The following is a 72,089-nucleotide window of genomic DNA, read 5'->3' on the forward strand; positions in this document are numbered from 1 at the left end:
AGCTGTGAGGACGGGACATGAGTCGTGCTTGGGTAGCTCAGTTGGTAGAGCACTTGCCCGCGAAGGCAAAGGTCCCGAGTTCGAGTCTCGGTTCGGCACACAGTTATAATCTGCCAGGAAGTTCCATATCAGCGCACACTCCGCTGCAGAGTGAAAATCTCATTCTGGTCTTCACCTATTCAACTTGTTCCCAAAAATGTCGGCACCTTACGCATGTGCAGGGACAACAGGTCCCTTAATGCCTGCTCCATTATCGATAACAACCCCTTACCACATTTTCAAGATTTCATTCAGTTGCTTCATGGTTCTACCATTTTCTCCGTATCAGATTGTTCCAAGGCATCCACCATATTCCTATGCATCCACTGGATATTCTGAAGACGGCCATCATCACACCCTTTAGCCCATTTGAATGTTGTTTCATGCCTTACGGATTGAAAAATACTGTGCAGACATGGTAGTGGTGCATTGATTCCATTTTGCTCTCTCTGCCTTTTGCTTACGCTTACTTACACGATATCATTATCTTTTCTTCCTCCATTGAGGAGCATCAAGTTCACTTCGATTCAGTCAATTCGGCCCACACTGGCAACAGCATGGTGATCAACCATGACAAATTCAATTATGCTCCATATCCATTACCTTCCTCGACCATTCCATCTCTGCCGACGGCCTCTGACCAACGAGTTCTCATGTCAAAACCGTACTTAACCCTCCTCTCCCCAAGGATTATACTCAGCTCCTAATGTGGCACAGAGGCCTATGGTCGGAAGCCCTCCAGTGAGTCCTGCTGGGTATTCGCGCAGCTCATAAAGAAGATCTTAATGCCTCGCTCATCGAGGTCCTGTACGGCGAGCCTCTCCTTCTCCCCGCCGAGCTCGTCGAGGATTCACTTTCCACCACATCCGAGGATCTCCCCACCCTGGTCGAGCATGTCCGCGCACACGTCGCACACTTTCACGCCACCCTGCCCCCCCCCCACCCCCCACCCCTCCCCCATCCCCCGGGGTTCGTCCACAAGGACCTAGCTACTAGCTACACCACTGGGCATTAAAATTGCTACACCACGAAGATGACGTGCTACAGACGCGAAATTTAACCGACAGGAAGAAGATGCTGTGATATGCAAATGATTATCTTTTCAGAGCATTCACACAAGGTTGGCGACTGTGGCGACACCTACAACGTGCTGACATGAGGAAAGTTTCCAACAGATTTCTCATACACAAACAGCAGTTGACCGGCGTTGCCTGGTGAAACGTTGTTGTGATGCCTCGTGTAAGGAGGGGAAATGTGTACCACCACGTTTCTGACTTTGATAAAGGTCGGATTGCAGCCTATCGCGATTGCGGTTTATCGTATGGCGACATTGCTGCTCGCGTTGGTCGAGATCCAATGACTGTTAGCAGAATATAGAATCGGTGGGTTCAGGAGGGTAATACGGAACGCCGTGCTGGATTCCAACGGCCTCGTATCACTAGCAGTCGAGATGACAGGCATCTTATCCGTATGGCTGTAGCGGACCGTGCAGCCACGTCTCAATCCCTGAGTCAACAGATGGGGACGTTTGTAAGACAACAACCATCTGCACGAATAGTTCGATGACGTTTGCAGCAGCATGGACTATCAGCTCGGAGAGCATGGCTGCGGTTACCCTTGACGCTGCATCACAGGCAGGAGAGCCTGCGATGGTGTACTCAACGATGAACCTGGGTGCACGAATGGCAAAACGTCAATTTTTCGGATGAATCCAGGTTCTGTTTACAGCATCATGATGGTCGCATCCGTGTTTGGCGACATGGCGGTGAACGCACATTGGAAGCATGTATTCGTCATCGCCATATTGGCGTATCACAGGGCGTGATGGTGTGGGGTGCTACTGGTTACACGTCTCGGTCACCTCTTGTTCGCACTGACGGCACTTTGAACACTGGCCGTTACATTTAAGATGTGTTACGACCCGTGCCTCTACCCTTCATTCGGTCCCTGCGAAACCCTACATTTCAGCTGGATAATGCACGACCGCATGTTGCAGGTCCTGCACGGGTCTTTCTGGATACAAAAAATGTTCGACTGCTGCCCTGGCCAGTACATTCTCCAGATCTCTCACCAATTGAAAACGTCTGGTCAATGGTGGCCGAGCAACTGGCTCGTCACGATACGCCAGTCATTACTCTTGACGAACTGTGGTATCGTGTTGAAGCTGCATGGGCAGCTATACCTGTACACGCCATCCAAGCTCTGACTCAATGTTCTTCTGGGTACTGATTTCTCACGATCTATGCACCCAAATTGCCTGAAAATGTAATCACATGTCAGTCCTGGTATAATGTATTTGTCCAATGAATGCCCGTATATTCACTGCCTCGTGATGACTGGGTGTTGTGTGATATCCTTAGGTTAGTTAGGTTTAAGTAGTTCTAAGTTCTAGGGGACTGATGAGCATAGATGTAAAGTGCCATAGTGCTCATAGCCAAAAAAAATGGCTCTGAGCACTATGGGACTTAACATCTATGGACATCAGTCCCCTAGAACTTAGAACTACTTACACCTAACTAACCTAAGGACAGCACACAACACCCAGTCATCACGAGGCAGAGAAAAACCCTGACCCCGCCGGGAATCGAGCCCGGGAACCCGGGCGTGGGAAGCGAGAACGCTACCGCACGACCGCTCAGAGCCATTTGAACCATTTTGTTCCCGTATATCATCTGCATTTCTTCTTGGTGTAGCAATTTTAATGGTCAGTAGTGTACGTGCGACTTTGTTATGCTGCAGGACGACACCGTGCGAGCGGCCCTTCAGCCGCCCTATTCGGGCCCTCACCGTGTGCTACGTCACGGTACCAACACATTCGTCATCCAGCTCCATGGACAGGCACAGACAGTTTCCTTTAGATTACGAATTCATCTCGTGAGCCTTCCCTCTGCCGTGCTACGCACTACCGGGGAGGGGGGTCTCTATGTTGTCTTTGGTGCAGGGTGCCCTATCTTTGGCACCTTCCTTCTTTGGACTAGTCGTTATTGTGTGAACTATCAGCGCGCAGAAGTGTAACAGCCACTCTTTGGTATATGTACGAGTGACCAATAAATGTATATTCAATATTAAGTGTATAATCTCTCATCTAATCTACCGTGATAACCACACTCACAACACCTACTTTTGATTCTATTTTTTCGATCTGTCTACTGATTTTAACACCTTGTGTTTTAATTATATATGCCTGTTTTTTAAGCTGATTGTTAATATTACTATCTCGTCCTGCAATTTGTGCAGACAACGTTTTTAACAAATCGTTCATGTTCAGTGGTTTTTCGCTATCTTTTTCTAAGGTGTCGTCATACTCAGATTCTACTTCTCGCGTTTCGCTCGGTTCACTTTCGACTTTCGATGAATTGAACATATCCATCGAGTAGTTAACGTAACAACTGTCCTTATTTGTGTCGTCTTTCATACTTTGTTTTATTTGCGACGAGCTCATCATCTGAATTTGATCATTGACGTGCGTATGGTACTTAACGTAAGCCTATTGCCGTCCTGTGGCGTCATCTGTGCTCTCGTCTAGTGAACTACTGCCACCGACTACACCAGGTATTTTTTTTTTTTTCGCTCTTTCTGACCTACTGACTACTTTGTATCCATTTTAATATTGTTAACACTTTATATTTTATCTTTTGAAGACCTGTAAAGTATTCTATTAATTATTTTGCCAATTTATTGCAAGTTCGACCTGCTGGATATTCGATGCTTCTCTTATAGTTGTTTTACGCCCAAAATTTATGTTACAATCTGTATTTTATTGTTATGCTAATTGATTTATGACCCCTTGAAATTTAATTTATGACCGTCTGGGGATAATCTGTCTTTTGAAGAAACCCGCAAATCCTCCAAGTTTCCCTCCCCTCAAAATCCCAGTGGAAATTCGCCAAACTTCCCCTTGCCGATACAAGCCCACTTTTAATAACAAATTCATTGACTAAATTATTAAACTGATCAATTACTTAGAAGAAGCGGTATAGAGCTCACCTCTCAACCCCTCTTTCGTCAAAGTATCACTTGCGTGCCGTATTCTCACAAATCTTCCAGTCTGCAATGTATAGCCTTTGAATCCACATGATTTCCACGAGTAAGAGGTGTCCTCCGTCATGTCACAGACCCCTGCTAATTCTCTCGAAATCCCATCACGTTCTGACAGCGCTGTTCCATTAGTTAGAAGGCTGTCTAGGCCTCCACCCGTCACTGACAAGGTAGAAGGCTATCACAACGAGAGAAATAGCACATTACGCACAGGAGGAACCTGACAACCATTCTGAGTATAAGTGGATTGCACAAAGAAATTCAGAATCAGAACACCTATAATTTACTGATATCAAATGACGGTCAATAAATATCACTCTCTACATCTCTTGATTTCCTTTATCTTATTCCTATGATTACTGGCTGGCCCGGGTGGCCGAGCGGTTCTAGGCGCTACAGTCTGGACCTCGCGACATCTACGGTCGCAGGTTCGAATCCTGCCTCGGGCATGGATGTGTGTGATGTCTTTAGGTTAGTTAGGTTTAAGTAGTTCTAAGTTCTAGAGGACTGATGACCTCAGGAGTTATGTCCCATAGTGTTCAGAGCCATTATGATTACTGCGTTTGAAATACAACAGTGTAATGGCGTCAGAGATTCCACTAACACCACAGTCTCTCTCTCTCTATCTATCTCTGTCTACCTCTCTCTCTGTTTCCTTGTTATTTTTATAACATAAGGAGTAAAACTACGAACTATAAAAACTTGTGCTATCAGTTCTGTGGGATTTTTGTAATGTTTGGATTCCATACCAAGGAGGTACTGGGAAGAGAGGAACGATCACAGAAGATAAACACGCTTCCTAACGCTACACAGTTCTGCACTTAAGCTTCCTATAATGTTAAAGCGGTGTGGTTTCGAATATATTAGTCACGTAGAATGAAACGCTATGAATACTCCAATGCACAGGAAACAGAGGGTGATTTTTTCCACTGTTTACAAACTCTAGAAATTGATCGGTGAGAGGATACTGAACCATTTATTCGATCATACTTTGTCACAGAGACTGCGGTCTAATACGTGCTGTAACAAGCAGCCACAGTTACAGTATGCATGGTTTCCTCCTAGAGGGTGATACTGTTCTTCATGTCATGTCCTAGCGCCATCTCCTGCCATAGTCATTGGTTACGTTGTGACCGATTCACTTCTCTTGCTGAGTCACCTTGTTGTCATGTGATACAGCGTTATACACAATGGTTCCACATTTGAATCGAGTGCTTGCCAACATTGCGTTTAAATAGGGAAAGGAAAATTGCAACGGGTGGCGGGCAGCAAGGTTGTCTCAGGAGACCTATCTCCACTGAAAACAACCACAGCATTCAATGTTTACAGCAGTGTTTCGCCGTTTTTCTGAGACAGGGTCGTTTCAGGAAGCATATAATCATGAACGACATATCCCAAATGTTCAGACACCAGATTTGGACGAAAATGTGATTAACACAGTGGATGGTGACCGCCGTGTCATTAGCAGGTAGTTGGCCCACCAGTACAGGGTAAGCCAGACGACCGTGTGGAACGTTCTCCATGACAATTGTTACTGCCCTTATCACTTACAGCGTGTGCAGGGCTTACTAGCGACAGCCTTTCCACATCAGGAGCGGGTTTGTCACTGGTTTCTTCACCAGGCAACCACAGTTCCGAGATTTGTGTTATCCATCCTGTTCACAGATGAGGCCACCTTTACACGGAGTGGTATTTTAAGTTTCATAACAGTCATCTACGGGATAGTAAGCAGAACCCCCTTGGCATGGTGACAACGAATCATCAGCATTGGTGCAGCCAGAATGTGTGGGCTGGGATAATTGGCCACCATATTTTGGGACCTGTATTTTTTCCACATCGCCTAACACGCCACAACTATTGGCGTTTCTTGCAGGTGACTTTGCCTACCCTGCTAGAAGTAGTTCCATTTATGATTCGAACAGTTACATGGCTGCTACATGATGATCCTCCATCCCAATTCGCCATTAACATCTGGATGGTGTCTTTCCTGGTCGATGGATCAGACGAGAGGGGTTCCAATTAGATGGCCTGTTCGTTCACTGGATCTCAACCTGTGCGATTTGTGGTTATGGGGCCCTCTCAAAAAGTATCGTGCGTGCAGAGCCCATTCCAGATGTGGAGACACTGGACCGGCGTATTCATGCTGCCTTTGACACTGTTCGGATGCAGCCTGGCCAATGAGAACGTGTGAGACAGAACATGCTGCAGCATGTACACACATGCATTGAGGCATACGGAAACCATATTCAACACATACTGTATCTGTGGCTACATGGCACAGCACGTACTAGATCACAACCTCTGTAAAAATGTATGATTGAATAACACATGCATTTCCAGACACAAGTTCATTAGATCTTTTTTGTTCTGTATCCTCCCATCGACCAGTCCCTAGAGCTTGTACGCGGTGGAAAAAAAGGTCACTCTGTATATTTAGAACACATGACATACATTCACCCTGCAAGTTTTCTATCCCACTATCACTTTGGTGAGAAACTTTAAAATGATAAAACTACTACCTTCTACACCAAATGAAAAAATACATGGATTCTTTCTGATCCATGCACTATATAGCTTTCCAGAGGCATATAGCGCCCATTGTTCACATCCAGTTATGGTTCAGAAATTATGCTATACTCGCATCAGTCCTATAAAATCATCGTCAGCAACGGAAAATGAATGAAACAATGACATCGTATGATGAAATAGACAAATGCATAGCAGCGGTGTTTGACAAATGAAATTACACTCCATGCTGCTCTCACTCTGTGAAGAGAACACAGTCTCTTCCACACGTGACACCTGTCAAGCAAATGTTCACACAGGGATTGCAGTACCTCACAAACCCCTATCACAAACTTAGAGTCACTGCAGTTATGAACTTGAAGACTCGATTTATGTCCAAGATGTGGCAGGGGAATGGAGTATTTCGCATACATCTTCGTTCGTCTAGAGAACAGTGCCGGGATAGATTTTTCATCGGTTTGGTATAAATGATTCATGACAAATGCGTATGAAGTCCTCTGCTGACTGCAGTATGGAGGGGTTTTCTGTTAACGGTCGCTGGTAGATAGCGCTCTAAGTCACACACAGAACACGTAGTTATATATGGGTCCAACACAGGTTATACCGCACAACTGATACACCCTGAGAGAACAACGGAAGAAATGGTTAAATGTGAGATAAATGACCTGCCGCAACATCTCCCTCTCTCTAGAATGAATCATACATCGTTACAAACTCTTTCAGCTGACTACTTCATCTTCTTTCTATCATCCATTACTGCAGACTCATGCCAAATTAGAGGCAGATGGGCCTCTTTCCCAGGAAAGCATCAAAGACAGCAGTCAATCTGTATGTATCCCTATTAGAGTTTTATTAATAGCCATACGGAAGAATCTTGTTCAAAACCATGCAGCAACTGTTCTGTAAGGTATTTGTTGGCCGACACCACATGCTTGTGATTGGTAGAGAGTACAGAAGAGCACATTGTAAATACTGTTTGTTAGAGTTTCAAACACATATACAGTCTTGCTCAGGATCAAACACGCAATCCATTCTGTAGTTATATATTGCAGTCCCCAAGCTCGTAATACAATGCTCGTTGGCTAAGGGCACTTTATGAAAATCTACACTACTGGCCATTAAAATTGCTACACCAAGAAGAAATGCAGATGACAAACGGGTATTCATTGAACAAATATATTATACTAGAACTGACATGTGATTACATTTTCACGCAATTTGGGTGTATAGATCCTGAGAAATCAGTACCCAAAATAACCACCTCTGGCCGTAATAACGGCCTTGATAAGCCTGGGCATTGAGCCAAACAGAGCTTGGATGGCGTGTACAGGAACAGCTGCCCATGCAGCTTCAACACGATACCACAGTTCATCAAGAGTAGTGACTGGCGTATTGTGACGAGCCAGTTGCTCGGCCACCATTGCCCAGACGTTTTCAATTGGTGAGAGATCTGGAGAATGTACTGGCCAGGACAGCAGTCGAACATTTTCTGTATCCAGAAAGACCCATACAGGACCTGCAACGAGCGTTCGTGCATTATCCTGCTGAAATGTAGGGTTTCGCAGGGATCGAATGAAGGGTAGAGCCACGGATCGTAACACATCTGAAATGTAACGTCCACTGTTCAAAGTGCCGTCAATGCCAGCAAGAGGTGACCGAGACGTGTAACCAATGGCACCCCATACCATCACGCCGGGTGATACGCTAGTATGACGATGACGAATAGACGCTTTCAATGTGCGTTAACCGCGATGTCGCCAAACACGGATGCGACCATCATGATGCTGTAAACAGAACCTGGATTCATCCGAAAAAATGACGTTTTGCCATTCGTGCACCCAGGTTCGTCGTTGAGTACACCATCGCAAGCGCTCCTGTCTGTGATGCAGCGTCAAGGGTAACCGCAGCCATGGTCTCCGAGCTGATAGTCCATGCTGCTGCAAACGTCGTCGAACTGTTCGTGCAGATGGTTGTTGTCTTGCAAACGTCCCCATCTGTTGACTCAGGGATCGAGACGTGGCTGCACGATCCGTTACAGCCATGCGGATAAGATGCCTGTCGTATAAACTGCTAGTGATACGAGGCCGTTGGGACCCATCACGGCGTTCCGTATTACCCTCCTGAACCAACCGATTTCATATTCTGCTAACAGTCATTGGATCTCGACCAACGCGAGCAGCAATGTCTGCCGAAATTTTTACAAAGGCACAGACGGTGTTTAGAAAGGACAGATTGCATGCGACCGGTTAAAAAAAATGGTTCAAATGGCTCTGAGCACTATGGGACTTAACATCTCAGGTCATCAGTCCCCTAGAACTCAGAACTACTTAAACCCAACAAACCTAAGGACATCATACACATCCATGCCCGAGGCAGGATTCGAACCTGCGACCGTAGTGGTCGCGCGGTTCCAGACTGAAGCGCCTATTACCGCTCGGCCACCAGCGGCCGGCTCATGCGACCGGTGGTGGCGTATTTGTCGCTGTTAGTAGTAGTTCATCCTGTAGTGAAGTAGAAGTGGATAGTTCCTGTGAATTATTATGGGTGGAGGTTACACTCAACAACCGAGCTAGGTTAATAATTGGCTCCTTTACCGACCTCCAGACTCAGCAGCATTAGTGGCAGAACAACTGAGAGAAAATTTGGAATACATTTCACATAAATTTTCTCAGCATATTATAGTCTTAGGTGGAGATTTCAATTTACCAGATATAGACTGGGACACTCAGATGTTTAGGACGGGTGGTAGGGACAGAGCATCGAGTGTGACATTATACAGAGTGCACTATCCGAAAATTACCTCGAGCAATTGAACAGAAAACCGACTCGTGGAGATAACATCTTGGGCCTACTGATAACAAACAGACCCGAACTTTTCGACTCTGTATGTGCAGAACAGGGAACCAGTGATCATAAGGCCGTTGCAGCATCCCTGAATATGGAAGTTAATAGGAATATAAAAAAAGGGAGGAAGGTTTATCTGTTTAGGCAGATTTCAGACTACCTAACAGATCAAAACGAAAATTTCTGTTCCGACACTGACAATGTTGAGAGTTTATGGAAAAAATTCTAGGCAATCGTAAAATGCGTTTTAGACAGGTACGTGCCGAGTAAAACTGTGAGGGACGGGAAAAACCCACCGTGGTTCAACAACAAAGTTAGGAAACTACTGCGAAAGCAAAGAGAGCTTCACTCCAAGTTTAAACGCAGCCAAAACCTCTCAGACAAACAAAAGCTAAGCGATGTCAAAGTTAGCGTAAGGAGGGCTATGCGTGAAGCGTTCAGTGAATTCGAAAGTAAAATTCTATGTACCGGCTTGACAGAAAATCCTAGGAAGTTCTGGTCTTACGTTAAATCAGTAAGTGGTTCGGAACAGCATATCCAGACACTCCGGGCTGATGATGGCATTGAAACAGAGGATGACACGCGTAAAGCTGAAATACTAAACACCTTTTTCCAAAGCTGTTTCACAAAGGAAGACCGCACTGCAGTTCCTTCTCTGAATCCTCGCACAGACGGAAAAATGGCTGACATCGAAATAAGTGTCCAAGGAATAGAAAAGCTACTGGAGTCACTCAACAGAGGAAAGTCCACTGGACCTGACGGGATACCAATTCGATTCTACACAGAGTACGCGAAAGAACTTGCCCCCCTTCTAACAGCCGTGTACCGCAAATCTCTAGAGGAACGGAAGGTTCCAAATGATTGGAAAAGAGCACAGGTAGTCCCAGTCTTCAAGAAGGGTCGTCGAGCAAATGCGCAAAACTATAGACCTATATCTCTGGCGTCGATCTGTTGTAGAATTTTAGAACATGTTGTTTGCTCGAGTATCATGTCGTTTTTGGAAACCCAGAATCTACTCTGTAGGAATCAACATGGATTCCGGAAACAGCGATCGTGTGAGACCCAACTCGCTTTATTTGTTCACGAGACCCAGAAAATATTAGATACAGGCTCCCAGGTAGATGCTATTTTCCTTGACTTCCGGAAGGCGTTCGATATAGTTCCGCACTGTCGCCTGTTAAACAAAGTAAGAGCCTACGGAATATCAGACCAGCTGTGTGGCTGGATTGAAGAATTTTAAGCAAAGAGAACTCAGCATCAATGGAGAGACGTCTACAGACGTTAGAGTAACCTCTGGCGTGCCACAGGGGAGTGTTATGGGACCATTGCTTTTCACAATATATATAAATGACCTAGTAGATAGTGTCGGAAGTTCCATGCGGCTTTTCGCGGATGATGCTGTAGTATACAGAGAAGTTGCAGCATTAGAAAATTGTAGCGAAATGCAGGAAGATCTGCAGCAGATAGGCACTTGGTGCAGGGAGTGGCAACTGACCCTTAACATAAACAAATGTAATGTATTGCGAATACATAGAAAGAAGGATCCTTTATTGTATGATTACATGATAGCGGAACAAACACTGGTAGCAGTTACTTCTGTAAAATATCTGGGAGTATGCGTGCGGAACGATTTGAAGTGGAATGATCATATAAAATTAATTGTTGGTAAGGCGGGTACCAGTTTGAGATTCATTGGGAGAGTCCTTAGAAAATGTAGTCCATCAACAAAGGAGGTGGCTTATAAAACACTCGTTCGACCTATACTTGAGTATTGCTCATCAGTGTGGGATCCGTACTAGATCGGGTTGACGGAGGAGATAGAGAAGATCCAAAGAAGAGCGGCGCGTTTCGTCAGAGGGTTATTTGGTAACCGTGATGCTTTACGGAGATGTTTAGCAAACTCAAGTGGCAGACTCTGCAAGAGAGGCGCTCTGCATCGCGGTGTAGCTTGCTCGCCAGGTTTCGAGAGGGTGCGTTTCTGGATGAAGTATCGAATATATTGCTTCCCCCTACTTATACCTCCCGAGGAGATCACGAATGTAAAATTAGAGAGATTCGAGCGCGCACGGAGGTTTTCAGACAGTCGTTCTTCCCGCGAACCATACGCGACTGGAACAGAAAAGGGAGGTAATGACAGTGGCACGTAAAGTGCCCTCCGTCACACACCCTTGGGTGGGTTGCGGAGGATAAATGTAGATGTAGATGTAGATACGATAAACCGCAATCGCGATAGGCTATAATCCGACGTTTATCAAAGTCGGAAACGTGATGGTACGCATTTCTCCTCCTTACATGAGGCATCACAACAACGTTTCACCAGGCAACGCCGGTCAACTGCTGTTTGTGTATGAGAAATCGGCTGGAAACTTTCCAGCACGGTGTAGGTGTCACCACCGGCGCCAACCTTGTGTGAATGCTCTGAAAAGCTAATCATTTGCATATCACAGCATCTTCTTCGTGTCGGTTAACTTTCGCGTCTGTAGCACGTCATCTTCGTGGTGTAGCAATTTTAATGGCCAGTAGTGTCTAAGGTGATAACTTTGTGGTCACACCATGTTATATCCTAGCCAGTAATGCCACCCGAGCCCGCTGCCAAAAGGTTGGCAGCATCAAAGTCCGGACGCCGTCCGCATAAGCAGCGCCAGCGAGACAGGAAATCGCCGCAAGTCTGCGCGCGCCACCGCTGGCTTCTGGCTTCTTAAGCGCTGGAGTCGCGAGCGCTAGCACAGTTCTGTATTCGCCGCTCAGTTGTATACTCGCCACCGAATTGTGTACTTGCTAGTCAGTTGTGTGTTCATCGCAGCAGAGTTGTTGTTTGTCGTCAGCCGACGCTGACCTAGCCGCTCCGACTCGAACTAGACAGATCTCTGTAGACACGGAGTTCACTATTGTGTTTCTGTATCTTCATCAATAAAGATAAGTACCGACTTTTATTTAATCAGAGTGTTTGGGTTTTCATCTTTCTGTTCACTGTTCCAGCAGACCGGTCGGCCCGCTATTAAAAGTGTGGCGGTGACTTCGTAAGCCGTTTCTACCGCGAATTGTTTGTCGCTACGAACACCGCCACAAAACACCAGGACTTGTGATCTGACATATATAAATTTATTACTCTACATTTGGTGGTCATCAACGTCAAACAGTCTATCCCGTCGTCTTATCTACGTCCGCGAAAAATGGCTTGTTACCCTGGTTCCCCATGCTTCCATCTCAACTTTTCCTTTTCTTCCTTTTGCTGACACATACTCGTAGATCCAGTAGTCACTTGAGAGGGGTTGTAACGAGGTATGGTTTAATCGTAGACTGATGATGCATTCTAGAGAGAGGGAGATGATGCGAATCTCTGACTTTATCCTGCGAATGTGAGAATACTTTGTAAGTCCCGGTCACATAGGGGGAGGAGCAAATCATAGTAAAATCTTGCCGGGTTTAAAAAAAAGTGTTTCAGCTAAGGAACGTAATTTTTGCACCTCCTCTCCGCTGAATGCTATTTCCTACACTAAGAAACGGTATTTGTGTCATGTGATGTAAGCAGCGTAACAGGGTTCACAGTATGTCCACATACATACGACCCTTTGAAAGTAATGACGGGGGTGGTTTAGCGATGATGCAGAAATTGACAACTGCACTGCAATGACATTGGCCGACAGCATCACGAGATCGATGGGATGAGACGCTTTGTTAACGTGACAACTCGTCGGGAGTGGTGGTTTGGACGTCAAGTAATTGCGTAAAATGCGTTGAAATTACGGAAAACATGGTAAAATTACGAAAATTGATGGAAAATAAGGAAAACTGGTGAAAATATGACAATAAATGTGGAGGATGAGGGTACTTGTATGCTCCCCTGTGTACATGAAAATCGTTCCATTCCTCCACTGGTGGGATTGACAACTGATGGTACCTACCATCCATGCTCTATAGGTTTAGGTCCTGCAGAATACCCTCCTGTTCCACATGCAGTTATGCATTGTAAGTCGCAGAAATGAAAGACACCATGGCAAACAATGTCGGGGTCAGGATGACTACCACCTAGGACACTGAAACAGTGATCACATACCTGGCAATATGCACCACCGGCCGGCCGGGGTGGCCGAGCGGTTCTAGGCGCTACAGTCCGGAACCGCGCGACCGCTACGGTCGCAGGTTCGAATCCTGCCTCGGGCATGGATGTGTGTGATGTCCTTAGGTTAGTTAGGTTTAAATAGTTCTAAGTTCTAGGGGACTGATGACCTCATAAGCTAAGTCCCATAGTGCTCAGAGCCATTTGAACCAATGTGCACCACCAACATGAGGAATCAATGCTCTGGGTCTCTTCGAAAACAGAACACCGAGACATGTGCTACCCCATCACTGTGGAATGAGATTAACTGTAGAGGTCATCACTCATCACCTTCGGATAGCTGTTTGGAAGAGCTCCACAATGCCGCAAACTCTTTCAGTTTCCAAATATTGAAATGTCTTCCTCATTTCTGTCAATAAGAAACATCGCCTCTGTCTTTTATTTCAACCATCCTGTGTGTTATGGAAGCAACTCTTCAGTTTTCTGTGAGAGCCGATGGATTGAAACGCGTTAATGCCAGTTCAGCACGTGACACAGACCTCAAAGTTAGTGTAGAAAAACCAAAGCTGTAGTCATACATTGCTTGGATGTGTTACAACAGAAAACCAATGTATCAAACTGCTTATGAAAGAACAACGCAGGAACCCTCTCTTGTGACTGATAGTCTGTGAAATATGGTCCTCCTACAGTACAGGTGACAAACCTTTACACAGGTCTGTGCAAGCAACTTCGATCAATGGCCAACTGCTACAATGGACCAATAGTGTATGTTTAACATGCTCGATGTCAGCACGCAATGATATGCGTTTTTGATATACTGGAAATGGTTCAAATGGCTCTGAGCACTATGGGACTTAACATCTGTGGTCATCAGTCCCCTAGAACTTAGAACTACTTAAACCTAACTACCCTAAGGACATCACACACATCCATGCCCGAGGCAGGATTCGAACCTGCGACCGTAGCAGTCTCGCGGTTCCGGACTGAGCGCCTAGAACCGCTAGACCACCGCGGCCGGCGAAGTTTTTATAGTTCTTAGTTTTATTTCATTGGGTGGTACAAAAATAATGAGGAGAGAGAGAGAGAGAGATAGGGTGTGTGTGCTGTCATCGAAGCCTCTGACACCATTGTGCTGTCATATTTCAAATATAGTAATCATAGAAATACGATAAAGGAGACCATGATAGGTAGAGAGTGATATTTATAGACCATCATTTGATATCAATGAATTATAAGAGTTCTGATTGTGAATTTCTTTGTGCACTCCATGTGTACTCTGCATGGTTATAAATTTCCTCCTGTACATTACTGTGCTATTTTTCGCGTTGTGACAGCCCTCTACCTAGTTATTGATGGGTCGAGGACTAGACAGCCTTCTAACTAATGGAACAGTGCTGTCGCAATGTGATGGGATTTCGAGAGAATTAGAACGTGTCTGTGACTTGGCTGGGGACATCTCTTACTAATGGAAACGTGCTGATTCAAAGGCTATAAATCGAAGACTGGAAGTTTCGTGAGAACACGGCAGGTATTCGATACTCTGATGCAAGGGGAATTGAAAGGTAAACTCTATGCTGCTTCTTCTAGGTGTTGTGGACATATTACAGTCTCTCACATTTGTATCGCAAAGTGACTGCAATGAGAAAATAAGAAGCTAGTATGAAGATTTTTACTGAGAGACAATCATCAGTAGAAGTTCTGTCTTTTGGGTTCTTGATACATAAGAGAGAATATTATTTCGTGAAATTTGTGTGCCTATAGATGGATGGACCGACATCTTACTAGGTGGACTTAATTGACATTTACATCTATATGCTTACGCCACAAGCCGTCATATGGTGTGTTGTGGAGGGTACCCTGTGCCACTACTAGTCATTCCCTTTCCAAGTCCACTCGCAAATAGAGGGAGGGAAAAAGACGGCCTATATGCCTTGGTATCTTATCTTCATGGTCCTTATCCGAAATATATGTTGGCAGCAGTAGAATCCTTCTTTGGTCAGCTTCAAATGTCAGTTATCAGTAGTGTTCCCTAAAAAGAACATCGTCTTCCCTCCAGGGATTCCCATTTGAGTTACCTGGTGAATGTAATTAGACTTCTGGAAAAAATACTCGCAATGTAAAGTGACTCTTGCGATCAATTGAATTAATTAGTCCATTAACTTGATATCAATAATGTGCCACTGGGGGCCGGCGGAAGTGGCCGTGCGGTTAAAGGCGCTGCAGTCTGGAACCGCAAGACCGCTACGGTCGCAGGTTCGAATCCTGCCTCGGGCATGGATGTTTGTGATGTCCTTAGGTTAGTTAGGTTTAACTAGTTCTAAGTTCTAGGTGACTAATGACCTCAGCAGTTGAGTCCCATAGTGCTCAGAGTCATTTTTTTGTGCCACTGGGTGGGTGGAAGCAAGAGCTAGAGAACCACAGATATGATTCAAGAGATGGAGCATAGTCAGGTGTTTTTTCGTTGCTGTGGTATCTTTCAACGAACTTTCAGTTTCCCACTTACTCAGATAGAGATGACCACTGCAATAAGATCAGCTATATTACCGAATTTATAAAGTGATACATAGTATAAACCCGATATTTATAACTGGTCTATGCTGTTACCTTAAGAAACTTCGTATGTGATGAATCATTGGTTACTATAAGAGAGTTTGACAGTGAGGAAGCACCCCGTGGCAGAAGTAGATCTTAGCACTCTGTCATGAGCCAAAATTTGAGTTTAATATTCTAATCCTCTGATGCAGGACGTAACAGACATTAAGCTGATCAGAACAGATTTTTTATCTGATGATGGAACACTTAGAGGAAACATAGTCTATGCCATACTCTTACAGATTTATCACAACAAGTAACGATACTTTAGCGACGTGAAAATGTGTGTATGCCCCAGTTTTTTCTGTCTTCGAATATTACTCGTACAAAAGGGAGAAATTCACATTTTGTGTGAGAAATTCGAGGTGTATAGTCAACAACATTTCTGTATCCGGTTGGGTAAAGTGGATTTTTTAAACTGTACAAAAGCTATGTCGGGTTGCGATCACAATTAGAACTACATGTCCAAGCCACGCCTGCTTCTCTCACAGTATGCCGCAGCCAGTGCCATGAGTGAGGACGAGATTTTGGTCGACCAGAAGTTGTGGATTAGGTTAACTTATGACAGGTGGATAGTTACAAAGAATGCTCCGACCTGTCGGCTCTTGTCCACAGCCATGGTGGACTTAAGTTCCGGCAGCGGCGCTCTTTTAATGACTGACTAGAAAGTGAGCAGTATGCTGGGTCGCGACAACAAAAGCGGACTTGAGTGTTGTGTGAGATTCTATTTGGTGGGTGTTTGTACTCGACAATTATTCCCTACATGTAAATTGACCAGTTGACTGCTTGGTGACAATAGTGGGGCAAAGCGTTCATCAGGGCGTTTTGTTAGTGAAGGTTGCATACATTCAGGTGCAATCTTGATTTATTTGTGACCTCTCCCCTCCCCTTAATCTATTGTTCTGCTAAGTGGTTTATGAACCCCTGGGGTTGATTTATGACAACCTGGGATAATCTATCCTTCTGAGAAACCGTCCACCCCTCCTCTCCCCCTCCTCCTCACCCACACCCTCACCCTCCCCTACCTCATCTGGAAACACACCCTCACTGATACAAGCACATTTTTGATACCAAATTAATTGACTAATTAATTAAGTCGGTCAATTAATTAAACCTTCCCAATCTGGGAAATCGCCAGCCTCTCCCTCCCTTCCCCAACCTGGAAAATGGACGGTCTGTGCTGTAAAGGAAGGATCTCACCACAGGAAATTCAATTCCACAGCAAAGGATATACTGTTTATTAATAAAATTCAGTTTTCGGGGGTTGGATCTCTTGCTCATCAGTCTCTGCTGCACTGTAAGATGCAAGTCTTATAAAATTGATCGAAAAGAAGTAATTAAATAGATCACTTCTTTTTATTCCGATTGGACAAGGCCTACTGTCAGAATAACTCACTGCACGCAATTACACTCTTAAAAATCTTTTGCGCCGATCACTGGGCATTGCGTACCCACACCCCAAAAGCTTCACTGGGCTGGCCTCTTGGGCCCTGTGATCGCTGTCATGTCAGCTGCTGCACTGCCAGCCACCTCATGCAACGTGCATGCCGTAAGTCACACTAATCCCGAAAGAAGCGTCAGGTGGCGGCAACCCTTTAATATTTGATACCCGGGAAATTCCTATCAAAAAGCATGCTCTCTCTCCCTCTCTCTCTCTCTCTCTCTCTCTCTCTCTTTCTCTCACTCTCTCTCCCTTCTCTCTTGACTGGCTAATTCCAATGTGTGAGAGTGAGTGAACGAACCTTTCCAAACTTGTCGACCATGGTATCCCCAAATAGTGCAATCTGATTGGTTTCCGCCAAATTTGCAGGCAGAGCTTGAATCTACATAAACCCTACCCCCTCCACCCCCGGCCTCATTCTACTATTGTTCGCAATTGTCTCACGTCCTTATCTTACTCATGTGTGTGCTACCAGTTTATTTGGAAAAATGAAGCAATCAGTGGCAAAACCACTGGCAGCTAACGCCCATGGCAGTGGGTATTACCTGGTAAATTGTTATTCATATCAAAAACTGCAACTTTTTCTTCCACTAAGAATTTCGTAGGAGCATATGATATACATTTCGTGTTATTGTTTTAGCACATATCCACCAAATTGTGGACAAAATGAATGCTGAGATGCATCAGCAGCAACAACATCATAAGTAGTATATATATTTTTCTTCACATACATAATAAGATGGTGTTATTCAGTGGGCAGTGAGTGAGTCTTTGCTGTTGTACATGATTTCGAAAATCATTTCCCTAAGAATTTAGTAGTATTGAATACATGTCGTCTTATTGTTTCAGTATATGGCCAACATGGCAACGGCGTTGCTGCAGTGGATACACCGGTTCCCGTCAGATCACCGAAGTTAAGCGCTGTCGGGTGTGGCCAGCAATTGGATGGGTGACCATCTGGGCCGTCATGCGCTGTTGCCATTTTTCGGGGCGCACTCACTCTCATGATGCCAATTGAGGAGCTACTCGACCGAATAGTAGCAGCTCTGGTCAGAGAAAACCATCATAACGACTGGGAGAGCAGTGTGCTGACCACACGCCCCTCCTATCCGCATCCTCAGCTGGGGATGACACGGCGGTCGGATGATACCGATGGGCCACTTATGGCCTGAAGACGGAGTGCTTTATATGGCCAACATATAATTGGGGAGCTGGCCTTTAAAAGCCAGCAGCAGCAGCAGCATCATCAGCATTGTAAGTAGTAAATATATTTTTCTTCTTCATAGTACTGTGTATACATAATATGTTGCTGTTTGACAAAAATTTCAGTGTATATGTAATATGGTGCATATTCTTTGTTGTTGCTGTAGACGATTTCCTGGAATAATAAGAAGATGTACAGGGATAGTTACGTGTTAGGGATAAGAAGGAGCCATCGCAGATCTCATGTAAGTGGTAAGTGCATATTCTAAAAAAAAACTTCGCGTGTGTACATGTTTTTATTACTAAACAAATTAATCTGTGGTTTTAGGTGACAGTGAGATGAACAGATGGCTCTTCCACAATTCTAGCGTGGACAAAATGCCACCATAGGTGGAGGAGATGCAGAGAGGCATTCATCGACGTAAAGAGATGTCGGATGACCTGAGAGAGATGCCAAAGAGCCAGAGTGAAATAGGTAATACATACTCACTCTCCTAACAAATAATCGGAATTATTTCTTTCCTTGCAGAAGCTGGTGGTGTCTGGAACGCTGTGCTAACTGTGTTCGTTATTCTTTCTCTACAGCACCCCCGTCGTCCATGTAATGTGCCGTGGCGTGGGTACCGGGTGCAGCAAAGCCAGATTTCTCAAAGTGGGGCCCAGTGAGGCATCTATCACCGGCAAGGGTGCCACTAGTCGCCGCCTGGGAAGCCGCCGCCGCTGCCACCCCCGCCAACGCCCTCCCCCTCTCCCCTACAGCTCTACTTTGGCGTCCAAAGGCCACCTTGTATGAGGTGCAAAATAACAATAAAGAAAAAAAATTTATTGTTATGCTAATTGATTTATGACCCTCTGAAGAAATATGTGAAAGATGTTTTCTTTCCCAGTGGGAAAGAAAGATCTGTATTATTGCTATATTCTTGTGGTAGTCAGTGTGGAAGAACGGTTTAGAGCATCGTACCTGAGGACAAGGAACTTGCTCATCTGGTGACTCCAAATGGCTCGACGGCACAGGTACAGCCATGGGACGTATACAGCTTGCGATGTTGGAAGAACTTTGTGCGGAGACTTTCAGATCTAGTTCTGTCGAATGATTATGATTTCAATCTCCACTTGAAAAACAATATAATCAAACTGCAGTCATTAGTACATAATCAATTTTCTTTGCCAAGGATTACTAATGTACTGAAATATGTCATACAAAACAGGATGTTTAGAGGATCACCCGTGACAGTTTGAAACTCTGCTGAATTTTGTTTTATATTGTCTTCTCCATCGTGCATACTGCATGAAGAAATTTCGTTCATTTTGTGTGCATAGTGTAAAAAACGTTATGCATTTCGTTACAGATTATCTTCATTGCAATTAGTTCCTTTCATAATAAAGAGTTAAAATTAGATTAGTAATATGTTTATATATTTATTTAGCACTCCGTCGTCAGGCTACGAGTGGCCTACCGGGACCATCCGACCGCCGTGTCATCCTCAGAGGAGGATGCGGAAAGGAGGGGCATGGGGTCAGCACACCGCTCTCCCGGTCGTTATGATGGTATTCGTGACCGAAGCCGCTATTATTCGGTCGAGTAGCTCCTCAATTGGCATCACAAGGCTGAGTGCACCCAGAAATATATTTATTTAGGTATATTGAAAATACTCTGACAGCGCAGTATGTACAGCTTATTTTCCAAGAATAGTATTTCAGAAATCAGCTTTGTTACACAGGGATTCATGCGGCTTGAAAGCTTCATTAATTTACGTTATAACAAAAGTTTTCATTTTTCAAAATTAATTGATGGTGGGGGTATTTTGCAAATTTTCAAGTTATTACAAAAGTTGATTATATAGTTTTCAAGAGCATTAATAACATATCAACTTTTATACAAAAATTTTATGCATCATCATTTCGAAGATATTCCCTCTAAAACTAAAATATCAAATTACCTTTTGGGGTGTTTTTTTACGCCTTAAAAGTGGTATTGGTCACAAAAAATACATACTGCACTATTTTGCCCCCTCTACACACCCGCCAAGTTTCATCATGATCGTTTATTAACATCTGGGAATGTTGCCTTGTTGGTTATCTCTAAGGCAGAATTTTGATGTTTGTCTACACTAGGGGATCAATGACAACTGGGTAGCGCAGATAGGACAATGATCTATTGGCAAGAGTACGTAGCAAGTAATATAACATAATTTACCTATAGCATTAGACTGAGATAAGGCACTATGGTTTTGGAATGAATAAATCGAGAATCAAAATGATATACGTAATATGCAGTTCCTAAATTGTCACATTGCAAAGGAGGACAGTAACATATGTCACTACGAACTAGTATTAATCTAAGAAAAGTTAAATAAAAGTGTTGGGTAGCTGTATTTCTCCAAGTAATTAAATTACAGCCACTGAATTCAACCAGCAGTGTCGTGGATAACTTAATATTTGATTATCTCTCTCATTTAGTGAATTATCGGAATAGATGACTTCAGAATTCGCCTTACTGCAATGGTAAACCCCCCGAAAACATCGACTAAAAATGTCTCATCCAGTTGCTCCTCGGCACATGTGCACCGATGTCGGAACTGAATGAGGCAAGAAATTAGTAAGAGTCGTGCTGCAACGGTAAATAACAGCCTCCGCCGCAGTAAATACATGACGGAGTGGGAATTCTGGCCTGTGACACGGATGACCCGTGTTTAGACTTCGGACGCAAGGAATCGAGATCAATGACGCTCGGGACCCGGCGCAGGTTCCCACTCCCGCCTGCGAGATTTCGTCACATCTCAGTATAGACGAAGGTCAGTCCGGAGTTATCAGAGGGAAGCACCAAAGCGTCGGATAAAAGAAGACGCTGAGCCACCAGCGGACAAGTCTGCAAGTGATTAGCAGCCGCCGAACATCTCCAGACTCAAATGGTGAGTTACGGTCACCTCTGTTTTGTTGAGAAGTAGTATTGGTGCTCCGACAGTAGGCGATCGATAGAGGGATAGCTCTGAGAGAGCTTCTCGTGTGCTTTGTGGATGGGTACTGAGGTTCTGCTGGAGACACTGAATCGATAATTGTCTTCGGAGTTGTCGGCATCTTATGGGTTGATTTTCTGTATAAAACAGCTGCTAGATTCCTGTCCAGAGGCCAGTACAATTTCTAAATCTGTATCTACTTCTTTACTCTTAAAATCACTGTAAAATGCATGATAGAGCGTGCTTCCCACAGAACCACTTCTTATGGCTTCTTTTCGTTTCATTCGCGTACGGAGAGCCGGAAGAATGATTGATTAAACACCTCTGTGCTTGTTCCGCGTGAAGAATATGGCGTTAAACATCTGCATATTCATTTACACTCTGCAAGCAACGGTACTGCAGAGTATCAAGCAATCCGCTGTTGGAAAAATTATATCTGGATGACAGGACGGTGAACTGAACCCCCTCCTCCAATGTTTTGGAGCGGGTGTAGTCACCAGAGACGGTCTTTGTTCGTTTAACGTTTTTATCAAAACTATAACAGGCAGTCAAATGAAAACGAGACAGATGAGAAAAAAGGAAGTAAATTGTTTGTTATTTGAAAAGGATAGCCATAAATGCTATTACATTTATCCCACTGTGAGACAGACGGTTAATGCTTTCATAGAAAAACGTTTGCGGTTGCCTACGGAACCACGATTGTATCCATGTGTGCAACTTTGGCAACATGTGGGTGGGTATTTTTCCTGCAAGTTGATTGGACTACACTGTAGAAGTTTCGCTGGGAAGCGCTTACACATCCTTCATACAATCCCGAGATATCCCCACGCGATTTTCATAATTTTGGAGCTCTGAAGAAAGACATCGTGGCAGTCGATCTGCTTCGGTCGAAGAGATGCACATAGGTACAATCGTGGTTCCGTAGGCAACCGCAAACGTTTTTCTATGTGGGTATTAACCGTCTTGTCTTACAGTGGGATAAAGGTAATAGCATTTATGGCGATTACTTTTCAAATAACAAACAGTTTACTTTCTTGTTTTCCATCTGTCTCGTTTTCATCTGACTGCCCGTTATATTTTTATTTAAACACTTTATTATCACGTTCAAACTTAATGTATCAGTATGTAACATGCGAAGAAAGTGTGATTTATCGCTCTTAGAGATACATTTGCATTTACATCGCTGTTGCACTACGTTCTGAGTACTGACAGAACTTGGGACACGTTAGATTCAGTGTGGAAACACAGGCTGTTAGAAGCATTCGACTCATTCCCATCCATGCCACTTCTAAAACTTTACACAAATGAATTATTGGGTTGCATGGGGTGCATTAAAGATATTTTCAAAAACTTTGGAGGCTTCTTTCTCACTTCAAAAAAAGGCTAGTTGTAAATACAACGCTGAACAATGGCAGGATTTTCGTTTCGTTAGCAGACAGATAAGATTTTTATTAACGGCCACGAGAATTTTGATGGACTCAGAGCAGCATGGCTGTGTCAAAACGCGTTTCCACACAATTGGCAGCTGAGTCAACCAAACTTTACTTCTGTTTATCGTGTCTTTTCTTTCATTAACAACTGAAAAACGAAGGATTTTGGACATAGGTTTGGATTTCCCGCCTTAATTCCTGTTCCTGGTGTGAGCAATCCGCTTCTGAAGTTTGTAAAACTATTTGTGATACCCCCTGCGCAAAACATCCGCATTTCCACGAAGGGCCGTCGGATAGAGGCCCGCATCTACCGTAGGCCTATATCCCAGCAATTATGGAACACGTTTTATACATGCGTATTATGGCACTTTTGCACAGCGAAAATTCCCCTGTACGACTTAACACAGACTTCGCAAACAGCGATCTTGCGGAACTCAGCGCGCTCTGTTTGGATGCCGGTGTAAATCGTCGGCTGTGAAAGTAAGTTCTGGAGCACCGCAAGAGAGTATTATAGGTCTGTTGCTGTTCCACATATAAATTGCTTGATGTATAATGTCGAAAGCGCCGCGAGGCCGTTCACGCATGGTGCAACATTATAAGCGAAAATCGTAACCCAGAGTTGCAATGCTGGGAGACAGAAATCTCCACCCCCCCCCCCCCCCTCACTCATTATTAAAGTTTTTGCTATCATTTATTTAATAATATAAAATTCCCAACGGGCAGAGAAGCTAATTTTAAATTTAATACTGTTTCTTCTTCTATAAACGATTTTTTAATTAAAAACTATTTGTTTAATACAGAAGACAAAGAAGTTTATTTTTCCTTACACTTAAGTATGTCTTTCTAATAAAGGGTACTGTCCACGAGCTACAATTTATTTAATAATATAATATAAATTTTAATAATATAAAATTCCCAACGGGCAGAGAAGCTAATTTTAAATTTAATACTACGGTCGCAGGTTCGAATCCTGCCTCGGGCATGGATGTGTGTGATGTCCTTAGGTTAGTTAGGTTTAAGTAGTTCTAAGTTCTAGGGGACTGATGACCTTAGAAGTTAAGTCCCATAGTGCTCAGAGCCATTTGAACCATTTTTTTAAATTTAATATTGTTTCTTCTTCTATAAACGATTTTTTACTTAAAAACGATTTGCTCGTGTAATACAGAAGACAAAGAAGTTTATTTTTTCTTACATTTAAGTATGTCTTTCTAATAAAGGGTACTGTCAACGAGCTACAAGTTCATTTCTATTCAGCTGAAGCCACTGATCTATTTCGTAATATTAAATGACCAGCATATACTCGTATGGAGAAGGGTAGGAAGTAAGATTAGGGATGATCTTTGGAACGTGGAATTAACCAACTAACTAAACCTAGTTGCCGTAACCATCACACTCAGCCTTTTATTGATCGAAATTGGAATTTTAATGGCAATCAAAGTTATAAGCAGAGCTAAAACACAGATTTTTTAGACTGTGAGTCTGCGTATTTGTACACACATAAAGAGAGCAAAATGATGCAGGTAGTTATAACATCATACGCGAGTTAAATAGTGATACAATTTTGGAGACAGTTTAATCGTCGAGAAAAAGTGAGCTAGGAGCGAAGCTCACAGGACAAACCATTGGTCACCCCCAGTGCAGCGAGCCTCAGTCAGGACACTCCAGTACAGTGGATGTGCCACTCGCCTCTATGCAACTGGAGCGATCGTCGTTGTACGGGAGATGTATTCGCAATTGCGGTTATGAACCACCATCGGCTGTATATTGGAATGACGACAATGAAAATTTTTCCAACCCGAATTTCCCGATTTAAGCGAGCGGTCGCATTAACTGCTTCGGATATCCGTGCACGAATCACGGCCAGACCTAAACTTCCATGTCGTCGTCCCTGTGTCACAATCTGCACTGGTACGTTACGTATATTCCCCTCTAGGAATGACATATTTATTGAGAATCGAAGGCCTGGTACTGCCGAATAAATACGAGTAGCAGTGTCTGTGTTAATAAGAAGTACGATGCAACTTTCCTTCAGACATGCATGCTATTTCGTATTCCTATTGTGGTTGGATGTACGCACGACCATGTCATTAATGAAACTGGCCGATTTGTTGGCATATCAACGCGGACTGCCCAATGTGTCTACAAGATATGATCGTTGGTTAATCTAAGAGGCCGCAGTATTTATTTATGTGCTATTAACCGTGTCAATGAACTTTTTTAAATTTCTTGTGAGTTGTAGAATCGGTAGATTGATGCCTTCAAAGGATAGGCAGTAATTTAAGTTCGGACTGGCTATATTAGTGGTCCCAAAGGCTTGAAAACAGCGATGGATCCAGGGCTCGGTTTTGGAGGGGATCACAGGTCACTGTTTGTGTTTTTACCGCTGTCTTCGCCCCCTCTTAACTTGACAACAACAATAAGTCGTTATCAAATCTTCGAAGAAAACACTCGAATAACGAATTCACGGTATCCAGATAGTGATGGCTCCAGTATGCAAGTATCTGATTGTCTATACATGACATGCATGTGGGGCCTGAAGATGGCATTATTGAGATGCCGAAACTGGTTGTCTCAATAAAATAACTTGTCAAAACGCACGGCTGTTTGGCGATTTTCCTTGGTAAATATTTGACCAGCCGCTGTCCCGTATCCACAATGGAGCAATAGAGAAGTTTTAGAAAGGTTAAATATTGCTTTTGATGAGTGTTCTACGAGTAAAACAAGTGTTTACGAGAGGTATAAGCGTTTCGAAGATGGCCGTGAAGACGTCGAATATGACGAGAGCTCTGGATCCCCAGGGCATCATTAACCTGTGAAATCATGAAAAAGTGAAAGAAATGATTACGAACAATTGACGAATCACAGCCAGTAAAGTTGCAGATGATGCTGGTAGACCCCGTTCAGCCCTGACCTTTTTTTGTTTTAATTTGATTTACAGAGTACAGCAAGGCCAGGAAATTTATTAAAAAAATCTTTTTCAGTTAAATTTATGAGAAAGGGACTCACACGTTGTTGCGGGTTACGGTTTATTTATAAAACACATGCTGTATGCTTCTCAAGTACGTAGGACTGTGATTGAAAGATCAGCTGCATATTTATCACGTTCTCATACTATTTAAGCAGAGAATAGAATATAAATTAAAATAATTAATGAAAGTCATAGGTTAGCAATCGCTGATAAATCATTAGTAATAGTGAAGTAGACAAAGATATCATTATTTATATGTGTGAAACTATATTAAACATTATTATTCATTCAGACGTAAACTAGAATATAAATTTAAAGAGTTAGTTAAACCATTGGAAAACAATCGCTTAAAAATCACCAACAATAATCCAACAGACCATAAGCCTGTTACCTCTGTGTGTAAAACTGCTTGAAATAACTGTTGTGCTTAAAAAGACATGAATATACATACCATTTTTCGCTACGAATTTCCGTTCTGCTATTACATCGAGTTAATCTACACATACGTTTAGAAGTCTGATCGTCAACGAATGGCAGATGATCATAACCGTCAAACCCCTTGTCGTCGCAAGAAGTATGGGCAACAGGATTGCAGTTTATGTCCCTCAGGCTCAGTTCCATCCTCTGGCTCGTGTACCTCAGGTCATTTATTCGCGGGAGATGCCATTTCCAGTCGAAATTTCATCAGGCCCTTAAACCTTTCTGTTCAACATTATTTCGTTTCGTGGCTATTCTGTATTCCATCCAGCTGCTCAGTGCAAAAAATCGTTCAAATGGCTCTAAGCACTATGAGACTTAACATCTGTCATCAGTCCCCTAGACTTAGAACTACTTAAACCTAACTAACCTAATGACATCACACACATCCATGCCCGAGGCATCTACATCTACATCTACATACATACTCCGCAATCAGCCATACGGTGCGTGGAGGAGGGTACCTCGTACCACAACTAGCATCTTCTCTCCCTGTTCCACTCCCAAACAGAACGAGGGAAAAATGACTGCCTATATGCCTCTGTACGAGCCCTAATCTCTCTTCTTTTATCTTTGTGGTCTTGCCGCGAAATGTAAGTTGGTGGCAGTAAAATTGTACTGCAGTCAGCCTCAAATGCTGGTTCTCTAAATTTCCTCAGTAGCGATTCACACAAAGAACGACTCCTTTCCTCTAGAGACTCCCACCCGGGTTCCTGAAGCATTTCCGTAACACTCGCGTGACGATCAAACCTACCAGTAACAAATCTAGCAGCCCGCCTCTGAATTGCTTCTATGTCCTCCCTCAATCCGACCTGATAGGGATCCCAAACGCTCAAGCAGTACTCAAGAATAGGTCGTATTAGTATTTTATAAGCGGTCTCCTTTACAGATGAACCACATCTTCCCAAAATTCTACCAATGAACCGAAGACGACTATCCGCCTTTCCCAAAATTGCCTTTACATGCTTGTCCCACTTCATATCGCTCTGCAATGTTACGCCCAAATATTTAATCGACGTGACTGTGTCAAGCGCTACACTACTAATGGAGTATTCAAACGTTACAGGATTCTTTTTCCTATTCATCTGCATTAATTTACATTTATCTATATTTAGAGTTAGCTGCCATTCTTTACACCAATCACAAATCCTGTCCAAGTCATCTTGTATCCTCCTACAGTCACTCAACGAGGACACCTTCCCGTACACCACAGCATCATCAGCAAACAGCCGCACATTGCTATCCACCCTATCCAAAAGATCATTTATGTAGATAGAAAACAACAGCGGACCTACCACACTTCCCTGGGGCACTCCAGATGATACCCTCACCTCCGATGAACACTCACCATCGAGGACAACGTACTGGGTTCTATTACTTAAGAAGGATTCGCACCTGCGACCGTAGTAGCAGCGCGGTTCCGGACCGAAGCGCCTAGAACCGCTCGGCCACAGTGGCCGGCTTGCTCACTGCAGCTAAGTCGAGAAAATAGAGAGTGACCTTCAAAATCCATTTCCTTGTCCTAAATCAAGTAAGGTAACACTCCATTTGTTGATCTAAGGTGATCACCCCGCCCACTGACAGGTTATGCCTGCGTAAGCAGAAGGACTTGCTAGCTAAATATAGATTTTCTTCCTTTTTGGTGTGAATTTCAGAACATGGCCACACCATTAGAACCCGATTTCTGTCTTTCCATTGTACAACAACTATCTTGTCATTACTTGAAACGGGCAGGAGTGATTCTCGGACCATCTTCATTATGAAATTTAAACCAAAGAAATGCTTAAGTTCAACATGATTCGTAAGTAACGATTTACCATTTTTTCTACTGAATACATGTTTGTCAGTTCTGATGCAAAAGTAACGAAATCTTCAGAGAAATACTGACAAACCGTAATGAGTAGTGTTTTTCTATATCACTAGAACCTGAAAGAAATGTATGGTATTCCCAATATGTGATGTACACAAAAATATTTTGAACATCGTAGAATAAATTAACATGTACTTCATCTCAGTATTGGAAGCATGTATGGAGAGCAAACTCTTCTCGTCAAAATTCTTCTCTCTCCCTAACCACCTCCGCTGTGTCATCGATTTAGAAGGCTGAGAATTCACTTCATGGAAACTCTTCTGGTATTACACGTTGTTGTAAACATCCACAATGGGATAGGTTCACTGACGAAAATTTTGGCACAGCAACAAACTTTTCATTTTCATTACTGGTTTCGACACAATTTCCTTTATCGCTGCTTTCTTCTGAAGATATTTCTTTTATATCACTCACCAGCAGTTGTAATCCACCATCAACATGAGCATTGTTTTCAGACGAATCACTGACGTCTGATGTTCGTTCAAGATATTAAGGATTTCACTTTGGAACAAAACACTTTCACCAGTTGGCACCTGAGAAGCACAAGCAACAATATCGCACTTGCAGTACATACTTTTTAACATGAAAATGTATTTTCACTAACATTTCTTAGCTCAGAATTAATTCACACATGATTTTCTGGGTGAATGATAAAATTTAAACAAAATACTAACCTGCATGCCAGTGACAGTTGTTATTTGTCACACAATAAACAGCATACCTTGAAAATAAATAGAAAAAGGGTATTCTGTTGTAATTATTACACCTGTTTGGATAAGAATATAAAATCGTCGTTCATTTAAACAACATAATTTGAAATAATGCAATATCTTACTTTCTTGTTGCGATAACACTCGCAGACGATCTAAATTTTCCTTTTATAGAAATATGCCACCAACAATTGGAATCCTAATTGCAGCCGTACCAAATCTGGCGCGAGCCTATATGAGCCAGAAAAATGACAAGAAGCCGAGAAAATAACTGTACAAATTGAACTGCTTTTTTTGGTTATATAACTTGTGACAGCAAAATTTGTTCCAAAATTGTTACATTACAAACCAAAAAAAGGGGCGAACGTAAGTTGCTCAGGAGTCGCTATGTGATAAAAATGTTGCAGAACTAGTGAAACATTTCATACCAGGTGATTAAAGGCAGGTATACGGATGTAACGTCGAAACCAAGGCTCAGTGGTCCCAGTGGAAAGAAATTCTGGATCGCCAAGGACGGAGAAAGCTCGACGAGTGCGGTCAAATCTGAAGGTTATGAAGACAGTGTTCTTCGATATTAACAGGGTAGTGCATCACGATTTCTTGCCACAAGCTCGAACGATCGATAAGGAGTACTCTTTCAATTTCAACGCTCTAACATCCAGATTTGTGACGAACAAACCACGCTTTTTGCATCACGATAATGCATGTGATCACACTCCGTTGTCTGTTCGTGAGTTTTTGCCAGAAGCTATACCGTAATGATGCCCCAGCATCTGTACTCGCCAGGCGTGGCCCCATTTGACATTTTTCTGTTTGCAACAATAAAGAAAATCTTAAAGGGTCGTCGTATTACGGGTACAGATGAGATTCAAAACGCGTCACGGAGAGAGCTAAAAGCTATCCCAGAGATCGAGTTCCAGAAGTGTTTCGGCGATTGAAAGAAGCGCTGGCGGAAGTTAATAATATCTAATGGGGAATATTTTGAAGATGTTAACACTAATGTAGAGGAATAAATAAAATTTTTGGAAAAAAATATTTTAAACACATTTTGTATATAAAAATATAAACACTTCTACTAAAAAAAAAATTTTGTGGTTGTCATGACCCCAACGACCCTCCCCCCTCCCGCCTCGAGGGAATGCTGCATCACAGACAGGGACCGTCACTCCTTGTCATTTCTAACCCTGCAGGAACTGCTGTTGTTAGTGATGTCAGTTTCCAAGCGAGGACCGCGAAGGCAACCGCATGCAGTCGACATTTTGAGTCGGGTACTTCGCAGATGCCGGTTAGTAGCTGAATGGAGTAGTTTTCGAAATGCTGCAAGGACCCGAGTGCACCGACGCTATGTGCAGGTGTGTAGTTGATCAAGCCGGAGGTAGTTCTCTCATGTTTTCCGGATATGACTTGGGCCTATTCATTCAGGTCACATTCGACACAGACTTGGATTCATTTCAACATTCTCGGTGATCAAGCGTTCTCCTTTTTTTCTACATCTTCTGTTCGCAGGGCCGCACCTCTATTGCCCCGTTAAAGCAGCGGATTTCAGTCCCAAAGAAAATGCATGGGACTGTTTGGAACAGCAGATGAAACATCTCAAGAATTTAGCACCTCTAAGGAATGCAATCCTCAATCAGTAGCATTAGCTGGATATAACATGCCTGAAGGACTTATGGCCTCTCTTCGTCACCAAACTGAGGCCATTATCGAGGTTTCCTGGAGATGACTAATATGTGCTTTTTTGCGCCAGCAAGTAAACTCTAATATTGCTTCTTAGGCACATTTTCTAGTGTATCTAGGAAATTTGGGGAGTGAGTGAACGGCTGAGTACTCAAAAATGGTTCAAATGGCTCTGAGCACTATGGGACTTAACATCTTAGGTCATCAGTCCCCTAGAACTTAGAACTACTTAAACCTAACTAACCTAAGGACATCACACACATCCATGCCCGAGGCAGGATTCGAACCTGCGACCGTAGCAGTCCCGCGGTCCCGGACTGCAGCGCCTAGAACCGCACGACCACCGCGGCCGGCGGCTGAGTACTCACTAGAAGGGAGCAACCTACGTGGAAGTGAAGAAACCACTTTGCTTTGGCCTGTGTTGTTTAAAAAGGCACGCAAAAACAGCATTTTAGATATCAGCAGGCACTTTCAAGGCACTCGGTTTATAGATGGAAAAAAATTTCTAATTTATTTGTTTACTTTTCTGTGTAGTTGCAACTGATTCCTCTCTCCTAAGTCTACAACAGGTTACAGTATATGGCTAATGATTCATTAATTAAAGTTATATGTAGTTGCGTTTTTCTTTTCAGCTTCACTGCTTGAAATACATTACGTTTTATTTTGATTTGCAGCCGTAAATTTTATTACTCTTGTCTGTGAAATTGTCCTTTCTTCCTCGTGGGAGAAGGAAGCAGTAATACAGTTTTATGGCAAATTTTGCGAGAGCTGAAACCCACGCAGTAGCCATTGAACCTGAGTAGTATCCTGAAAATAAATAACTAGTAATAAATTACCTTTCCACGGCCGAAGCACTGACGGAAAATTACTTGCAAGACTTTCGGTGCATCGGATGTGGAAATAATGGGTTTCTAGCTCATTTAAAATTCGTACAACTTTCAGTAAATGAAAATTGCAGCAAAGCGCCATTTTCTTCGTTAAGGACCGACGTTCCGACGAGTGGTGGGCCATTGTATGCAGAATACTATCTCAGGAGCGCAAAGCTGGTGTCAGACGCCACATTCTTTTCATTATGCACGTGGAATAAGCAAGAGCAACCTGACCCAGAATACCCAGACAGGAAGACGATACATCGAACAAGCTTTCCTAGCAGACACAACCACTAGGAGAAATTGTCGGATGTGAAAGTAACTTTCGGGCGCACCGCAAGGGAGTACTATAGGGCTAAAACTGTTCTCGCTTTGAATTATCTGGTTCATAATGTCGGAAGCTCTGTGCGAGTGTTCGAGGATGATGCTATTTTATACAAAAACATGACAACGCCAGAGAACTGAAGCAATGTTTCAGAGGATCGACACTTGTTCAGGGTCAAGCAGTTGACCCTCAGTACAAACAAGTGGAATGTACTGCCCACCAATATGCTGAAACATCAAATCATGTTCTATTACACAATTTGTGCTTATCACCGGATACAGTAACAACCGTAAAAAATTTAAGTTTTTTTAAAAAAAATGTATGTGAAATTTTATGGGACTTAACTGCTAAGGTCATCATTCCCTAAGCGTACACACTACTTAACCTAAATTATCCTAAAGACAAACACACACACCCATGCCCGAGGGAGGAATCAAACCTCCGCATGGACCAGCCGCACAGTCCATGACTGCAGCGCCCTAGACAGCTCGGCTAAGCCCGCGCGGCAAAATACTTAAGTGTGTTTGTGTCAAGAACGACGTGCAATGCAATGGCTTATGAACCTAACTGAAAAAAAAAAAATGGTTCAAATGGCTCTGAGCACTATGGGACTTAACATCTGAGGTCATCAGTCCCCTAGAACTTAGAACTACTTAAACCTAACTAACCTAAGGACATCACACACATCCATACCCGAGGCAGGATTCGAACCAGCGACCGTAGCAGTCGCGCGGTTCCGGACTGAAGCGCCTAGAACCACTCGGCCACCGCGGCCGGCCACCTAACTGCAAGGTAAGCTGATGTAATCCCAGTAAAACGTAACTCACCTGAAAGAGGCAGCTGACAGAGGCAGTATTGAGGATGTCCATTATAATTGTCCGGGCTGTTATGCCGTCGTCGGTTGATGAATTTTGTATCAATTCCCAACGTTTCGTCTCCGACTGCGGGAGACATCTTCAAGGGGGTCCGTAGGTCGATGGAAGGTCCAACACCCACTGGCTCGCTACTGTCAGTAGCGAGCCAGTGGGTGTGTTGGACCTTCCATCGATCTACGGACCCCCTTGAAGATGTCTCCCGCAGTCGGAGACGAAACGTTGGGAATCGAGACAAAATTCATCAACCGACCACGGCATAACAGCCCGGATAACTATAATGAACATGATATTTCCGGCCGTGAAAGTCTACATTTTAGTATTGAGGATGTACATACCCCTAGTTTGAACTTTGTGGAGCAGGCAGTGTCAGGTGAAATTTTATGAAAACTTAACCTCAAAAATAGCATTTTAAGGCAATGTTTCGTTAAGAGAATATGATTCAGCATTTAAGCTCATTATTTAAGTCTATAAACTCTCGTTACACTACTTACGACTAAATGAATCGATTATATTAAAAATGAAAAGAATTTAAATCATACAATAATTTATTAATTTTGCTACGAACAATTAATTTGCAAAACATTGAGTTTCATGGTCACGTTCGATACACTTCTTCTCGATCCTGGTCGAATCCAAACTTACGATCCATCTCGAATGACCCCTATCTCCGACACGACGCTAAAAACTAATCTTAGCTTTGATCACGAGTTGACATCAGTGAAATAAGTGTGGATAAATCATTTGCCTCAAGCGCTTTAGGTGAAATGCGGGAGACCTAAATCTTGATGGCCGGATGATGATGATGATATTTGGTTTGTAAGGCGCTCAACTGCGCATTCATCAGCGCCCATACAGTGTCCCAATTTTTACACAATCCAATCTAGCTACTGTCACGAATGATGATGATGAATATGATGACGAAATAATGAGGACAACACGAACACCCTTTCCCCAGGCAAAGAAAATCACCAAGCCAGCTGGGAATCGAACCCGGGACCCCGTGATCTAGAGCCAGCAACGCTAGCCACTTTTTTAAATTTTTTATTTATTTTTTTTCATTTCATTTTGTTCGCTTTTGTTCGTTGCATCTGCTCGGGCGGTCGTCGTAAGACATCCGTTTAAGTTTTTTGTGAATCGATTAACTCAGTTTTTTATTACCGAACACGCTAAGCTACCGTGCCGGCATAAATTGATCTCAATTTGTTTGCTACTGCTCGTTGCATTTGTTCGGGGGGTCACTAGACCACGAGCTGCAGACGATGGCCAGATGGAAATTTGAGACCCAAGCTTGCCTTGTACGCCATCTCACTCGGTAAGCTACACTATATTGGGAAGTCAAGTGCGTATAACTATTGCTATGGCCATTAACAAAGGAAGCACCCCACTTCTAACGGCCAAGAGCAAATAAAAATGAAATGAAAGTACGAAAAACTGTTTGTACTATCACCAACCACGGACTGCCAGATTATAGTACAGATAGTAACTGAAAGAAATACGCAATGAGGTGAACAGAGATGACGCGTTTATTCAAAGTCAATAATTATACTGAAGTCACCTTGATTTATTATGGTCCCCTGGACGTTACAAAAGGAGGGACACTGTTCTTAATAAGATGTGTGATCACCGCAGACGGAAATGTACGATCTGACCCGTGCTCCAATGCTAGCCACAAGGTTATCAACGTGTTCCTCCACCAGCACGGTTGAGAACTGTTGGACGGCCGACGATGCGTGCGGACGTGATACAATATGTTTCTCCAGCGCAGATAAACACGAGATAGATGGGATGTAAGTCGGGGAAAAGGGCAGGCCAGTGCATTCGCCAAATATCCTTTCGTTCCGAGAGCTCCTCTGCCTCCACTGTTCGATGTGGTCGTGCATCGTTATCCAGCAAAATGAAGTCAGTGCCGAAATCTCCCACGATATGACGCTCATGGGGAAAGAGTTTAGTGTCGCAATAATGTTTACTGATGAATGTAACGAGTTCAAAGAGTTGGAGGTCAGTACTCCCACGTCAAATTATGTCTCCCCACACCACAAAATCAGGATTACCAAGAAGATCATGTTTGACGATGTTCCTGGGTGCATTGAGCGTTTTTACCTGTTGGCCTGGCAACGGAAGACAGCAAAACGAAAACTGAAATTTTAAATTTAGCATTTGAGAAATCTTTCACGCAGGAGGATCGTTCAGACATACCGCCGTTTGAGTCCCGTACAGATTCCCGTATGGAGGACATAGTGATAGACATCCCTGGGGTTGTGAAGCAGCTAAATGGGTTGAAAATAAATAAATCGCCAGGTCCTGATGGGATTCCAATTCGGTTTTACAGAGAGTACTCTACTGCATTGGCTCCTTACTTAGCTTGCAATTACCGCGAATCTCTTGCTCAACATAAAGTCCCGAGCGACTGGAAAAAAGCGCAGGTGACGCCTGTATATAAGAAGGGTAGAAGGACGGATCCTCAAAATTACATACCAATATCCTTAACATCGGTTTGTTGCAGGATTCTCGAACATATTCTCAGTTCGAATATAATGAATTTCCTTGAGACAGAGAAGTTGCTGTCCACGGATCAGCATGGCTTTAGAAAGCATCGCTCCTGCGAAACGCAACTCGCCCTTTTATCGCATGATATCTTGCGAACCATGGATGAAAGGTATCAGAGGGATGCCATATTTCTTGACTTCCGGAAAGCGTTTGACTCGGTGCCCCACTGCAGACTCCTAACTAAGGTACGAGCATATTGGATTGGCTCCCAAATATGTGAGTGGCTCGAAGAGTTCTTAAGTAATAGAACCCAGTACGTTGTCCTCGATGGTGAGTGTTCATCAGAGGTGAGGGTATCATCTGGAGTGCCCCAGGGAAGTGTGGTAGGTCCGCTGTTGTTTCATTGGTAGAATTTTGGGAAGATGTGGTTCATCTGTAAAGGAGACCGCTTATAAAACACTAATACGACCTATTTTTGAATACTGCTCGAGCGTTTGGGATCCCTATCAGGTCGGATTGAGGGAGGACATAGAAGCAATTCAGAGGCGGGCTGCTAGATTTGTTACTGGTAGGTTTGATCGTCACGCGAGTGTTATGGAAATGCTTCAGGAACTCGGGTGGGAGTCTCTAGAGGAAAGTAGGCGTTCTTTTCGTGAATCGCTACTGAGGAAATTTAGATAACCAGCATTTGAGGCTGACTGCAGTAGAATTTTACTGCCGCCAACTTACATTTCGCGGAAAGACCACAAAGATAAAATAAGAGAGATTAGGGCTCATACAGAGGCATATAGGCAGTCATTTTTCCCTCGTTCTGTTTGGGAGTGGGACAGGGAGAGAAGATGCTAGTTGTGGTACGAGGCACCCTCCGCCACGCACCGTATGGTGGATTGCGGAGTATGTATGTAGATGTAGACATAATGTAGTGGTCCTTCGAGTAGCACTGTTTGTGGTCCGAAACGTTCTCAGTGCACGCGAAACAATCTTGTGAGCAGTATCAAACTCCCAGGCTATGGTCGTCACACTTCGCCCTTCTTCCAGTTTCCCAATGATTCTTCCTGTGTAAAGTCATCCAGATGTCGTCTCGAGGCCATATTGTAATGAAGAACACCACCACTATGCACTGTAACTGCTCACTGATACACACACTGCCTTTTCCCATTCCTTTAACTGCCCCGTGTTGTCGGGCCGGTATCGTTTGGCGCTGCAGTCACGTTGAACTCAGGCTGTGTGACGTCCATCTTTCTTGGCACGACTGGGAGACCTCTGGCGACATGCTTCCACACTTTCATTCATTTCCACCAAGGTGTTAACACGTTATCTTACTCGGCAGAGCTTTGCAGAGAAGTGCACAAAGGTTGGCTAATATAAAGACTACATAACCAATTTCACAGATAATACCTCTTTTATGACTCGTGTGAATCTACTGGTCCTAATCTTCTGTGATGTGGTATTATTTCTTTAGCCACATGCATAGCTTTAAGATTCGTTAATTTTCAAAATAGATTGTGTACAAATGCAGAGTTTCATAAGAGTGCACATTCAGAGTAAAAGATTCATTCTGGATATCTAAGCACAAGGCGCTTAAAAAGAAGTACTGTACAACACACAATTATGACTAGCAGATTCACAGAAACCATAAATGAGACATTATTTCGCAAAAAGACAAACATTTGCTCGAAATAATAAGACTGATCAGCCAAAACATTGTGACACTGCCCTTTGCAAGGCTAGATGCCTCCTCTTGGTGTTGTGGCCACGTGACACAGTAAGAAACGTTTGTAAGCCGGGATTATCCTAGCGAAGATATGCGCTGCAAATGGAGACATCCACTGAGATAACATAAAAAGTTTTCGGTTTACTTGCAGCGTCAAATTTGGATAACATCCCAAGCTTTCGATGACTACCTCCGTCATCTTCGTCAGGAGTAAATCTGACTGTCGTGGACCGGTGAGGCTTCAGCTTTTATAAGCAGTGGACGGCTTCTCATTGGCTGGATGACGTCACGGTGAAAACGGCGCGTACCGAGGTGGCTGCCTCTATATCCATAGATTTTCTTTGCGCGCTTTATCCAGCGTTGCTTGCAGCGCCATCCATCGCAACAGGCGGATAACTGCGAGGAATGTGAGAAGTCTTCCGCTGCGCTCTTTCTTTATCAATTGCGCGCTTCCATGCATTGCTGAGTGCATAACCGGAGTCTCTGTTGAAATTATTTTCACATAGTCCAATTTCAACTGCTTCCCTTATGACAGAGTCCCAATAGTTTGAAGCGTGAGCAAGTACTCTTGTTTCATCGAATAAAATCTTAACTGTGCTCAACCACCGCCGATTTTTCTAGATACCTGTTTTTCAGGCCACGCTCATGTTCCACACAGCGATCGGCAACAGTTCTTATACATTGGCCCACATAATTTTTGCCACACTCGCAGGGAATGCTGTAAATTCCCGGTACTCTGAGGCCGAGATTGTCTTTCGCGGGTCGCAACATCTCCTTAATCTTCCTGGGTGGCCGGAAGACTGGTCTGATTCCCTACCGGCTCAGGACTCTGCCGATCTTGCTGGTCGTTGCACCGCAGAATGGTAGCCGCGCGATGTGTTGGTCCTCTTCATCTGTTCGAACAGCGACCTTCCTAGGTTTCTCCGCCAGAGTAGATCTGATATCACGATCGAAATATCCATTTTTTCTGAATACCGTCGTCAGATGGTTAATCTCGGAGCCGAGATGATCCTTGTCCGAAATAGTCCTTGCTCTGTGTACCAAGGTATTCAGCATAGCTCTCTTCTGAGCTGGGTGGTGAAAACTACGCGTGTTTAGATATAAATCTGTATGCGTCGGTTTTCTGTACACAGAATGTCCGAGACGTCCATCTGATTTTCGCTCCACCAGCACATCTAAGAAGGGTAACTTCCCATCTTTCTCCACCTCCACTGTAAATCGTATGTTCTGATGTACACCATTCAAATGGTCAACAAACTGCTGCAGTGCCTCATTGCCATGTGGCCAGATTAAAAATGTATCGTCAACATACCTGAAGAAGCAGGATGGACGTAAGGGAGCACTGTTCAACGCTCGTTCTTCGAAATCCTCCATGAAGAAGTTAGCTATGGCTGGTGACAGTGGTGAACCCATGGCTGTTCCGTCAGTTATTTCATAATATTTTCCAGCATACAAGAAATAGGTGGTCGTCAAAGTGTGTCGAAATAACTTCAGTATTTCAGGAGAGAAATGAGCAGCCAACAGTTTTAACGTATCTTCCACTGGTACCTTTGTAAACAAAGAGACCACATCTAGGCTGATCATGATGTCATTCGGACCTATCCTCATCTGCTTTATGATGCCAACAAACCTTTTTGAGTTATTAATATGATGGCTACAGTGGCTGACTATCGGTGCTAATAATTTGGTTAAGTATTTTGCCAACCGATATGTAGGAGACCCACTAGCACTAACAATAGGTCTCAACGGGACCCCATCCTTATGGACTTTGGGTAGACCATATAACCTGGGTGGCCTTGGTGCTCTTGGTCGTAGATTCTTGATTAGTTCTTCTGGGAGGCCAGAGTTCTTCAGTAGCTCCCCTGTCTTCCTGCTAAGTGCTGCTGTAGGCTAAGTGCTGCAAGGACTCCATCGCGAAAGACTTCGTAGTCATATCCACTGAGATAGATTTGACAAAGGTCAGATAATTATTACACAGAGCCCATGAACGAATACCTCGAAAATAACGAAGCTGGTCGAATGTTCACATGCTACTGTCGTGAGCATCTATGGAAAGTGGTTGAAGGGCAGTGAAACTACCATTACATGCTAAGTGGTTGGACATCCACGACTTTTCACAGAACGTGGGCTTTGGAGGCACGTCTGCTCCGTAAATTAAAATAGATGGCGATCTGTGGCACCCCTGGCGAAAGACACAGTGCCAGTGGACTCACACGTCTTTCGGAGCACACCATTCAGTGCACGTTGTCAACCAAGGGGCTCCAGCGGAGACGATCCCTGCATTTTTTGGCCCGACGACGTCGTTAATTATGATTGAAGTGGGCTCGGGATTATAGAGAATGGACTGTGTACCACTAGAAATGTGTCGGCTCATCAGATGAATCACATTTTCCTAAAAAACGGTTGATGGTCGTCTCCACAAACACTGTCATCCAGACCAATGGACACTTAAATCTACAACACACCATGGACCAAGTCTGGTGGAAGCACTACTATTCTATGATAGACATTCTCCTGTGCTTGCATGGGACCTGTGGTATAAACCAAAGACACTATGTCAGCTGTGGACCACCGGCATCCCTTCCTGCTCAAAGTCTTCCCTGACAATGCTGCCATCTTCCAGTAGTATAATTATCCATGTCTTGAAGACAAAATGATGCTGCAGTGGTCCGAGGAGAATGCTAGTGAAACCAAGTTAATGTCTTGGCCACCAAATTCGCCTGAGGTAAATCCGACAGTTCCCATCTGAGTTGCTATTGAACACCATCACCACATACAGAAAGCAGTGGCCATTTATTTGCAGGACTTATATTAGTGTGCATTGACACCTTGTTCCACATAGCTCCACAAATATACCAATGAACTGCAGATTTGATGATATGCAGAATTGGTGATAGTCTATATTGCATTACAAAAATGGCCCAGTATGCTATTAAGCAGGTAGCCATAAAGTTTTAGCTTGTTAGTGTATGTTAACACATGCAGTTGCCATGCGGGATTAGCCGAGCGGTCTAAGGCACTGCAGTCGTGGCCTGAGCGGCTGGTCCCAGCGGAGGTTCGAGTCCTCCCTCGGGCGTGGGTGTGTGTGTCTGTCCTTAGGATAATTTAGGTTAAGTAGTGTAAGCTTAGGGACTGATGCCTTTAGCAGTTAAGTCCCATAAGATTTCACTCACATTTGAACACGTGCAGTATTCACACAATTTCCCAGGTGCTGAGTTGTTATACATTCTTCCCTTATTTGTCATTTAAATGCAAATATGGAGTTTCAGTTAGGTGAATAAAACACAGGAGCATGGAACAGATTGTGATAAATATCTGGAATGCAAAATTGCAAATATCAGCCAAAGCACCTGAGAAGATGCATCTGATAATTCTAGAAGAAGACGGCTGGTAGGTTTAGATGTGGTTGTTGTTTGTTTCATCTTGACTTCACAATCTCATTTTCATTTTTGGTACTGAACTACTGCAGCATGAATACGCTGGAAATGATGCAGCACTGTCACATGTTGCCCTTGTCATGTGTACATGCTGTTTCATTCAGCTGTGTTTTAATCACCCAAAAATCCGCATTTGCAATTGTGATGAATAAGAGATGACACAATGACTGCTATTGGTAGCTATGTAACCTTACAGGCATCGTATGTTTAACTTATTGCCAAATAACATCTAATTCAGGGCTCTTGTGGATCTCTGGTCATAACCCCCTGCTTTATGGTACAGTGAACTGTGCTTCTGAACTCTGTAAAGATTTGTAAACCTTCAGACAATGATAGTACACAAATGCAGTGTTTTACAGGTCAATGACATTAACGAGTGGTACATCAGATCTGTCTCCATATTTTAAAATAATTTTTATTCACTTTTAACCATTTGAGCTGAAGAAGTTCCCTTGTAAATAGTTTACCAAGCAGGTATCTTAGCTGCTAGTGTGGTTGTATGTACAGAGTTTTTATACTGTAGGGGAAAAATCACCTAGCAGGGGTTCAGTCAAGACTGAAATCCATGCAAACAGCTTCATGTAGAGCAAAAGAGCATATTTTATACAAATTTTCCATGAATTTTGATGACTGTAACCATACCCGTATGTGACTGTATGGGCCCTTTTTATGTAACTTATCATCTGCAATAAATGTAATGAACTCACTGCTAATGGTGCAACTACAGCAAAACATACATGGCTAAAAGTTGAATGAGACAAAACAGTGTTTCACTCAAGGTGGTATCCTTAGAATAATCTCTTTGCCAATCATCCACAACCCTCAATATATATCTGCTGCACGGACTGTGAAGGCCAGAATAGACTAAGAAAATCTAAATCTACAACTACCAGATGTTTTCTCCTAGAGTTCTCAAGTGCATCTTCTCTGGTGCTTTGGCATACATCTGCAGTTTTGTTGTTGTAATATGTACATAAAATAAACCCAAACAAATATATTACTGCTCATCATGTGTTTCATTGAGTGGTTGATTAATTATGTATGTTCAACATTGTTCAAGTGTGGGGGCAACCTAGAGTAATGTGTAATACAGAAGTATAAACTTCAACAGCCAAGATGGCTCATTATCATTAAAGATTTGTTGACCAGTTTTGGCAAATGTAAGTTGCTACAATTATATCATATGCAAATACATCTCAGTACATCTCCATCATGTGTACAAAACACTGATTAGCCAAAACATTATGACCACTGCCTACCATGAAGTTGGATGCCATCGGGTGGCATTGCAGGCATGTGACATAGTAACAAAAGTATATAACAGGAGCAGATATGGATGGGGGATCACCCTAGGGAAGATACACACTGCAAATGGAGAAATCCATTGAGATATGCAGCTTTGACAGAGAGCAGATTATTATTACGCACAGCCTGTGAATGAGTACCTTGAAAACTGTGAAGCTTGTCAGAGGTTTGTGTGCTACTGCTGTCAGCTTCTATGGAAAGAGGCAAAAGGACAGTGAGATTACCACTAGGCACTAAATAGTTGAACATACATGACTCTTCACAGAACATGGTGTTCGGAGATTTGTCTGCTCTATAAAGTAGGATAAATGGTGATTTGTGGCATTTCTGCTGAAAGAGCACAATTATGGTGCATGCACAAGTATTTTGGAGCACACCATTCACTGTAAATTGTTGAACATGGAGCTCCACAGCAGACCACCCCTATGTGTTTACATTTTATCCCAAGACATCATCAGCTATGATTGTAGTAGGCACGGGACCATCGGGATTCTACTGTCGATCAATGGAAAGATGTCGGCTCAGTGGGTGAATCACATTTTTGGTGCATTAGGTCACTGGTCGTCTCCACAAACATCATCATCGAGGTGAATGGCAGCTCAAAATTTGCAGCATGTGACCCCCTCCCCTACCCCCCCCCCCCCCCCCCCCACACACACACACATACCTTTATTGTAACTGCAAAACACTAAAAAGTATTTTGGGTATTTAAGGTAAACTGTTTTGGTAAAGGGCTTGTGTGTGTGTGTGTGTGTGTGTGTGTGTGTGTGTGTGTGTGTGTGTGTCAGTCAAAATCATCTCTCTTTCTTGTGCCGTAGCTATGAGCCTGACTGTTCAATGTCGAAAATTCCTGAGAGATTTCAGAACACAAACACATTCATAAATGTATAAACCATGAAGTGTCATTATTTCAAATTCTTTAAAGAGTTCCCTTCATGGCTCTCTGTGGGGAACTCCTGCCATAATTCTAATAGCACTTTTTTGAAGTTTGGAAGTATGTTTTGTCATACTTGTGTTTGCCCAGAATATCACACCACATCTAGGTAAGCTGTTCATAAATGCATCATAGGTACACAACAATGATTCAGTGCTGCAGAAGTCCCAAAGCCTTTTTAGTACTTAACAACATTTAACTAGTTTTTTATTTGGAAATTCTAGATGCTCTTCCCATCTCAGTTGTTCAACCAACCCTAAGCCCACAAATTTTATGGAGGGGCTTATACAATACTAAAACTCTCATGCAATCTCTAACTTTTCTTCTTATATTACTTAAATTCATTCATACCATTTTTTCTTCCTTTATAAGCAAAGCATTATCTGTAATTCATTTTCCCACCTATTCATTCTTTCAGAGACTTTCTGCTGATAGGTCACCATCAGTGCATCATTTTATTGAAATGCTCCTGTCATTGGTAAACAACAGTGCATTTGCTGTAATCAAGTGTTTTGGCAAACTCATGTATATGAGGGTATGCTGAAAAGCAGTGCTTCAGAATTTTTTATTCTGTTTTCAATATCGGTCGAGGTGTTACGTGTCACGCATATTACTTTGCCAATTTTCCTGCTTTGCTGACACAAGTTGCAACTTGTGTGGCACCATGCTAGCCACTATTTAGGAAAAATAAAATAATACCACTTCCACATATTTATATGCTTGAAAATGTAATTATTATAAAAGAAAAACTAAATAGCAGCAGTCCAAGCACCACCAGTAATGAAGCTGTACATAGCTACCACACAAGACAAATAAATGATGTAAATCTACAAAAGAAAAACACAAAACTATTACAGAAAGGCATACTCCACCCTGGCACCAAATTGTACAATGCACTACCCAAATCGACACAAATAATAATGGACTTAAGCAAGTTCAAATCAATTGCAAAGGATTACTTGGTCGAGCACTGCTTCTATATAGTAAGGGAATACCTAGAAAAACAAAACTGCCTCACTGATTAAGACTGTTTTTATAAAATGTGTAGAGTAAGAAAATATTGTATAATTTTATCTTTTGTTAAAATGATGTCTGAAAAAAAAGAAAAATATCAAGGAACATTTATTGTAATTAATGAATGGTCCCAAAAGCATGATTTTGAAGAGTTTTTCTGCACATGGAGCACCCTCTCTTTCAGCATGGTGATGCCAGACCACAGTCAAACACTGCAACATCTGCAACAATCTGATGTCTTGGGTTAACTGTCAATTGACCATCCTCCATACAGTCCAACTTGGCCCAGTCCAATTTTCATGTTTCCAAAACTTAAGAAGCACCTTCAAGGATTTGATAGCGACGAAGCAGTGCAAGCAGATGTGAGGTTGTGGCTCTGTTGACAAAGTCAGACATTCTGCAGTAACAGCATCAACAAACTGCCCTCCTGTTGGGAGAAATATGTTTGTCACCAGAGTGGCTTTTGGAAAATAAATTGTATTGCAATGTTTTATTGATCCTCTTCATTTTTGTACATAGATATAAACTGATATGGAACAAGTCAGTTTTATGAGAAGATGAGATGAGACAACATGAGTTAATGTGATGATTATAAATTTCATATCTAACACAACATACAGGATATAACATTCAATAATAGCTATAAGCAGATATATATGTATATACTTATTTTTTTCGATTCAAATTGTGATTAAATCTAAAAAAGATACAGGTATGGATACTCTTCATAAGAATGCAAAAAATCAGTTGGATGTTTACCATTCTTACTGCATCATGTGATCATAGCTTACATCATCATCTTTTTTGCACAAAAGATATAAATGACCACTATATCATCATACTCTGCTTATGAATTTACAACAGTTAATCTAGTTTTTTAAAAAAAATTACAGTTTTTGCAGTATCTTTGTGACCATAGTTTACAACTGCAGATTTTTGTGCAAAAGACACAAATTAGAAAATTAAAAGATATGTACAATTTATATGATGACATTATGAAAATGTGTTGTATGATATTCTATTTCTTTGTAATAACAAATATTTATTTATATTGTAAGAACATTTACTGAGGAGATAGTTGTGCACAGATCCTTGAGTTTTGCAACCTGTTTCATTGTTTCACATTTAACACAATCTATACAAATTTTCCACTATCACTATTTATTACAACAACAATGCACACATTTAGATTTGAACCTGACAAATACCCAGCTACACCCTAATAACACTTCTGCAGTAGGTAGTTGTGAACAGCTGTTTTATATGCTGAAATATGTTTGATCATTTTGATGTCACAAAGTAGTTTGTTGTACAGCTTATTTCCTTCTTGGAGTGCTCCAGTTTGTTTGAGTGTTGTATCTGAATATTGGAATTATATATTTTGGTTTCTTCTTATGTAATGTGAGTGAATACTTGAAGTTTTTTGAATAAAAGTTTAGATGAGCTTCTGGGAGTAGCCCTTTCCATGGCTCATGCAACTCAACTCTCTTTTGGGCTGTGAAACAACTTTCACTATTTTGCTAGGGTAGTCTGTGCAGTTGAATGACCACTGTGTCTGGATGGCTTAGTGGTCAGAGTGTTTGCTTAGAAAGCAGGAGACCTGGGTCCGACTGCTACCCTCACACAAATTATCAACTTTCCCCAATGATTTTAGTTAATGCCCACTCACAGCCAATGTCTGTAATTCCTTTATGTCCTAACTTTTGTTGCACTTGAGTTTTCCCAGAGATTATGCGGTATCACAGTAGAGATTCTGCTTTGGCAAATAACACATTTTTATTTTTTTGTTTGCTGTGCAGCTTGATAGAATTTTTATGCAGTAATAGATGGTGTTCAATTTATTGGATACATACATTGTCCAACTATTGACAGCTACTGTCACATGTGTGAAGGGCACACATGCTCATGAAGTTCAGACCTCTGCAGAACCAGATTTGAATATTGTTGCCTCATCTTATCCATACACAAGTGGTACCTCGTGTCATTCATGTGACAGGCCTGCAGATGACATGACTGGAGTATTGAAACTGGTTGCCTAACAAAACAATATCAAAATAATGGCATATTTCATCAACCGGCCACTGTTCCATCTCCTGAGCCCAAGATGGAGTTACACTTAAAAATTGCTGAAGCTCCAACATGTCGCCAAAATTTCTTACTTTCAAGGTAGTTCCCTTGGAAGCAAATATATTTATCTCAATGCCTCTGCTGCTTCTGAGATGGATCCCAGAAGTCTTTCTTCATTAATATGTTTAGTCCCCTCTGTCATTCTACTAGAGTTTTCTCCAGTGTATCAGATCTTCATCCTTCAATTAGATTTTCATGTTTGGGAGGTGGAAGAAGTCACACAGAGCTAAGCCCGGTGAGCATGAAGGCTTAGGAGCGACTATCTTCTTCTTTTTAATCAAACATTCCTGAATAATTAAGGCTGACTGTAGTCATCTATTGTCACGGTGGAGCACACAGATGTTGGTATGTCACTTCTGTGGGCATTTCCTCCTCATGTCCAACACACACACACACACACACACACATATATATATATATATATATATATATATATATATATATATATATATATATAAAAACCAAATGTTGAAACATACTTTTGGAGATAATGCTTTAGGTCAGACACAGACTTATGACTAGCATAACGATTTCAAAAATGAGCAAACATCGAGTGATAATGATGATCAATCTAGATGACTATCAACTGACATCACATTAGAAAATATGCAGAAAATGAGGTTTCTGATTGCGGAAAACTGTACACAGACCATCCAAGACCTGTGCAATTCTTTGTGAACAACATATGACAGTGTGAACATATCCTGCCAGACGAATTGAAAATGTGAAGCTTCAAGACAGTCCAAACTTTCCTTCAAAGGTTTCCACTGGTGATAAACGTTGGGATTAAACCTAAGACCCAGAAACTAAGCAGCATTTGTTACAATAGAAGATTCTTCTTTCGCTTTGGCCAAAAAAGCTCGAAAAGCCAGGAGTAACATTGCACAGCCAGAAGTAACATTTCAGACACAGACACATACACACAAACATATATATACTTGTGCGTGCACACATGTGTGTGTGGTGTGGTGGGGGGGTGGGAGGGAGGGGGGGTGCGCAATGTTACTCTTGATGAGAAAATACATGTATGGATAAAAGGACTTGGTGTAATTGCAGAAAATGTAACTCTAACTGGAGATATTACTCTGTACTATAACTATTAATAAATTGTGATCCTTGATCTCTGTAACCTGTAGACATGCATCTGGTGAACGGGAGCTCAAGGATGCAACAGTTGGAAAAAAATTCAAAAACATAGTGCCGCACTGCTCGCTGAGCGCCTAGCAAGTTTGTGATGCAACCCGCCCAACTTGGCTCGGAGCGGCGTAGTTTTCACAAGTTCTAACAAAACTTCATACAGATGTGCTGTTCTTTCAAGTCAGCTATCACAAAACTGCAAACTCATGAAAACATGACAGTGGAAATATGCTCACCAACAACTAACCAAACCACTCAGCTCAAACACATTTCTGACACTGATATGAGCATAATGTATAGGGAGACACCAAGTGGTACTCCAATGAAATCATAGCCATTTTTGTACAACATTCAAATTGCAGGAACTTTTGGATACCATATCATACAAACTTTAAAATCTAACACTTCTGAAAGGATTATTATAGGGTAATATGCTAGAAATAAACAAAAATCATTATGTTTTATTCTTTCAGATGGAGCTGCGTATTATCTACACATTACTGCTATTGGTAGCAGCCGCAGGAGCAGCACCTTACAGAACAGTGCCAGATAGGACTACATGCATCAAAACTTACCAGGAGATGGCAGCACTGCAAGCATCCCATAATGGCAACCAAGAAGATGACTTATTCTGGCAGCAGAATACCCAGCAATACAACTTTGATCAAACACAACAGCAAATTAGTAAAAATTTACTCATCTGTGAACAATACTATGGAAAAATCTCCAAACAGTTTCACGAAGAGTACCAGAATCATCGCCGTGGTGACATAATTCAGGAAACGCAGGAATTCCACAGTTTAAACAATGAAGCTCAACAAACACATGAACAAAGATTCACCAATGATGATCAGGATGAGCAACACTATCAACAAACTAGCCAGCAGGGTTATCCCGCTCAACTAGAACAACAAAGGTTTACAGACGATGATCAGCAACTGCAACAGGTACCACAAACAAGTGAGTTACAACAGATCCAGCAGACAAATCAACAAGAGTATCTGCCTAATATAGAACAAGAGGTGCAAAGCCAAAGATTTACTGACAGTGATCAATATCCACAATTAGTGCAACAGGCAGAGGATTTGGATCAACAACAGCAGTTCCAACAAACTAGCCAGCAGGATTATCTTCCTCGACTGGAACAACAATCAGGACGACAGAGATTTCCTGATGACAGTCAGCAAGTGCAACAGGGGCTACAAACAGGTAACTTGCAAAAGCTAGAACAAATTCAATCAACAAGTCAACAAGAGTACCTACCACAGACAGAACAACAGTCACAACAACAAAGATTCACTAACGATGATCAGCATTTGCAACTAGTGCAACAGTCAGATGACTTGGATCAGCTACAACAGTTTCATCAAACTAGCCAGCAGGATTATCTTCCTCGACAGGAACAACAATCAGGACGACAGAGATTTCCTGATGACAGTCAGCAAGTGCAACAGGGGCTACAAACAGGTAACTTGCAAGAGCTAGAACAAATCCAACAAACAAGTCAACAAGAGCACCTACCACAGACAGAACAACAGTCACAACAACAAAGATTCACTAACGATGATCAGCATTTGCAACTAGTGCAACAGTCAGATGACTTGGATCAGCTACAACAGTTTCATCAAACTAGCCAGCAGGATTATCTTCCTCGACTGGAACAACAATCAGGACGTCAGAGATTTCCTGATGACAGTCAGCAAGTGCAACAGGGGCTACAAACGGGTAACTTGCAAGAGCTAGAACAAATTCAACAAACAAGTCAACAAGAGTACCTACCACAGACAGAACAACAGTCACAACAACAAAGATTCACTACCGATGATCAGCATTTGCAAATAGGGCAACAGTCAGATGATTTGGATCAGCTGCAACAGTTTCATCAAACTAGCCAGCAGGATTATCTTCCTCGACTGGAACAGCAATCAGGACAACAGAGACTTCCTGATGACAGTCAGCAAGTGCAACAGGGGCTACAAACAGGTAACTTGCAAGAGCTAGAACAAATCCAACAAACAAGTCAACAGGAGTACCTACCACAGACAGAGCAACAGTCACAACAACAAAGATTCACTAACGATGATCAGCATTTGCAACTAGTGCAACAGTCAGATGACTTGGATCAGCTGCAACAGTTTCATCAGACTAGCCAGCAGGATTATCTTCCTCGACTGGAACAACAATCAGGACAACAGAGATTTACTGATGACAGTCAGCAAGTACAACAGGGGCCACAAACAGGTAACTTGCAAGAGCTAGAACAAATCCAACAAACAAGTCAACAAGAGTACCTACCACAGACAGAACAAGAGTCACAACAACAAAGATTCACTAACGATGATCAGCATTTGCAACTAGTGCAACAGTCAGATGACTTGGATCAGCTACAACAGTTTCATCAAACTAGTCAGCAGGATTATCTTCCTCGACTGGAACAACAATCAGGGCGACAGAGATTTCCGGATGACAGTCAGCAAGTGCAGCAGGGTCCACAAACAGGTAACTTGCAAGAGCTAGAACAAATCCAACAAACAAGTCAACAAGAGTACCTACCACAGACAGAACAACAGTCACAACAACAAAGAATCACTAACGATGATCAGCATTTGCAACTAGTGCAACAGTCAGATGACTTGGATCAGCTACAACAGTTTCATCAAACTAGCCAGCAGGATTATCTTCCTCGACTGGAACAACAATCAGGACGTCAGAGATTTCCTGATGACAGTCAGCAAGTGCAACAGGGGCTACAAACAGGTAACTTGCAAGAGCTAGAACAAATCCAACAAACAAGTCAACAAGAGCACCTACCACAGACAGAACAACAGTCACAACAACAAAGATTCACTAACGATGATCAGCATTTGCAAATAGGGCAACAGTCAGATGATTTGGATCAGTTACAACAGTTTCATCAAACTAGCCAGCAGGATTATCTTCCTCGACTGGAACAGCAATCAGGACAACAGAGACTTCCTGATGACAGTCAGCAAGTGCAACAGGGGCTACAAACAGGTAACTTGCAAGAGCTAGAACAAATCCAACAAACAAGTCAACAGGAGTACCTACCACAGACAGAGCAACAGTCACAACAACAAAGATTCACTAACGATGATCAGCATTTGCAACTAGAGCAACAGTCAGATGATTTGGATCAGCTACAACAGTTTCATCAAACTAGCCAGCCGGATTATCTTCCTCGACTGGAACAACAATCAGGACGACAGAGATTTACTGATGACAGTCAGCAAGTGCAACAGGGGCCACAAACAGGTAACTTGCAAGAGCTAGAACAAATCCAGCAAACAATTCAACAAGAGTACCTACCACAGACAGAACAACAGTCACAACAACAAAAATTCACTCATGATGATCAGCATTTGCAACTAGTGCAACAGTCAGATGACTTGGACCAGCTAAAACAGTTTCATCAGACTAGCCAGCAGGATTATCTTCCTCGACTGGAACAACAATCAGGACAACAGAGATTTACTGATAACAATCAGCAAGTACAACAGGAGCCACAAACAGGTAACTTGCAAGAGCTAGAACAAATCCAACAAACAAGTCAACAAGAGTACCTACCACAGACAGAACAACAGTCACAACAACAAAGATTCACTAATGATGATCAGCATTTGCAACTAGTGCAACAGTCAGATGACTTGGATCAGCTACAACAGTTTCATCAAACTAGCCAGCAGGATTATCTTCCTCGACTGGAACAACAATCAGGACGTCAGAGATTTCCTGATGACAGTCAGCAAGTGCAACAGGTGCCACAAACAAGTAACTTGCAAGAACTAGAACATATCCAGCAAACAAGTCAACAAGAGTACCTACCACAGACAGAACAACAGTCACAACAACATAGATTCACTCACAATGATGAGCATCTGCAACTAGTGCAACAGTCAGATGACTTGGATCAGCTACAACAGTTTCATCAAACTAACCAGGAGGATTATATTGCTGGATTGGAACAACAGTCACAACAGCAGAGATTCAATGATGATGATCAGCATGGACAACAGGTTTCGCAAATAGATGATGTGCAACAGCTACAACAACTAAATAATCTGCAAAAAATCCAAGAAGAAGATGGGCTGCAACATCAAGGATTCACAAATAATCTTCAGCAGGTCCATCAGAAGCACACTGAAGACGATCTGCATCAGGGGCACAAAAGAAGCCAACAACACTCAAGAATACAGCAACAATCAGTTCAGAGAAATAGTTATGTGCATGAATCCAGTCAGGACCAACAAGTAAATGGAAGGCTGTCAGAGTTCGAAACCACACACCAGTCAGAAGCGAACAGTGATTCAAGACTTGGAAGTGGTAGAGCCAGTGAGATCAGTGAAACTGAATCAGACTCTGTATTTGATCCTGTGACTGAAGCGCCTTCCTTCTGGGAAAAACTTAGCAATAAAGCAGGATCAATATATACAAGTGTTAAGGAGAAAGGAAAGGAAGCTTTGAATTCAGTAAAAGACACAGCAAAATCTGCTTATGAGAAAGTGAAAGAGACATTTAACTGAAGAAGATATGTACTGATACACTGTATCATTATCACCACTGCCATTATTCTTATATATACATAATTTCTCAATAACTCTTAGTGAAGAATCCCCATGGGGCTGTATTTTGCTAGCAAACAAATTAGATTTCCATTTACAACATCATTCTGCAAACTCATTAAATTCATGGACTGTCATCTTTCTCATTTTGTACATATTTTTCTCAAGATGCTTCATGTTCTTGTACATTTTTTATTTATTAATGAGTGTAACATACATAAATAACATTTTTTAAATAAAATGAAAATAAATATAAATTTATGTTCTTTTTTCCATTCCATAGACCATTTTTGTAGTATAGTGTTATATTTTTCATTGGGTTACTTTCAGAAACATTTGAGCATGAATAAGAACCAATTTCTGCAGATTAAATATAGTTAAGCTTATCAATTTCTGATGTTGTTAGTGAAGAATCATCTACTTGTAGACCATAAACATTCATTTAAGATTTTTGTGTGTGTGTGTGTGTGTGTGTGTGTGTGTGTGTGTGTGTGTGTGTGTAGAAACAATGAAAAGCCATAGAAATTGTACACAGTAACACATCCAATAGCAAAAAATTTGCAAATACTGTACTTTCCTAAGCAAAAGAAAAATGAGGTTTGTTTCTTGCATAAAACAGATTTGAACGGCATTTTCTTTTGCACATATGGAAACCAAAAAGAGTTCATACATTGAAAGGAATATTGCTTAAAAACCATGTTTCCTGTGGCAAGTTACTTAGCACATCTTTGTGAGTGGAAAGCTCCTGGAATCAATGGTAATATACTAACAGAAGTACACTAGAGTACCAAGTTCCAAATACAGGCATTTTTAGTGTATTATTCGCATTTAAGCATGATCAGTTTGGTGGAAAAAAATGTGATCTGCTTATATAGTATAATATGGAATGTTCTAGCTAGGAAAGTGAGCCAGACTCAGATCTAATCCATGGGCTGACACACTGGCCAACCTGAATGCGATTTTATGTGGTTTAACAACACTCATTTAGGCAAATGCTGGGCTGATCCTCAATTTCCTTCTCAGAAAATATGATAGACAAATATTTAAGTTATGATAAGACACCTAAAAAAATTTATACAATTCACAGACAGATGGCACAAGTTTTTTTCCCTCCCTTAGGGTGCCTTGATGAGTGTAGCTTCAGGAGGGCATATGACCACAAAGTTAAATAATGAAATGAAATTTGCCACATCCTGAAGAAATGGATCACATATTAGAGGGAATAAATGAAAGGGAAAAGAAGAAGTAATTCATACAGGAAAGAAAATTTTCTCTGTCAGTTAAAATTTATAAATAAGGAGTGCTGAACATGAATATAGCAACAGATTATCATGAATATTCTGTTTCAGTGATAAGACATTTTTCTTTTCTTTTTGATGACAGACTACTCACTACCTTCTGCCTCCACAACAACAGCTGCAGGGCTGCTCAGGGCTGTAAATTCTGCTCTCAGACAGCTTTTATCACACTATATAAGTTTATTGTAAAAAATACCATGTTATGAAACGAAACTTAACAAGTGCAATGTGATAAAAATAATGTTTACTAATGAAGGCAGACACCTTCAGATACTCTACATTTCTCTTGGAGGTAAGTTAGATACTTACATATTTCATAGATCACTATAAGACATCTAGTAATGCTGTGGGGTGAATAAGTATTAAAATTATTTAACAGAACTCTTTATAATACAAAGATAGATGCAGTAGTTATGTTTTCTATACTCACTTAAAGTGTTGCAAAATATTATTTAAAACTCATCCAGGAACAGAGTTCTTGTTGAATATCACCAAATCTGAAATAACTCTGAGCACCTAGGCTGTAAGTCAGCTCTGACTTTATGTTAGGGTTAATAGATGTTTCACAGAAAGTGTCATTAAATTTTTGATACTGAGCCTGCAGGCAATTTATGAAATGTCATGGTAAGGCAAGCATTGGTACTGAATTCCAATGGTTTTGAAAGAGATAAGAACCTGTACGCATTATGCATCAAAAAAAGTTGCCATCAGATGTTAAGTGATAGTTTTACAGGCTCATTCATGAGGTCAAATATTACACTGGGGCTCTGGGAACCTGTGGCCAGCATAAATCTTGCATAGCAGACAGTATCAAGTATCTTCAGATATGTAGGTGTTTTTCGCACATACAGTGTGCTCTCATTGTGCAATAACTTCAAATCAGTATGTCCTATTCAGTACTCATTGCTGAGATCCTACAAATACCTACATAGACTGTGTGTCCTAACTAGTACTCCAGCCATTTTTTTTAATTTTTTACTGGTGTGCACCATTTAAAGGATCAGTGGGGAAAAATAGTCTATAGATAAGAATCACTAAATTTCACTTCTTAATCAGGAATTATACTATTGATGGCACTTGCAAAGAAGTTTACACTTAAAACACATCCTTATGTAAAGCCACCTGCCCAGTGTTTACTCCTAAAGTTGCCTGTAGATTACACAGTAGAATGTAAATTTTAGAGAGCAAAGAATAAAATTTCGAAATTTTTGTGAATGAGGGGATCCAAAAATTTGTCTTTTGATGTTTAATATCCTAATTTAAAAGGCTTTTCTTTATTGATAGACATTTAGCTTTGTAAATTCACACTTGATTATAATAGATATTGAAATTTCTAATAAAATGGCATAAATTAATATAAAATTCACCAACATTTGCTCAAAACATGGTCTAATGAACTCAAAGTATTTTTCTTATATTCTGTCTCTATTATCTAACACTGAAAACACATTGTAAATCTTCAGCCACCAATATTCATTAAATCTTGCTTCACTTCATTCCTAGACATCATTCCTTTACTTGCTTCTTGGCCTCTAATATATCCTCCTCATTTCTAATTAGCACACACTATGCCAGAAGCCTCTGTTACTTGTTTCACACACCTTTGTATGGACTGTTCACGACATGGACAATTAAGAACTTACAAACTTCCTTATTTCTGGTATTTTGATTTTACAAATAAGTGGAGGTTCATATGCTTCTGTTCAGTCTCTCAGTTCTAAAAGAGAAGTTGCATTTGGATTTAATGCAGGTGTTTTCGTAGGCCAAACAGATAGATCTCCTGCTGTATCATCATTTTCATCCTCAATTCAGTTATCTTCTGGATCCCTGCTTTCCTTTCTTCTTGGTCTTCTGAGCAGAAAAGTGTCTGATGCACCATTTCATTAAATGTGTATCATGATGAGCACTGGATTGTTAGCAAAACAATATTGGCTACTGCCTTGTTCTGGGATTTTAGGAGCTTCAGTTCATAATGAATGTGCAGAGGTCCTTCCACCCAAGAGAATTTGGATCTGATTGTAAAGCAGCAGAGAGAGCAAACATGAACAGTGTATTCCAGATGCACTTGTAACGTTTTCAAGTTGTTGCCTTTAAGGCCATGTTTTGAAACCCATATGGGAGGAATTCCATTCTCAGTCATTAACCACCACAAGTGGCTTACAGGATAATTCCAGATCAACTGGAAGTGCATCTGACCTTATAGCCTGTGTTATCCTGTAACCATAAGCCTGAGCTATGGAGAATTTTGACAATAGTGTCACTCAGTGGGACAAAAGGCTCTTGAAAGGATATTCTGACAAATGAAGGATTGATTTCAAGTTAGTTGGACTATGAAGCATATTGGCAATCTTACCACTCCACTTGTTGTTTTTTAAAGTTTCCCCATCCAGTTGTTTGATTAAGTGGTGCAGAGGTAGCTCATTAGTATGAAGAGCACAAACCATACAGATGAGTTTATGATTCATCTTGATCTCAACTCAATGCATGATTCCTCCTTCCCAACCAGTATTTATATGTGTTGAGTTGCCACCAGTAGCCTGCAAACTTTTATCAGTGCTATTTTTCTTTTAAAGAAATTGACAAAGTGGTTAGCAATAACTTCAGTAGGTTTCCTATTTGTAACGTCTTTCTCATGAGTAAAATAGCAAAGATACCTTCCAACTGGCTCACTGATAACATTGAATGCTCTCTGATGATGCTCTTAATGAGTATGCAGCTGGATTTCATCAATCTGGCAACACAATGTTTCAGCGGTCCAACTGGCCGCCATCTTCAGGTGAGATTGTAGGTGCACAATCACGCCATAATTGAGATAACATCAGATGCAGCAGCTCCTTTGTACCCTGGGAACAAGCCACTGTGCATGCATGAGAAGCAAAAGGACTGTCCTCTGTGAAGCAAAGAACTACATCACTGCTAGCAGTAGAAACTAACAAAAGTAATGAACTGCAAATTAGGCTGCAGCCTTCGAAAACCAGACCATTGTTGTTTTATATCTGATAAAATTGGATGCCATATCTTGCTAAAAGTAAAACCTTTGTCATCGGATAATCTTATTTCAATGGATTCCTCAAATACACAGTCCCAGTAACGGGAAGTTGGAGCAGTAATTTGTGTCTCAGGACAATGAAATCTGGCTGTATACCCATGAAGAGCACCAACAAGGATTACAGCAGAAAAATCTACACAATCACATCAGAAACCTCTATGGGGAGGAGATGGTTATTCTCATCAAGAAGTTTGATAAATTTTGCAAGAAGAAAGGAAAGCTGCTCAGTGCACTTGTATTCCTATTGAGATGATGTGACAGAAGTATTGTTCTTAAATTTGCTAAAGTTTCTCATTTTATTGACACTAATATGGCTAAAAAGATCAAGAAACATGCTAGTTTTGCTTTCATATATGACAGAATTTGTTTTGTGCATCAATGACTGAATTCAGTATCCAAAGATTTGTATTTTTTGCATTTAGAGCTTCCTTCTTGTCCATCTTCTGCACCCTGGGCTTGGGTTGATGAAACTTCATGGGCCTATTTGGAGTCAGTGCAGAAGAGTACTGTGGAGAAACAATCCCCCAAATTTCATTGACTTTGTCAACACCCATCCATACCTGATGATATCACTTTCTGGCAGACTGTTATTAATTTTATCCTGTTGAGCAGGCCATCGCTTGTTTTCCTGACGATCAGGCACAGGAAATTAGACAGACAGTCTCTCACCACCATGGAGTAATGTGTCCCATAGTGAAAGGAAGGCCATTCAGTCATTGAGGGCAAATATGGATCATGAGTTCTCCTCTCTCGTGAAGATTATTTGGCAAAAATGGCCTGTTTATTGCGTATTCTGCATATTGTAAATTATGGACAGATACTACATGCGAGATTAAGCAGAAGACCATCTCACTTATTAAGAAGATTTCTCTACATGAGGGTATCATTAAAAAATGTCATCCAGGGATGGCAGTACCATTCAAGATGTACGTTTTACCCAAGGTTCATAAACCTGAAACTCTCCTACGCCTGATCACCAGAAATTTGGGCATTCCTATTTACAATTTAACTAAATATCTTGCTCCTGTCCTTGGAACTCATGTAGGGAAATGTGAGCATCACATATCCAACTCTATCAATTTTATTCAATTCTTGAAGTCTCTACACCTTGGAACATCTCACCTTCTACTTAGTTTTGATGCTGTTTCACTTTTTACTCAGGTACCTTTGGAGGAATCCTTGTTGCTAATTGGTCAGCTTTTGGATGATAAAAATACTGAACTGTATCACCAATTATTGCCATTGACATATTTTTTATTTTATGATGCATTTTTTAAACAAACTGACAGTGTGGCTCTGGAGAGTTCTCTTTTCTTCATTGTGAATCTTTTCATGGAAGATTTTGAAGATACTACACTCAGGACTTCTTCTCTTAAACTCACATATTTTTTGAGATACATGGATGATATTTTTATTATCTGACCACATGTAATGGGAGCTCTTAATTAGTTTTAAGATCATTTAAACTGCCTTAACCACAATAATGTTTCTGATGGAAACTGAAAAAAATGGCAAATTACCTTTTTTAGATGTTTTAGTACATAAAAAAGAAAATGTTACTTTGAAACACATCATATACCATAAACCTATGCACACAGACCACTACCTCCATGCTACCAGTTGGCATCGACCACAACAAAGCATATGGGTTTTACATACACTGGTCAAGAGAGCTTATGCTATTTCGGATTCTGATAATTTGATGCAAGAACTGGATTACATTAAGGTTGTTTTCAGGCCAAATGGATATACATATCATCAATTCTTTGTGCTTTTCAATTTGGACCACCATGCAATCTCAACAACAGACACTTGTAAATCAGTTGCTTTTTCACTCTTATACAAATGCATAGTTTTACAGCGATATATACTGATAAAAAATTTTTCTCGGGCTTGCAGCCACGTCCAGTGGTTTAAAATCCATGAGCTTTTGGCTGAGTTCTCCACAGCCATTGTCAGGTGCTGACTGTCAAATGATTGCTGCTGCCATCCTTATATAGCCGCACTGTCTTCAGTGGCGTCACTGGTGCCTGCTCCAGTGCCACATACAGTAACATTTTTATTGTGTACTTGCCACACCCGCTTCAGCTTTCCGATAGCCAGGTTCTGAGCTGTCCTTAGCTGCAGCCCGCTATCCTTATTGACGGTGTTGCCAGAAATTTTTAACTTGATCACTTATTTTGTAACAGAGTCCAAAAAACTAGTAGTCTGTCTAACAACAGATGTCTCACCAAATGCAATTCAGTGTCTGTTTTCTAAAGCATGTTCCGCCACTGCTGATTTCTCAGGATACCATATGCAAAAACATCTCTCATGTTTCACATAGTACTGTTCAATAGTACATACAGTCTGTCTGCTATAGATTTGTCCATACCCACATGGTATTTTATATACTCCTGGAATTCTGAGTACAAGATCGTCTTTCACAGGCCTAAAAACTATATTGATTTTATGCTTCCTTAGAAGCTGGCTAATCTTTCCTGTTACTGAGCCACAGAATGGCAAGAATGCAAGCTTCTTCATGTCCTCTTTGGAGGTCTTACGTTTATGTTTCTTTGGCAAGATGACTTGCAAAATGTGGCAGTTGTTGTAGCCATTTTCTTTGAAGACTTTCCATAAGTGCCTCACTACCTTCAAAAGGCTCTCAACATCTGAAACAGCTTCTGCTCAATGCACCAATGTCCTCAGAACAGAACTTTTCTGCAAAGGGTGGTGATATCTGATAGCATGCAGATATCGGTCTGTGTGGGTCGGTTTCTAATAAATACTGTGGCTGAGACTCCCATTTTCTTTCCAGCAGATGAGGACATCTAGAAAAGGCAAGGCACCATCTGTCTCTACTTCCATTGTGAATCTGATGTTAACATGGATGCTGTTGATGTGGTGGAAAAATTCTTCAAGCATTTTATGCCCAAGAGGCTAGGCAACAAATGTGTCATTGACGTAACAGTAAAAGCAAGTAGGTTTGCAGGAGCTCTGTCAAGGGTGATGTTCCCAAAGTACTTCATGAAGAGGTTGGCTGTAACAGGAGCTAATGGACTTCCCATCGTGACACTGTCCGTCTGGTTAAAATAAATTCCATCATACAAGAAACACGACGATGTCCGAGTGTGCTTAAATAAATCCACAACAGTGGCGTCAAATAACTGGGAAAGCAAATCTGAAGAGTCTTTGATGGGAAATCGTGTGAACATTTGCCAAGACATCTGTTATTACATTAACTACTAGTTTTTTGGACAGTGTTACAACCGTTTCAGTCACTATTTTTTCTTTGCCAATGAAAGAATTTATGTTTGCGTTTTTTTTTTTTTTTTTTTAATCAAATAATTTATCTCAACATGTTTTCTGAGAAAAGAAATAAATTTTGAAAATGGTTTTTGAAAAATATAATGTTTTTATTTGACACCATTGTGTTGCTACAGGTACATATAATTAACGAACGTGGTCAACTGCTTCCTCGTACAGAAATAATTAGTACACTAATCAAGTGACAACATTTATTGCAACAAATTATTTAATATTAAATTTAACAAAACAATTTTTATTTTTGTTCGAACAAAGTGTTACTTTAATTTGCATCTTCGCTCCCTCAATTCAATGTAATGTGGCGAATGAGAAAACCCATCGTATCTAGCATCCGTAAGTGGCATCACCTCGCTCTGGGATGTTTTTACCGCATCCAGTGTGGGTTCTTCATCTTCAAACTCATCCTCAGTCAATCACTGATGCCCCTTTTCCTCAAAGTGGAGCTGATTTCCTCCTCCTTTAGAATTAAAACTTCAGCTACCTGGTTTCTGAACTTTAGTAGATGTCTTTTTCCTTTGGCATCCAGATCACTCAGGTATTGTAGCCATGAGTGGAATATGGAGAGATGAACCATGTGGAAATTACTTTTACTGGCCACTTCTTAGTTTTCATGCATATTCTGTACAGAGATCAAAAACTCAATTTTATCAATCCCACCCATAAACGCACAGTAATCCTTTATGATGGCTGGTCTTGTGTTCTCCAGATGTTGCTTCTGTGCTGCACTCCACCTCTTTACTTTATCAATAATGTCTGCACCCATGTACTAGGAAGTGAGAGTGACAGCATTATTATCAAGCCAGCGAATAATACAGAGATCTTCTTCTGTGGTCACCCAAACATTGACAGATTCTCTTCCTTCCTTCCTCACTTCAGACTCGGATTTCAGTGGGCTCTTTTGTAACCAGTTAGTTCTGATGGTCCAAATGAAAAATTTCTTATTTTTCAACATTTCTCACACAAGTGAAGTAGCTGTAAAATAATTATTGAAATATAGTTTGGAACCACCGCCTTGTGGAATGTGTTTGCTCAGTTGCATCACAATGGAATCACCAAGGCTCAGGTGCTTGTGCTCACTTCGAATTTCTGTGCTTTTGCCCTGATATATTTCAAAATCATAAACAATTCTGGAAACTCCACAACAAGCAAAATTTTTTAGACCAACAGGATTTGGTTTACCACAAACAAATTGCTTCATTCCAGTCCTTCCTTTGAAAGGGATCATTTGCTCATCAGTTCTTTGCTTTTCTTCTTGTTTCAGACTGAGATAAGGTTCCCTGATTCTATTTAGCAGTGGTCTCATCTTTCAAAGTTTGTCTTCCGGAGAGCCGCCTCCCACGTTGTCGACTAAATGAAGATGATTCCTCAGTTTGAATATTCTATTTACAGAAAATGTGTCTGCAATCAAAGGTATTCTTGTGTGGGGCTCCCAATACATATGCAGTCTGGGAAATCCTAATTACCCATCAAAATATGTACTCCAATGTTTTCATATTTCAGAGCTGGTACATTTCATTGGAACTCAATTTTTTATCACTGAATACAAATTTGATTGCTCCAAAAGTCATTCCAGAAAATCATTAGTGAAGTATTCTGAAAAATATTCAGTGGGCCTTCTTACTTCTTCATCAGCTTTAATATCTGGACCACTGAAAGTAGTGTCAAGGCATGTGAAAGACATTTTTTTTCCATTTGAAATGACCTTGTAGCTGTTCATTTACTGCTAGTGTTTTGAAACTTCTTTTTCAGGTTCTAGAGTGTCTCTTTCATGTTGTAGGGTCTGGTACTCCCATTGTGCTTCTTCATTTCTTGTATCTCCAACAGTTTCAGGTCCAGACTCTTCACTGTCTGAGAGCTCTGAAAGCCCACTGTCATTGAGCTCTAGTAGAATCTGCTCAATTTCCTTGTCGGAAAGTTTCACCATATCAGAACCTGAAAAATTAAAATATTTACTGAAATTACTTATGTGATGTGTGAAAATAATCAGAATATTCATTAAATATTAAGAATGATTAGCTTTCAAAATTATTTCAACTGAACATCAAAAACATTACCTACAAGAACGAGAATGTCCATGCAACATGAACGCATGTTGTCATAGTGGTGTCAAATTACAACAATCAGATTTGAAAAGATGTCATTAACAATGTAACAAAAACATTCACCATAATTACACACACACACACAATAACCTTACCTTTAAGAATCTTGTAACAGATTTGTCTTTTATAAATATTTGACAGGCTCAAAACAGAAAGGAAAAAATGTGAAGCATGTTCCACACACTACAGCACACATAACACAGCATGACAAACATTCAGCTGTTGACTTCCCTATTAAAAGGAGACAAAACTTCTCCATGTGGCACATGCCTGTACTAGACTGTTGACATCCACCATTACTGTGAAAAAAAAACAGACATTTTGTGTTTCCACTCTTCAGTCAGTGAAACTTAATGCTTGATGGTGTCAATTGTCAACATGATGAACAAAAGGGATAAAAGAAGCAATCAAGTTAAAAATTTCTGACAAAACGCTCAATAAATATGGCAGCCTGTCACGGCTTTGAACCTGGCCATTGGAAAGTTCAAGTAGGCATGACAAGCACGAAATGAAAATATTACCACATATGGTGCAGGAGTGAGCACCAGAGATGTCGAGGAAGACAGCATGGCTATATAAGGACAGCAATAGCAATCATTCAACAGTCACCACCTGACAATGGCTGAGGAGAACTTTCATGGATTTTAAACCAGTGGATGCGAATGGAAGCCCAAGAAAATTTTATCAGTATACATCGCCGCAAAACTATGCATTCATATATTATGTACATCTACAGGGAGGAAACATGGTGCAGTATCATATGCATGGGGAAGCTGCATGTTAAGAAGACAAGGCTAATTTAGTAAGCTCTCTAGCCTTTTTATTATGCTGCTGTGATTCCACATTTTGCCACCATGAGCCACCATATTAACACTGCGAGGCCAGGAGAATATTTCATTGTGCCAGCTTTGTCCTGCTGTGAGAGAGGACACATCATGCTAGAAAGCAGTTGGATACAAACAGCCATGAACTAATGGCCATCCACTGCAGCTTACAGGGATGCTCTCAGCTTTGGATTGGGACTGGATTGATGCAGCCACAGTAGCACAACAGATGTCATTGCAGAGGAAAACCACAGAAAGGCAGAAAGAGAAATTCAATCAGGTTTCACAGGAACAACCTGGAGCAGAAGGTAAAAGAACAGAATGTGCCGTTATAAACATGATAACGAGGGACATCAATGCGGGTGCCATGTTGGCTCCCGAGAAGGGACTTAACTTCACACCATCTCCAGGAAGCATCCCTTTCATTGGCATCATAAGTGGTGTGGAGCAAGTGGTTCGTAAACTTCCCAGTGAAACTGCAGAATAAATCTATCACGAAACGAGCCACATACTTTCAAAATCCAAGCCACCAAACTCGAACTTGACAAGAGCTGAGCCTCTCATTGTAGTTTTACCAGCAGACATGGGCAATGCAGCCATCATTATGGAATGATCTGACTATGACACAAAGATCTGGTTGATGCTGGAGGAGGAGACGTAACAAAAATTTTCAAGGGATCCAACATGTAGAATAATGAGGAAGACATTGAAGCTTCTAAGGCAGTCTTCACTGGAAGAGAATGTCATTGAAAAGCTCATCCCTCAGGCACCCCATCCACATACTTTGTAAGGCCTTGCCAAGCTTCATAAGGAGCTTTGTAAGCACCATCATAAGCACCATTGGATCATCAACATACAGACTAGCTACACGTCTGACCAGCATACTTACTCCACATGTTGATCATTGTGAGCACCACATCAAGAATACGACTGTCTTCATCAGTTGAATTAAATGCTCGTGTTTCGGAGAAGGAGACATTACGGTTAGCTTTGATGTGGTCTCATTGTTCACACAGGTTCCCATGATAGATTTTTTAGATTTGCTCTCCCAATTATTTGATGACACTGTTGCATATTTACTTAAGCACACTCTAACATCATCACATTTTTTTTTTTATGATGGAAATTATTTTAACCAGATGGACGGCATCACAATGGGAAGCCCATTAGCTCCAGTTACAGCCAACCTCTTTGTGGAGTACTTTGAGAACATTGCCCTGGACACGGTTCCTACAAAGCCATGTTGCTTTTATGATTACATCATTGACAAATAAGTTGTTTGGCCTCATGGGCATGAAAAGTTGGGAGAATTTTTCAACCACATCAACAGCATCCATGATAACATCACATTCACAATGAAATTAGAGACAGATGGTGCCTGGTCTTTTTTTAGACGTCCTCACCCACAGGAAAGAAAATGCAATTCTCTACCACAGTGTTTATTGGAAACCTGCTACCAGCTATCACCACCCTCTGCAGAAAAGTTCTGTTCTGAGGATAATGGTGCATCGAGCGGAAGCCGTTTCAGATGCTGAAAGCCTTTTGAAGGAACTGAGGCACTTACAGAAAGTCTTACAAAGAAAACGGTTACAGCAACCATCAGATTTCACAAGCCATTTTGCCAAAGGAACATAGGTACAAGACCTATGAGGAGGCCATGAAGAAGCTTGTGTTCTCGTCAGTCTGTGGCTCAATGGCAGGTAAGATTAGCCTGCTTCTAAAGAAGCATATAATCAATATGGTTTTTAGGGCACCAGCTAAAATTCGACTGATAATGAGGCCTGTTAAACACGATCTTGGACTCAGACTGCCAGGAGTATATAAAATACTGTGTGGTTGTGGACAGTTCTATATCAGATATTCTGTACATACTATTGAACAGCACTGTGTGGAACACAGGAGATGTTTTTGCCTACAGTATCCTGAGAAATCAGTGGTGGCGGAACATGCTTTAGAAAATGGATACCGTATTGCATATGCCAAGACATCTGTAATTGTGCCATCTACTAGTTTTTGGGACATTGTTATAAAAGAAGTGGTCAAGTTAAAAATCTCTGAAAACACCCTCAATAAAGATGGCAGCCTGCAGCTAAACACAGCTTGGAACCTGGCCATCGGAAAGTTGAAGCAGGCACGGCAAGTGCACAATGAAAAAATTACCATGTATGGCGCTGTAGCGAGCACCAGTGACATCACTGAAGGCAGCATGGCTATATAAGGAAGGCAGCAGCAATCATTAGACAGTCACCACTTGGCAATTGCTGAAACCACTGGGTGCCTTTGGAAACCTGAGAAAATTTTACCAGTTTTTTGCTCATTTTAGGGTGTTTTCTTTGAAAATTTCAAGAATCCTCAGAAAACACAATATTAAAAGACCTTCTCAGATCTTTAAAAGATAATTTGGGATAGAGGAAGCCTGGGGGTATATAAAATTCCTTGTCATTGCAGAAAGGCTTATAGTGGACAGATTATTCATACAGTTTATGGCTGATGTGTGTGGAACATCGACGTCACAGACAATGCTCTAGAATGAAAAATCTGTTATCGCTGAACATTGTCTCAATGAAGGGCATAATGTCATTTAAAGGGACACAAATTGTAGCTCCAGCTTCCCGTTACTGGGATTGTGTTCTTAAGGAATCCATCAGAATAAGATTGTCCGATGACATTATTAATAGATATAAGTGTTTTCCACAACCAAGGTATGTCATCCTGTTTTATCAGATATAAATCAACAATAATCTGGTTGTTGAGCAGCTGCCTCTTAATTTCTGATTCCTCGATTTTGTTAGCTTTTGCTGCTGTTGACACTACAATTCTTCACTTTGCAGAGCACAGCCCTTTCAGTTCTCAAGGATGCCCAGCTACCTTAGTTATGGCATGATTGTGTACCTGAAGATGGTAGCCAATTGTACCATCAAAATATCATGTTGTCTGGACAAGGAAATCCAGCTGCATACCCTTGAAGAGCACCAACGTGCATTACACTGGAAAAATCTACATAATCACAGTGTAATGCCCTTCTTTGATAATACTTGGAAACTAATGATTGAATTACCTGTCTGCAACAGAAATTTAGTGGAATCTTTGTGTTCATCAGAAAAGATACATTCATACTTCCCCATCCTGCATCGAGCATCAAATTCTCCATAAAGTGATTTCATGACTTTGTTATGGGCTCTTTCTACTTTATTGTGATCAGCCACAAGTCTCCTGTCTCCTTCAGTAAGTAATCCAACATCCAAATATGCAGCTGTTATAATGGCAGCTATAGCACGTAGACCGACACCATACCTAGTATTCTTCAATGCAACACTGTGTAATTGTAATGTATACTGACTTGTACTTGTAGTAGAAGGTACATCAGAATAATTACATGGTATCTGCAAAGGATTTTTGTATTCTTCATCTTTAACATCAGTTGGCTCTTCATTTCTTTCAGATAAAAGAATTTAATTCGGCTGTAATGTTAACTCTTCCTTCCTTTTCTGCTTATATTCAAAATTGTTCTTGACTCATCTTATTGCCTATTTTGCTTTTTGTCTCTTGTCATCAGGTAGGTCTGGTAACCCAATTTGGTGCTGTCCAACAGATCCATTGTTCTCTCTTTGACCTTTAATAAACAGTAGTTCCTTGGCTGGCATCTTCATATCAGAACAAGAGCAGATGTACACTACATTTTTACAATCAGCACCACCTGGACATGGACTTTCATATTCTGAACATAGCTTAATCTCACTCTTGGAATTGAGGATGTCAAAGAGCTCGTCTGATGTTGCTATGAAAGCCTCTTTCATTTCAAGTTTTCCACTGCCAAGTGATATGTTTTTGGCCTTTTTCCAGTTTTCTTCTGTCGTTTTCAGGACTGTGACCCTCAAATTTAAGATTGGCACCACAAAACAACTGTTTGCTAGCCCCAGTTTTGGATAAATGTCCTTTGCAAGAATGGTTGCTGCATAATTTCTCACATTCTCCCCACTCTGCTCTCTTAACAGAAGCCCATGCAGAGTTGGGAGCACAGAAGCCAGCATTTTTCAACCTGTTCTGATGAAGTTACTCATGTGAGTGATAGTTGTCAGTCTTGTCTTGCTTTTACTAGCCATGGTTCAGAATTTTCAGGTTTTGCAAGTGGAAGAAATTATTTCTGCCTGGAAAAAGAGAGAGAAGAAAATGTCACTATTTGTATGATATTAATAAAGAGACACTGCTGCAAATGAGTATTGCCAGTTTAAAAACTTTTGTGCATGGCATAAAAAAGTTCACAGATTTCATAGTATATTCTTATCTTTAGAGCAGAAGTATGGACAGAAATAATGACAAGAACACATTCCTTCAAAGAAGGCAGTTTGTTGTGAATTTTACACAAAAACTCAAAATATCGCAAATTGCAGTATGGTAGCAACAATACATTATGACCCCACTAATTTTTGGAAAACAAAGTCAAAGTTTTTAATAGTACTACCAAGTCCCTCATACAAGGATAAAGGATGTATACTGATAGCATAAATTTGCAGTAGAGGCAGGATGAAAGGTTCCTTGGCAATGAGTCATAAATCATGATGGGAAATCTAGCCAACAGGAGTACTCTAGTATGAGTACCACGGGTTTCGTGATTCCTTGCCCCCAATCCAGAGTAATCTTGACTCGACATTGACAAGGTGTGGACAGTTCAGACATCGGGTCCATACTCACTGAATAGATGCTTCAATATCACTGCCTACATGTGTGTCCCTATGGACATTGGTCAATAGCTCTCATTGTTGGCAGGGTGTTTTTTACTTCGGAGCTAGTTTTTGAGATGATGTTCAGAGATACTAACAGGCTTGATTACTGATATACTGTTTGTCTGCCAACTGGCATTGGCCAGTTTTTTGCCTTAGTCTCTAGATGCAGTACAGAAAAAATTACTGTATTTACTCGAATCTAAGCCGCACCAGAAAAATGAGACTTGAAATCAAGGAAAAAAAAAAATTCCCGAATCTAAGCCGCACCTGAAATTAGAGACTCGAAATTCAAGGGGAGAGAAAAGTTTTAGGCCGCATCGAAACAATATTGGTCCATTGTAATATGAGACACAATTTAGGTCGAATGAATGACGATACAGCTACAGTAGTTCGGTTCGAGTCGTAAGCTTAGCAGTTAAGCTTTACCAGATAGCCATTGCTATGCGTCAGGCGCTCCGTCCGTATTTATACGGGTACCCTTCCTTTTTCACGTGCTTCGTCTGGTTTGAATTGATTGCTTATTTTTATTTGATCTGATAAGCGCCGTTTTCTTTGTTATAGGTGTTTACGTCACTCTAAGCTGAAAATTCATTACTGTACTGTGTCATGCATTGTTTGTCGCATTCTGATAGTGCGTGTTTACGGCCTGTCGCCGATCGCGGCATGGCTTGCTTTTGTGCGCGCTTACAATTAAAAAAAAAAAAAAAAGAGAGAGGAATCGTCTCATTAGCGAAACAATGGCAAGAGACTGCTATTTGCTGTCACTTACACTGCTGCTTTCTTTGATAATGATCAACAAGAACCAAATAACAGACTGCGTATGATAGAAGATGTTCTGGACGAGAGTTTAGCGAAAATTTTTCTCCGTTTGAAAATCTTTGTAGGCGCCTCTTTAGTACATTACGTTCTGCACAGAAATTAGAGTCATCTTAGATTTAAAAATCTAGTCAATTGCTGTGCTTCATTTCTGACTGTATCACTATTAGGCATAAGAATAATATGAATATAGACATGACATGATATGTATATTCTTCCACGTTTGCTGTTGTCTCACTCTAGTTTCGTAGTTTATTAGGCACACAGGATTTAAATGAGATAGCAGGAAACACGAAACAATACATGGCAAAATGTTATTATTCTTATGGTGAAGAGAATACTGCATGTGATTCACAATTCATAAAAGTTCCTATTAGCAACCATCTCTTCTCACAGTTAGGGCAAAATTCAGAACATAGAGTTGGCCATATTAACAAGTAGAGTTGGCCATATTGACAAACATCCCAAACAGTCTTGCCAGTCGGATTTTCGTAGTGCATTAAAATGCTGCTACATTCGAAGATGAACTATACGGAATTTGTATTTACTTCGTTGGATAATGTATGAAAATGCAGTGGACGAAACTCAGGGCGGAGAAAAAGGCTCGTCTTCCACCTTTTTTTAAATTTATTTACTGATGCAGAGGATTTGGTGCCAGTATTTATCTTTGTGCCTACAAAGCATGCCTGTGTAGCGCTATATATATTCGACGGCAGAAGTTAGTTGTGGCGGCACCAACCAACATTTTTCAAACTTCTACTTGCTTTGCACTCGATTCTAAGCCGCAGGCGGTTTTTTGGATTACAAAAACCGGAAAAAAGTGTGGCTTAGATTCGAGTAAATACAGTAAGGTACACCTGAAAATGAAAATGTTGTCCTAGACATTTGTTGATGCTGAAAAACGGGTTGTAACATGTAAAGTTTGCTCTTATGATCACCCATCTTGCTAGGTTCTTTTTGGTGACTGCTCTGTCTGGGAGATAGATCCAGAGCTGGAAATAGACTCTTAAACGAAGATCTCCAGTAATTTCACAAAGACTAAAGAATAGAACAGAATGAATATTACGGATAATTACCCTGTAGTGCTGTTGAAATGTATGTGGTTGCCAGTGCTGAAGGTGCAGAGCTCCACAGACAATTTGACCCCTGAGGTGTCTTAGACATGTGTGTACATTTAGGTTTGCCAGTAAGAGAAACAAGTGGACATTAGGCTTACAAGAGAGTCATGGTCTGGAACTTCTCGTAGTATTAAGCACAGGGAGCATAGAGTTATGCTGAACTGCAGCAGATGTTTGAATATCTGTAACTAGGGGCATGATTATGCATCATTTGCAAGCGCAGCTGCCCACCTCTTTTCCCGGGTCCAGTAAAGTCATACATCCCACGGAGAATATAATCCTTAAGCACAGTGATGCTGGTAATTTTTAAATATGTTTCCTACAAATGTAGAGGTCTTCCATAGTCTGGAGTTTAAGTTCCTCCATGTTATTTATTTATTTATTGTATTTTTTTGCATGGAGACACCAACTGGTGTCTTTTGCAAACGTCATAGCATTTTTTTACAAGTTTAGTACAGTCATATATACATATGTGATTACATATACATGATACAAATGTACCATTGTACCTAAAAGGCACAATATTGGGTGTTACATCGTACCTATTACAAATACTCAGATTTTACACAACTGTATATATATACAATAATTTATTTTAGTTTAATATTAATATTCACTTAAAGAATATAAACACTTGTCAATCAAGAAATATTTCAGTTTCACTTTGAATAATTTCCCTTTGTGGCACCTTATAGAGCTCGGTAATCTGTTGTACCATATTTGACCACTAATGCATGGACTATGGTCTGTTGTTTTTAACTTTGTTCTTTGTCTGTAGTAGCAGTCTTTATTTCTTGTATTATAGGCATGCATATCAGAGCACTTTGTCGCTTTGTTTTGATGTGTCACAAAAAATATAATTAATTTGTAAAGATACAGTGAGTAGACTGTGAGGTATTTATGATGAACAAAGATTTCCCTGCATGAATCTCTATACCCTAATCCATGGATAATTCTGATTGCTCTTTTCTGTAGGGTTAATATTCTGTTCATATGTATGTCGGCAGCACAACCCCATATCTCTATCCCGTAATTAATCTGTGCAAAATGGTTCCATAATAAATTGTTTTTAATGTCTGATGTGGGACTACTTTTGATAACTGGCTGATTAGATGCAATGAACTGCTGATTTAATTGCATAAAAATTTGATATGGTTTACCCATCTTAGATTTTCATCTAGGTGAATACCTAGAAATCTGCAGCCTTCTGTGTCCACTACTTCAATTCCACCTATGTTACTGATAGAGGTTTGGTGTGAGTTTGTAAGTTTAAATGGCAATAACTGAGATTTACTGATATTAACTTTCAAACCTTGATCTTGGAAATAAGTAGTTATTTGATGTAGGCCCTCAGTTGCTACCAACGTTAACTCATCATTTTGTTTACCAAGAAATAACAGTGAGGTATCGTCTGCATAGGTTACCAATTGGGAGTTGAAAGGTTGCTCTATATCATTTATGTACACTAGGAAAAGGAAAGGGCCTAAAATTGAGCCCTGGGGTACACCTTGCCTGACTGTCTCATATTTGGACTGGAAATTAATGATCTGATTATTGATTTTGTAAGTCAGCTTTGTACACTGCTCGCAGTTAAATAAATATGTAGCCAGCAATTGCATGGATGCAGCATTTACATTGTATGACTCAAGCTTACTTAAAAGTAACTCATGGTTTACCGAGTCAAAGGCTTTAGTGAGGTCTAGAAATATGCCAGCTGTTTGCATTCCTTGATCAAGGGCACCATACGTTTTTTGAAGAAATTCTGTAATTGCTGTGGTAGTACTATGATCTTTTCGGAACCCATGTTGTGTGTCTGTTAGGAACATATTTTTCAAGAAATAGTCACTAAGTTGTGTCAGCAGCACAACTTCAAATACTTTGCTGAAGACAGGTATTAATGATATGGGCCTGAAATTTGAAACCTCTTCCTTGGATCCTTTTTTATGCACTGGTTTAACTGTGCTCCATTTCAATACATTTGGAAATGTATGTTCTCTAATACTGCAGTTTACCAGGTGGGTGATTATTTTAACTAATTCCTTATTACATTTTTAATCACGATACTACTCAAACCATCCCATCCGGATGAGTACTTATTCTTTAGGTTATTTATTATCCTGCCTATTTCTTTTTCACTTACTTGTTTGAATTCAAAAGGTGGCTCTTCAAAGGGGCAGAGCTTTACCTCACTACTCACAATTGTGTTATTAACTGGACTAACAAATGGTTCAAATGGCTCTGAGCACTATGGGACTTAACTTCTGAGGTCATCAGTCCCCTAGAACTTAGAACTACTTAAACCTAACTAACCTAAGGACATCACACACATCCATGCCCAAGGCAGGATTCGAACCGGCGACCGTAGCAGTCGCGCGGTTCCAGACTGTAGTGCCTAGAACCGCTCGGCCACTCCGGCTGGCAACTGGACTAACAGCTGCAGATATAAAGTATTTATTGAAAACATTGCAGACTTTATTAGGATCTTTAATTGTGTTTCCTTCATGTCTTAAATTTACAATTTCAGTTTCTGGCTTCAGTGTGGCTTTGCTAAATTGATTTACAATTCTCCATGAGGTCTTGGCTATATTGTCTGACTGAGCTATTTCACTGCTGTATATATGTTTTTTTAGATTTGAAAACTCTTTCTTACAGATTTTCTTGGCTTCATTGTGCTTGGCCTTAAAAACCTTGACTTGTGTAACACATCCAGGTCCTGGATGTTTTGCCTGAGTTTTATCATATTTGCTGGAAGTATCAGTATGTTGGTTTTTGCACTTTGGTTATGGGTGAACACTCTTTGTATTTTTTTTTAACAGGGCAGCATCTGTCAAAGTGTCTTAGCATAGTATCATAGAATTTGGCCCATTTGTTTTCAGATCCTTCAGTCTGGTAAACCAGATCCCAGTGCTCTATACCTAATTTATTTCGTAGGGCAAGGATGTTACCCTCTTTTAGGATTCTTTTATTTTTGGTAACTTTTGTCATTTTTGGGATGCTTGTGTTTACATACTCTACAAGCTGGCATTTGTGGTCAGAGTAGTGAAAATCCATATTCCAGCACCTAACACTGTCTTTAATATGTTTACATAGTATAACGTAATCAATTCTGCTAGATGTGGACTTTGTTACCCTGGTATCACTATTTACTACATTTACGAGATTATATGGGTTAAGAGTATCTATTAACCTCATATTACACAAACTGGAAGATTTTGC

The 72,089-nt window shown here is 41.2% G+C and overlaps 1 protein-coding gene and 1 pseudogene across 1 annotated transcript; both read left to right on the top strand.

Annotated features, from left to right (window-relative positions):
- Window positions 1-18,403: 18,403 nt before the first annotated feature.
- Window positions 18,404-18,521, top strand: LOC124723912 (annotated as a pseudogene).
- Window positions 18,522-21,540: 3,019 nt separating this feature from the next.
- LOC124721217 (putative uncharacterized protein DDB_G0271606) lies at window positions 21,541-51,893 on the top strand. The gene is made up of 2 exons (XM_047246068.1): window positions 21,541-21,655; window positions 47,530-51,893. Exons 1-2 carry the CDS (start codon window positions 21,653-21,655, stop codon window positions 51,595-51,597), a joined length of 4,071 nt encoding a protein of 1,356 aa, XP_047102024.1. The 5' UTR covers window positions 21,541-21,652; the 3' UTR covers window positions 51,598-51,893.
- Window positions 51,894-72,089: the final 20,196 nt, after the last annotated feature.

The sequence above is a fragment of the Schistocerca piceifrons genome, chromosome X (genome assembly GCF_021461385.2).
Source record: "Schistocerca piceifrons isolate TAMUIC-IGC-003096 chromosome X, iqSchPice1.1, whole genome shotgun sequence".
Lineage (NCBI taxonomy): Eukaryota > Metazoa > Arthropoda > Insecta > Orthoptera > Acrididae > Schistocerca > Schistocerca piceifrons.